The following is a 72,089-nucleotide window of genomic DNA, read 5'->3' as shown; positions in this document are numbered from 1 at the left end:
CAGTGCATAATGTGATGGAAAAATGACTCCCGCCAGCAAAGGAAGCAATATGGACAATCACAATACATTAGTAAGTGCCTTGTATTAACTTTCTCTACAAGATAAATGCCACTTGCTGAAGAGACATAACCCCTTTTTTGAGTGTGTTTGGGAAAAATAAAGTGGGCCGGTCTGGCTGAAGTCCAGGGCCACTTTATTGTCCCAGTCCATCCCTGGCCGAAGGGACCTCCCGGCCTGCTCCTGCGTGAGCTGCATTGACCTCAGAGAGAGGACAGAGATTGAAAGGGTGCCCTAGCTCACCACACAGGTTGCATCTAATCTCCTCACAAGATGCGGCTAGATGACCTGTCCCCCCACACAGCGCACACTTCTGCACTTGGCAGCTGGCGCTGAAGTGTGTGGGGCTGCCGCACTTGTGACAGAGCTTAGGCTGCCCACTGTAAAAGACCAAGATCCTGTCACGGCCGATAAAGGCAGATGATGGGATGTGCGAAACCGTACTCCCCAGACGTTTGAGTTTCATGCTAAACGTCCAGACACCCGACCAAATGCCAAACTCATCCAGGTTCTTGGATGGAACTCCCTGGACCTCTCTGTACCTGCCCAGCAAGGTCATGATGTCGACATAAGAGAGTGACTCATTACGGTTCAGCACTGTCACTCTCTTTACCTCACTCTGGCGGGTTATCGCTTTTGCAAGGAAACCACGCCAGTCCGGCTTGTTCTTCGTCAGCTCATATCCGAACCAGAAGAGCTCTATCCGGACCAGTGGGCCTCCAGGAGTCGCCGCTGCAAGTCACCATCACCGGACTGTGAGAGCAAGGAAGCCAACGATGACAGCCCCTCCCCCCTACGGCCGCAGCCACACTGGCATAACTTTTGCCAGGCACTACAGATGCAGGAGGGGCTGCCGAGCCGGCCCCCTCCCCCTCTACTCTATCTACAGCAGGAGTTGCCCCAGACCCCCCTGAAGGGGCTACGCGAGGGGCCCCCGCCACTTTTACAGTGGCCAGCCGACCCCCCGCTCTCTCACCCCCCCATCAGGATCCAGAGCAACACCCAAAACACCATTAGCATCAAAAACACCATTAACATCACTGTTACTCTGGGCAACCACTTCTGCAATGGCCACCTCCATTTCACCCTCCCCCCCCCCAAACACACAGCTGGGCCAGTGGGCACAGTGGGGACCTTAGTAGAGTTGAGCGGACACATGGATGTTCGGGTTCGACTGGTTCGGCCGAACTTCACAAAAAAGTTTGAGTTCGGGACCCAAAGTTGACCCCGAACCTCATTGAAGTCAATGGGGACCTGAACTTTTGAGCACTAAAATGGCTCTAAAAATGTAATGGAAAGGGTTAGAGGGCTGCAAGTGGCATCAAAATGTGGCTAAGAGCATGGCAAGTGCTCTGCAAACAAATGTGGATAGGGAAATGACTTCAAGTAACATAAAATACATAAAAATAAAAAATAATAATTTGATCTAGGAGGACGAGGTCCATATGAAGTAGGAGGTTGAGGAGGCGGTGGATGTGGTGGTGTAGGTGGAAATGGCAGTGGAGCACGAGGAGGTAGCCTACACTGGTTTTTGGTTTGAATTATTTTTTATTTTTTTATTTAGGGTACACCCCAAAACATTGGAAATATAAGCCGTGCTAAACAAATGTTCAGACAATACACTGGCTGCAGGGCAGGCCAGCACCTCCAATGCGTAAAGGGCAAGCTCAGGCCATGTGCCCAATTTGGAGACCCAGAAGTTGAAGGGGGCAGACCCATCAGTCAGTACTTGTAGGCATGTGCACAAATACTGCTCCACCATGTCGCACGTCCCTGTGATGTCCACGATCCAATTGGATATCTGCTCTATCAACTTTCAATGTTCTTTTCTGCACCTACCGTGTTGATCACGGTCAGCAGCAAATCAGCAAATCAGTGAGAAATAGAGACCACAGTCAAGGCAGGTAATTGTTTGAAATTAAATATGATCGAGTGGAAAAGTGGGACAAATTATTGAAGCGCAAATGTGGGACAAGTTGTTAAAGTTTAAGCACTGAATGAAAGGAGGGGGCGCGCATCAATTAAAGAAGAATTTTTGAAATTGAATTCCCTGTCACCTATGCAGAGCAGGGGTTTGTATATGGCAAAATTGGTAAAAATGTCACCTGACAATGTAACAGACGATTTTTTGAAATTTATGTCCCTATCACCTATGCAGAGCAGGGGTTTAATGATGGCAAAAATGGTCAAATGTCACCCAAGAATGTAACAGACAAATTAGTGAAATGTTTTTACCTGTCTGCTAGGTATAGCAGGGATATATCACAGTTTCATATGTTTGCTAGAACAGGCATTCCCAAAGAGATCCTGATGGATCAAGGAACACCTTTTATGTCCAACGTAATAAAAGGTTTGTGTAAGCTGCTGGGTATAAAACAGTTAAGGACATCAGTCTATCACCCTCAAACTGATGGGTTGGTGGGGTGCTTCAACAAAACCCTCAAGAGAATGTTAAAAAGGGTCGTTGAGGCAGACGGGAGAGATTGCGATTGCCTGCTCCCCTACTTGAAGTTTGCTGTTCGTGAGGTGCCTCAGTCGTCTACTGGGTTTTCCCTGTTTGAGCTTTTGTTGGGGCGACACCCCTGGGGGCTTTTGGATATTTCAAAGGAGTCGTGGGAAGAGGAGCCCTCTCCCCACCGTTCCGTCATGGAACATGTTCTACAGATGCAGGACCGCATCACAGCTGTAATGCCCATAGTACAAGAGCATATGAGACCGGCTCAAGAGGCCCAAAGTCGCATATACAATCGGGGAGCCAGACTCAGGGTTTTTCAGCCGGGTTACCGGGTCCTGGTTCTGGTTCCCACCGCGGAAAGTAAATTCCTGGCAAAATGGCAAGGGCCCTATGAGGTTGTAGAGAAAATAGGGGATGTGAATTATAAAGTCCACCAACCCGACAAACAGAAAAAAATGCTAATTTATCATGTCAATTTAATAAAGGCCTGGAAGGAACCTTTAGTTTCTATGGTGGCTGAGCGTCTCAGTCCCACACTTCAGGGGGGAGTTACAGAGGTGAAGGTCTCGGAGACTCTGTCAAGGGCACAAGCCCAAGAGGTAAAGGAATTCCTCCTTAGGAATGCTGATGTGTTTTCAGAGTGGCCAGGTTGCACTCATGTAATTAAGCATGATATTGTTACAGATCCACAAGCTCGGGTTCGCTTGAAGCCATATAGCATTCCTGAAGCCTGCAGACAGACAGTAGCCGGTGAGATCCAGAGAATGTTTGAGCTAGGTGTTATTGAACCATCCCATAGTGATTGGAGTAGCCCTGTAGTGTTGGTACCAAAACCGGATGGATCCTTGCGGTTTTGAAACGACTTTCGCAAATTAAACGAGATCTCAAAATGTAACGCTTATCCCATGCCACGGGTGGATGAGTTGATAGAAAGGTTAGGTCCAGCAAGGTACATCACCACCCTAGATCTAACTAGAGGTTATTGGCAGATTCCGCTGCTAGGGAAAAGACAGCGTTTTCTACTCCACAGGGCCTGTTCCAGTATGTGAGAATGCCATTTGGACTTCATGGGGCCCCTGCCACCTTTCAGAGGCTGATGGATGAAGTCCTCAGGCCACACCGGCACTTCGCTTCGGCGTACCTTGACGACGTGGTGATATTCAGCTTGGATTGGGAAAGTCATCTTTCCAAGGTCCAAGCGGTGGTAAACTCAATTCGGCAGGCTGGTCTGACGGCCAATCCCAAGAAATGTGCCCTGGGCCTTGAAGAGGCACGATACCTAGTGTACATTATTGGTAAAGGCCTCATCAAGCCTCAGGCTCAAAAGGTAGAGGCAATTAAGGAATGGCCTCAACCTTGCACAAAAAAAAACAGATGAGGATGTTTCTAGGCATGGTAGGGTATTACCAGAGGTTTATTCCAGATTTTGCCACCATAGCTGCTCCACTTAGGGACCTAATCAAAGGCAAAAGCTCAGGGGGAATTTCTTGGAACAAAGATGCTGAGGTTGTGTTCTGTAAACTCAAGGTGTTATGCAGTAGGCCAGTTTTGATCGCTCCTGATTTAAAAAAAAAGTTTGTTGTTCAAACAGATGCTTCCAATGTGGGCCTAGGGGCCGTGTTGTCACAATTGGTGCATGGAGAAGAACACCCAGTGATATATTTGAGTAGGAAGCTAACCCCGGCTGAGAAAAACTATGGTATTGTGGAGCGCGAGTGTTTGGCCATCAAATGGGCTTTGGAGACTCTGCGATACTATCTGCTCGGCCGTCGATTTCAGTTGGTGACAGATCACTCACCTCTTACCGGGATGTCACAGGCCAAAGGTCATAATGCAAGGGTGACTCGCTGGTTCCTGTCAGGAAAGCTGCAGGCCAATGCTGACGCTCTCTCCCAAACTCATTGTGTGTTCATGGAAAGTGTCCGTACCCACGGGTTCGAACAGAGGGAGGGGGTATGTGACAGGGTGTCACAATGTTTGGCAAGGAAAGTGCTGGATGGTGTGTACATTGCACCAAGTTTCCAGCACTTCATGTGTTAAAAGGCTCCAGGAAGGTTTGGCTTTCTTTGTTTCTAGAAGCTTCCTGGGGAAAAAGAAAGCCAGTTTAGGGTCCTGGAGCCAGTCAGGGAAGAGTTGGGTGGGTTCCCTGACCACCCGGAGCCAGTCCGGGTTTTACCTGCCTGGGGGGACTGCTCACACAAATGTACAAATTAGGTCAGCAGGCCTGACACAGGAGCTCTCTCTCTCTCTGGGAGTGTGGGCAGTCTGTTTGAGAAGCTGCAAGCCTAGGAGCTCTGAGACCGGTCGCTTTTCTATCTAACTACTGAACTGTAAGTTGCTCTGTTATCCCCTTGAAAATGCTCTTTGTGTTTTGTGTTATGAGTAGAGTTGAGCGAACACCTGGATGTTCGGGTTCGAGAAGTTCGGCCGAACTTCCCGAAAATGTTCGGGTTCGGGATCCGAACTCGACCTGAACTTCGCCAATGAAGTCAATGGGGACCCGAACTTTTCGGCACTAAAAAGGCTGTAAAATAGCCCAGGAAAGGGCTAGAGGGCTGCAAAAGGCAGCAAAATGTAGGTAAATCCCCTGCAAACAAATGTGGATAGGGAAATGAATAAAAAAAAAATATAGATATTTAGGCCCCGGCACCCAGACAGAGGAGAGAGGTCCCATAGCAGAGAATCAGGCTTCATGGCATAGCAGAGAATCAGGCTTCATGTCACCCAACACTGGAACAGGCCACTGTCAGATATTTTTAGGCCCCGGCACCCAGACAGAGGAGAGAGGTCCCATAGCAGAGATTCAGGCTTCATGTCATAGCAGATAATCAGGCTTCATGTCACCCACCACTGGAACAGGCCACTGTCAGATATTGTCACGGCTGAGGATGGGGAAAACCCTCAGCCGTGCGGTGCCAGAAGATGGCAAGGTCGCTACTTGGCCAGAACCACAGAATTAGGGAGCAGGTAACCTCCTAGAGCTTCCCTAATCTGACCCTGACTCCTAGCTGCATGAGCCGCCCTTGAAGGTAGGAGGGCTCATGCTCAGGAACCTCGGATCCCTTCCGACCCTCCGCCGATCCCTGAACTAGGAGCTGGGTAGACAGCCCGTTTCTCCTGGACGCGGAGAAACAGGAGTCTAAAGTGGCCAAGCTACAAGGGGAAAAGAAACAACTTATGGCTATGGCAGGTAAATGCAACAAACACCACACTCACCTGCCACAGACAACAAAGCCTGGAACCCATGTGCAAGTGCTGCTGTCCAGAACACAAACGAAGACAGCACACACCACACATCACACAGGAACCCAGGACCATAAGCTGAAATAACAGTGAGACCACACACACCTTCATAACACCATGTAACGTAATTTGTGGCCCTCACTGACAGATGGTATTAGCCAGGAGGATGACTTCAGCTAACCATGGCTGAAGTACCCCTCAGAGTCTGGCATCCAGCAGGAGCTAAATAGCCCCAAGTGGCCACACCCACACACACACCCAGTGTTCACAAACTAAGAAGGGAGTTAATTCTTCCTACACCAGGCAAGGGAAAAAGCCACTTAAAGGGGAAGTGTCCAAATAAACATCACACTGCAGCTGTTACCGCAGGCAACGACGTGCGTGGCAACCATGTCCTGGGAGTCAGCCAGAAGGCCGAGACACTGCCACCACATGTATGTAACAGGGTTAAATTCAGACTTCCCAACAGCACAAAAACATAAGGCTGTCACTAGAGGGGGCTCTAACATGATTACACTGGTTGAGGAGAGTTAGGGCCTGATGCTCATATTAAAGTTGGACATCAACTGAGCCACATGTTTGTGTCTCTCCTCTGTTAAAAACAGGTTAGTGTTATAACTATAGATGGAATATAATTGTTGTTATGTTAACCTATAGGGTTGCCTATTTTCTCTTCTGTATATTATTACAAGCTGATATTAAAGTTGGACATCAACTGAGCCACATGTTTGTGTCTCTCCTCTGTTAAAACAGACGCTGTCGGCTGCATTGTGGCACTAGTCTGCACTACCACCACGAACGCGGGTAACATTTGGGGGCTCGTCCGGGATATGTAATTATCGTGCAAGACAGTCACAGAGTGAGAAGGCTGCCATTACAGTAAAGGGAGAGAGGGAAGGCTTCAAGAAAGCTATACAGGATCTAAGATGGCTGACACAGCATCAGTTAGGAAGCTGCAGTGGCAGATCCAGAAGCTGCTGCACACATTGTCTGAGGATCAGTTGCAGTCACTTGCTGTACAGATTCAGGGAGATGCTGGAAAAGAAGTTCCCCAAGCTACAGGTTCAAGTGAGCAGGAGATCTGTGAGTATATCCTGGGACATTTACAGGGAGAAGCAGTGTGCAGCATGGAGGACAGTGGTAAGGCATATCTGCTTCAGATAAAAGAACTGGCTGAGTCCTTGCTAGGAGAAAGACACTCTGACACTCCACATGAAAGTGTGAACAGAGAGCACAGCACAATTCACACAAAGGACAGGACAGGGCAAATGGCAGAAAGCGGGTTTACATTAAAGGACTTAGCAGCTTCCCTGCCAAGAAAGGAGTTTAAAATTTATGGTGGGCAAATTTCAGACTGGGACTCTGAACTTACATATAGCAGTGTATGTAGACAGATTGATGAAGGTATACAAGAAAGATACCCAGAGTCAGAAATCATCAGAACTGTGCTGAAAACTGTGAAACCAGGAACTTTTAAGGAGATGCTGGTAAACAAGGAAGATCTTTCTGTAGCAGAGCTTAACCTCCTCAGGAGGTTAAGCGCGCGTTCACAGGATCAGAAGGTAAGCGAGAGGATCTCCAGCCTGCCAGCGGCGATCGTTCGCTGGCAGGCTGGAGATGTGATTTTTTTAACCGCTAACAGGTATATTAGACGCTGTTTTGATAACAGCGTCTAATATACCTGCTACCTGGTCCTCTGGTGGTCCCTTTTGTTTGGATCGACCACCAGAGGACACAGATAGCTCAGCAATATGTAGCACCAAGCACCACACTACACTACACCCCCCCCTGTCACTTATTAACCCCTTATTACCCCCTGATCACCCCTGATCACCCCATATAGACTCCCTGATCACCCCCCTGTCATTGATTACCCCCCTGTCATTGATCACCCCCCTGTAAAGCTCCATTCAGACGTCCGCATGGTTTTACGGATCCACTAATAGATGGATCGGATCCGCAAAACGCATACGGACGTCTGAATGGAGCCTTACAGGGGCATGATCAATGACTGTGGTGATCACCCCATATAGACTCCCTGATCACCCCCCTGTCATTGATTACCCCCCTGTCATTGATCACCCCCCTGTAAAGCTCCATTCAGACGTCTGCATGATTTTTACGGATCCACTGATAGATGGATCGGATCCGCAAAACGCATACGGACGTCTGAATGGAGCCTTACAGGGGCGTGATCAATGACTGTGGTGATCACCCCATATAGACTCCCTGATTACCCCCCTGTCATTGATTACCCCCCTGTCATTGATCACCCCCCTGTAAAGCTCCATTCAGACGTCTGCATGATTTTTACGGATCCACTGATAGATGGATCGGATCCGCAAAACACATACAGGCGTCTGAATGGAGCCTTACAGGGGGGGTGATCACCCCATATAGACTCCCTGATCACCCCCCTGTCATTGATCACCCCCCTGTCATTGATGACCCCCCTGTAAGGCTACATTCAGATGTCCGTATGATTTTTACGGATCCACGGATACATGGATCGGATCCGCAAAACACATACGGACATCTGAATGGAGCCTTATAGGGGGGTGATCAATGACAGGGGGGTGATCACCCCATATAGACTCGCTGATCACCCCCCTGTCATTGATCACCCCCCTGTAAGGCTCCATTCAGAAATTTTTTTGGCCCAAGTTAGCGGAATTTTTTATTTTTTTTTCTTACAAAGTCTCATATTCCACTAACTTGTGTAAAAAAATAAAATCTCACATGAACTCACCATACCCCTCACGGAATCCAAATGCGTAAATTTTTTTAGACATTTATATTCCAGACTTCTTCTCACGCTTTAGGGCCCCTAGAATGCCAGGGCAGTATAAATACCCCACATGTGACCCCATTTCGGAAAGAAGACACCCCCAGGTATTCCGTGAGGGGCATATTGAGTCCATGAAAGATTGAAATTTTTGTCCCAAGTTAGCGGAAAGGGAGACTTTGTGAGAAAAAAATAAATAAAATCAATTTCCGCTAACTTGTGCCAAAAAAAAATAATTTCAATGAACTCGCCATGCCCCTCATTGAATACCTTGGGGTGTCTTCTTTCCAAAATGGGGTCACATGTGGGGTATTTATACTGCCCTGGCATTCTAGGGGCCCTAAAGCGTAAGAAGAAGTCTGGGATCCAAATGTCTAAAAATGCCCTCATAAAAGGAATGTGGGCCCCTTTGCGCATCTAGGCTGCAAAAAAGTGTCACACATCTGGTATCGCCGTACTCAGGAGAAGTTGGGCAATGTGTTTTGGGTGTCATTTTACATATACCCATGCTGGGTGAGATAAATATCTTGGTCAAATGCCAACTTTGTATAAAAAAATGGGAAAAGTTGTCTTTTGCCGAGATATTTCTCTCACCCAGCATGAGTATATGTAAAAAGACACCCCAAAACACATTGCCCAACTTCTCCTGAATACGGCGATACCACATGTGTGACACTTTTTTGCAGCCTAGGTGGGCAAAGGGGCCCACATTCCAAAGAGCACCTTTAGGATTTCACAGGTCATTTACCTACTTACCACACATTAGGGCCCCTGGAAAATGCTAGGGCAGTATAACTACCCCACAAGTGACCCCATTTTGGAAAGAAGACACCCCAAGGTATTCCGTGAGGGGCATGGAGAGTTCCTAGAATTTTATATTTTTTGTCACAAGTTAGTGGAAAATGATGATTTTTTATTTTTTTTCATATTCCACTAACTTGTGACAAAAAATAAAAACTTCCATGAACTCACTATGCCCATCAGCGAATACCTTGGGGTGTCTTCTTTCCAAAATGGGGTCACTTGTGGGGTAGTTATACTGCCCTGGCATTCTAGGGGCCCAAATGTGTGGTAAGGAGTTTGAAATCAAATTCTGTAAAAAATGGCCGGTGAAATCCGAAAGGTGCTCTTTGGAATGTGGGCCCCTTTGCCCACCTAGGCTGCAAAAAAGTGTCACACATGTGGTATCTCCGTACTCAGGAGAAGTTGGGGAATGTGTTTTGGGGTGTCATTTTACATATACCCATGCTGGGTGAGAGAAATATCTTGGCAAAAGACAACTTTTCCCATTTTTTTATACAAAGTTGGCATTTGACCAAGATATTTATCTCACCCAGCATGGGTATATGTAAAATGACACCCCAAAACACATTCCCCAACTTCTCCTGAATACGGAGATACCACATGTGTGACACTTTTTTACAGCCTAGGTGGGCAAAGGGGCCCACATTTCAAAGAGCACCTTTCGGATTTCACCGGCCATTTTTTACAGAATTTGATTTCAAACTCCTTACCACACATTTGGGCCCCTAGAATGCCAGGGCAGTATAACTACCCCACAAGTGAGCCCATTTTGGAAAGAAGACACCCCAAGGTATTCCGTGAGGGGCATGGCGAGTTCATAGAACTTTTTATGTTTTGTCACAAGTTAGTGGAATATGAGACTTTGTAAGAAAAATAAAAAAATAAAAAAAAATCATCATTTTCCGCTAACTTGTGACAAAAAATAAAAAGTTCTATGAACTCACTATGCCCATCAGCGAATACCTTAGGGTGTCTTCTTTCCGAAATGGGGTCATTTGTGGGGTGTTTGTACTGTCTGGCCATTGTAGAACCTCAGGAAACATGACAGGTGCTCAAAGTCAGAGCTGCTTCAAAAAGCGGAAATTCACATTTTTGTACCATAGTTTGTAAACGCTATAACTTTTACCCAAACCATTTTTTTTTTTTTACCCAAACATTTTTTTTTTATCAAAGACATGTAGAACAATAAATTTAGAGCAAAATTTATATATGGATGTCGTTTTTTTTGCAAAATTTTACAACTGAAAGTGAAAAATGTCTTTTTTTATCAAACAAATCGTTAAATTTCGATTAATAACAAAAAAAGTAAAAATGTCAGCAGCAATGAAATACCACCAAATGAAAGCTCTATTAGTGAGAAGAAAAGGAGGTAAAATTCATTTGGGTGGTAAGTTGCATGACTGAGCAATAAACGGTGAAAGTAGTGTAGGTCAGAAGTGTAAAAAGTGGCCTGGTCATTAAGGTGTTTAAGCTATAGGGGCTGAGGTGGTTAAAAGGTTCCTGCGTCACATCTTCAGGACAGGAGCGGCACTGACTTGTTTCAGGAACTGATGAACGCTAAACAGCATGATAAAGAAACTCTGCAGCAGTTTGTGTATAGAATTATGGGACTAAAACAGAAAGTTTTGTGGTCTTCTCAACAATTTGGTGCTGCAATTACTTATGACAAGAATTTGGTGCAAGGAGTGTTTCTTCACACATTATATCAGGGGTTAAGTGAGAAATATAGTGACATTAGAAGAGAGATTAAGCCATATATTTCTGATTTATCTACAAGTGATGATGTGCTGCTAGAAATAGTTACCAAGCTAGCCAGAATAGAAGCAGAGAGGCAAGCCAGATTAAGTGGCAGATCCAGGCTGACTACTACCAATGTCATCCAGACACAGGATGTGAGAGAATCCATACACCAGGCTGGTGACAATCAACCCTCTCTGGTAGAGTTGACAACACAAGTTGCTGCTCTCACAAAGAATGTACAATTGCTGCTACAGGCAGGGGCAATACAAAAGAATGAACATGGGCTGGTGAAGGTAGTGAATGACAGTGTTAAACCCAGGACTGTGCCTAAATGTAAGCAATGTGTGCATGAGGGGAGAGAAAAATGTTGGCATTGTTTTAAATGTGGTCAGGAAGGTCACAGTGCACGTGGCTGCATGAAACAGAAAAGGTTCTCGGGAAACGAGGAATGGTCACAGGTGAGGGACAACCAGTGATCAGTTCTCAAGACAAGTCCCAGACAGTCACAAAACTTAGTGAAATGCCCCTCCAACCAAAGAGTGGGGACAGGAGAAAAGTAGCCAGGCTGATAGGGAATAAATGCTTGCTTACTTGCAGTTTGGGAGGTGTGTCCACAAAAGCACTTGTTGACACAGGGTCCCAAATCAGTATTGTGGCTGCAAGCTGGATAAAACAATACCAACAGCACGCTACAGTACAGCCTATTGGAAAATTGTTAGGAGAAAATGAATGCTTAACAATTAAAGCGGCAAATGGGTCTGTTATTCCTTATGATGGACGAGTTGAGCTTGAACTAAAAATTGAGAATAATAGAGAAAAGGTAACTATGGTTGTACCCATGTTAGTTAGCCAACATTGCCCCTTTACCCCAATTATAGGGTTTAATGCAATTGAAGAATTGATTAAAGAAAATGCTGACAATGGTAACTCTGATCAAAGTAGTGTCACCATACTACTAAGTGGGGCATTTCATGTAAGAAAATGTAAAGCAAATGCTTTGGTGGGTCTTGTATTGTCACCCATGAGTAAAGATAATGAGTTGGTACGTAGCATATATACAGGTAGTCAAAGCATTAGGGTCCTGAAAGGGAAATCATGTGAGATTCGGTGTAATGTTGGTTCCTGGCCTGGCGAGGAAACAGTGCTGTTTGAGCCACTATTGCCCAGTCAATGTCTTGAGGGTCTGGAAGCATTCCCTACACTTGTGAAGATACACAGGGGACGAACAAAACAGATAAAGATTCCCGTTCAGAACACCACTAAACATACTGTATACATTTAACCAAGGACTGTGTTAGGCATGATCTACCCAATTATGGAAGAAATCCCTGTGGATGAGATTAAACCTGCAAAACAAACGACACAAAAAAAAAATAGGAATACAATATCCATGATGCAAGCAAATGCCCAAAGCTTACAAGGCGAGAAATGGAATCCGCCAGTAGATCTACAGCATCTCACTGAAGAGGAGCAGACACTTGCTGGGCAGATGTTGTGGGAGGAGGCTGACATTTTTGCAAAAGAGGAGGATGACATTGGGTGTATTCCTAATCTGAATCTGCAGATCAATTTAACAGACAAGATACCAGTGCAGAAATCCTACAATTCCATACCAAAACACTTATATCAGGAAGTAAAAGATTATATACAGAAGCTAATGAAGAGGGGGTGGATACGCAAGTCAAAATCATCTTACTCCTCACCTGTGGTATGTGTACGGAAAAAAGATGGCAGCTTGAGACTGTGCATTGACTTCAGAGAATTAAATAAGAAGACTGTACCTGATAGGCATCCCCTACCACGATCTCAAGATCTCCTAGATAATCTGAGTGGATTCTCATGGTTCTCTATTTTGGACAGGGCCAGACTGGGGATAAAAACCAGCCCTGGAAAAAGTTGCACACCAGCCCCACAGCATTGCGTCATTATTTACTTGTTTATAATAGGAGAAAGCATTAATTTTAAAACACGTGTGTAAACACGAATATGAACTTTGCCCCACGATAGCTCTTTTGTAGAACCCCCATAAAAACTTACAGTTACTTGACTTGGCCCTTGGGGATCTCGGACGCCACTTCAACACTTGGCCGGGGGCCCGGCGGAGCTGATGTTGTGCTTTATCCTAATGAGAAAGATTTCATAATAAGGATTTGGAGAAAGGGCAGAGGGATAGCAGAGCAGGGAGAGGATGGTGCTGCTACTAGGGGGTCATACCATGGGGGAGTAATAAAGCCCCCCATAATGCCCCCCCCCCAGTAGTAATAATGCAGCGTACTCAAGTTGTGGGTAATAGTGTTCCTGGGTGTAGTAGTGCAATATACACTAACCTGGTACGGCTGACTCTCTGCATAGGCAGGTGATGGTAGAAATTGTTCGTGACGCCAGTGCCAAGTAACATAGTAACATAGTACATAAGGCCGAAAAAAGACATCTGTCCATCCAGTTCGGCCTGTTATCCTGCAAGTTGATCCAGAGGAAGGCAAAAAACCCTGTGAGGTAGAAGCCAATTTTCTCCACTTTAGGGGAATAAAAAATGTCTTCCCGACTCCAATCAGAATAACTCCCTGGATCAACGACCCCTCTCTAGTAGCTATAGCCTGTAATATTATTACGCTCTAGAAACACATCCAGGCCCCTCTTGAATTCCTTTATTGTACTCACCATCACCACCTCCTCAGGCAGAGAGTTCCATAGTCTCACTGCTCTTACCGTAAAGAATCCTCTTCTATGTTTGTGTACAAACCTTCTTTCCTCCAGACGCAGAGGATGTCCCCTCGTCACAGTCACAGTCCTGGGGATAAATAGCTGATGGGATAGATCTCTGTACTGACCCCTGATATATTTATACATATTAATTAGATCTCCCCTCAGTCGTCTTTTTTCTAAAGTGAATAACCCTAATTTTGATAATCTTTCAGGGTACTGTAGTTGCCCCATTCCAGTTATTACTTTAGTTGCCCTCCTCTGAACCCTCTCTAGCTCTGCTATGTCTGCCTTGTTTACAGGAGCCCAGAACTGTACACAGTACTCCATGTGTGGTCTGACTAGCGATTTGTAAAGTGGTAGGACTATGTTCATATCACGGGAATCTATGCCCCTTTTGATGCAACCCATTATCTTGTTGGCCTTGGCAGCAGCTGCCTGACACTGGTTTTTGCAGTTTAGTTTGCTGTTTATTAAAATTCCTAGATCCTTTTCCATGTCAGTGTTACCGAGTGTTTTACCATTTAGTATGTACGGGTGACTTGCATTTTTCCTTCCCATGTGCATAACCTTACATTTATCAGTGTTAAACCTCATCTGCCACTTATCTGCCCAAGCCTCCAATCTATCCAGATCCCTCTGTAGTAGTATACTGTCCTCTTCAGTGTTAATTACTTTACACAGTTTAGTGTCATCTGCGAAAATTGATACTTTACTATGCAAGCCTTCTACAAGATCATTAATAAATATATTGAAGAGAATAGGGCCCAATACTGACCCCTGAGGTACCCCACTAGTGACAGTGACCCAATCTGAATGAGTACCGTTAATAACCACCCTCTGTTTTCTATCACTCAGCCAGTTACTTACCCACATACAGATGTTTTCTCCCAGTCCGAGCATTCTCATTTTATATACTAACCTTTTATGCGGTACAGTGTCAAATGCTTTGGAGAAGTCCAGATATACGACATCCATTGATTCGCCGCTGTCAAGTCTAGAACTTACCTCCTCATAGAAACTGATTAAATTAGTTTGACATGACCGATCCCTCACGAAGCCATGCTGATATGGCGTTATTTGCTTATTTCCGTTGAGATGCTCTAAGATAGCATCTCTCAGAAAACCTTCAAACAGTTTACCCACAACAGATGTTAAACTTACCGGCCTATAGTTTCCAGGCTCTGTTTTTGGCCCCTTTTTGAATATTGGCACCACATATGCCACGCGCCAATCCTGTGGGACATTCCCTGTCAGTATAGAGTCTGCAAATATCAGAAATAAGGGTCTGGCTATGACATTACTTAATTCCTTTAGGATACGGGGGTGTATGCCATCCGGTCCTGGCGATTTGTCTATTTTAATCTTTTTAAGCCGCTGATGTACTTCTTCCTGGGTCAGACAGGACACTTTTAATGGGGAATTTATTTTTGCATTCTGCATGTCATCTGACAATTTATTTTCCTCAGTGAATACATTGGAGAAAAAAATATTTAGCAGCTTTGCTTTCTCCTCGTCGCTCTCTGCGACTCCCCCCTCATTACTCTTTAAAGGGCCAACACCTTCAGCTTTATACTTTTTAACATTTATATAATTGAAGAACATTTTAGGGTTGGTTTTACTCTCTTTCGCAATTAATCTCTCGGTCTCTAGTTTGGCCGCTTTTATTTGTTTTTTACATGTTCTATTTTTTTCCTTATAGTTTTTCAGTGCTTCCGTGCAACCCTCCTGTTTTAGTGTTTTATATGCTTTCTTTTTGTCATTTATTGCTTTCTTTACAGTTCTATTTATCCACATTGGTTTCTTTTTGTTCCTTAACCTTTTATTACCATACGGTATGTACCTCTGACAATGAGTTTTTAGGATGTTTTTAAAGATATCCCATTTTGTGTCTGTATTTGTGAGGACTTTGTCCCAGTTAGTTTGGCCTATGGCCTCTCTTAGTTGGCTAAATTTAGCTTTTTTGAAGTTTGGTATTTTTGTTCCTCCCTGTAGAAACGCTCTTTTGAATGATAATTGGAAGGTTATTACTTTATGGTCACTATTTCCCAGGTGTCCCCCGACCTGCACGTCTGTTGTTCTGTCAGGTCTATTGGTTAATACTAAGTCCAGTATGGTCGTCCCTCTAGTCGGGTCCTGAACCAGTTGGGAGAGGTAATTGTCTTTGGTTATAGCCAAGTAAACGGTGGCACGCCGTTTGCGGATAGCAGGAATAAATTGAGGAACACGTGGTATTAAAGCAGAACTCCAACTTTAGTAGTTTTCAGGCAGAGACAATATTGGAATCGCAGTTCCTCAGCATGCAGTCGATTATGTAATACGGTTGATGCAGGCAATTACAGCTTGAGCAAGGTGCTTACAGAGTGTTAAACACAGGACTTGCAGTACAGGAGCTTGCACTCTATTTCTGTCTGATCCTGGAATATAGCAAATCTTCTCCAAGGCCCATTAACCTAATTCTGGCTTTATATCCTTGGCTGTAGCTTTACAAAGTACCTCCTCTGTTATTCTGAGTACCTCTTGCTTCTCTGCACTTTGCCTCTGTCTCTCTCACAGCTTCCTCCAGTTCTTTCCTTTAAGTATTCCTGTTTCTGCATAAGGGAATTCAGGAGGGAATCTTCTCCTGGACAGCAGGCTTCAGGCCTGGACTGGTTTCTGACATTGTCTAATCCCCAACTGTAGATCACAGACACTAGACTCCGTCTGACTTCTACTTCCCTGACTGGGCCTTATATAAACTAGGGCTCCCTAGCTCCCTCTAATGACTAGAAGCTGGAATGACACCCCTAGCAGGCCTGTACATGCAAGTTTCAAGTAACAGGGAAATACATGCATTACATTACATGACATTTTATAAAACTGACATATACCAACTTCCCCATAATTAAGGAGGGACGACAGCACACCAAGTGACACCTTTGGTAGTGACGGGTATTACAGTCCCCGTACACTACATACCCCACTGCTTTAAGCTGAGTACGACCTCGTACTCCATCATGAGTCGCCCAACTGGAAGCTCTACCTGAAACATAAAAATAGAGACATGCAGGCATACATACATGTGATTCATCTGCATTTACATTTACATCAGGTCCAATTGGCAAAGGTGCAGGGTAGTGACAAGGGGCGTCGTTCTCTTCTCTCAGGATAATGAATGGAACTGGGGCGCTGACCTGGCACAGCGTAACATTATAACCAGGATAGTCCATGACAATGAATAAGTCCATGATAAAACAGTAAAATGGATAAAACGGTATAAAAGTTTTTGGAGGCTCAAAGAACAAACATGAGTCCGTACCCAGGTTATTTTCCTATAAATCACAGAGGCTCTCATGCGGTGGAGTCCATCTCTGGGCACAATACTTTTAAAAGAGTAAGAATCTCAGAGGCTCAGGTCCTTTTGAGTCTGTCTCCGGGCACGGTTCCTTAGTATCAAGTTGCACAATAAAAGGACAGCAAAGACAAGTGCTGTAATACCCCAGATCAACCTGAAAAGGGGGTGAAGGGTAAAAGGTGCAACAAAGGAACAGGCACAACTTGGCGTGGGGTACAAAAGCAGGCAGGAGGTCCTGGAAACAAACTTGGCCTTGTTAGCTTTGTGATTTCAGTGGTCAACACCTACCACTGAGCCGTGGACAAACTGGCAGCCGCAACAAAGGACCAGAAACGTAGGACTCCCGTCCTGAAAGGGTTAACACATATTTCTTCAGTGAAAGAAATCAAAGTCCTAGCAGGCTGATTTACAGTGGCATATCATAACCACTTGGCTCTGCTGGCAAGTATCGTCGGTAGTATTCCTCTACAGAAGGATGTGCCCACATAACAGTGTCAGGAGGCAGCTGTAGAGTAAAGGGGCCCCTAATAGGTATTGGCCCCATAGGCCTAGGGGTGAACCCTCTGTTGGACCGTGCCGGTCCTGGCATGATCACTGCAGGGTGTGACGTGCTTGGCACCGCCGCAGCAAGCGGTCCGGTGCTCTGGGTGCAGCAGTTTACGGCAATCGCGGGTCCGGTCTGGGGCACTGACGTAACGGTGGCAACAGAAGGCGGTCTACGGGTGGTGACAGGCACCCTTACCTCATCCTTCCTTGGCGGTGTCCGGATCCTGGCGGTGTGTATCTTGCGCAACTCCCGCAACTTCTCCTCCAGCCGGACGATCTGCTCACCGATGCTCTCTGTGTCGGAGTCGCTGTCCTCTGCTGACGCCGCCGGCGCAGGTACAGTTACCGATGGCGCGGACTCGGCCTCTGCAGGTTCTGGCGATGCGTCTGGTCTCCGACCCATCCGGATGTTCTTAAAGGTAGCACTAAGTCCTTTTAACTGTTCCAGCTCTGATATGGTCTTCTCCCGACGAGGCAGCTCGGGGGAAGGATAGGGGCTCACCCATTTCTCCAACACGGTTGGCTGCCAGAAGACATTAGGCCCAATGAAGGAACTCCGCTCCTGGAAGGCGTGATCGGCCGGCTCTGGAGAGCGTTCAGGTTCCCGCTCGCAGCCAGAGTAGTCTTCTTCTTCTTCTGCCTCCCAGTCCTCAGGTGCACGCTTGGGACGGGTCACAGCAGTCGCATAAGGGCCTCGCAGGCTCTCGGCAGGGGTGTACTCCACTTCCTCTCCCTCGTGGAGGCTGTGCTGGTACGAAGGGAGGTAGTCTCTTTTGACAGACCTTCGATTCACATAGAGGTCTCTGCCAGTTAGATAGTCCTGGATAAACCCGTAGCCACGGGATTTGTCAAACGACAGCACCACTCCCTTTCTCCTTTCCAGGCGGGGTTGGGTGTGCGTATGCTTCTCATGTATTGTCTTAGTTAGTTCCTCATAGATGATTTTGGTCTTTGTATTCCGCTTTATAGCGGCCTCTTGGATCTCCGCCATCAGGGAGGACCATTTGAAAGATGGTTGGAAAAAGTCCCTCCACGAGCCATAGTAGGGCTCGGGTTCTTTCTCCCTTGGGCGGCAGGCGGGTTGCTCCGGTCCCGGAGCGTAGGCCGGTGGAGCCTCCTCTGGCTCTACACCAACATCAGACATCTTTGCAATTTCAGGTGCGGACGCTGCAGCAACACTCTGCTCACTATCCAACATGCTCGATCCTTCTGAGGAGAGCGACAGGGTCGCGTCAATCAGACCAGCCAGCTCCTCCCACTGCACTGGGAGGCCGCCCCCCAGGTATTCCAGTATATGGAAGGCGGTGTCCATTCTGGCAGACATGCAAATGTCCAGATAAGCCGTGGCGCCTGACCTTGAACTTCTTCCCGCTTTTTCCTCAGAAAGGCGCCAATTTTTCCTGCCTTTTCGGGATGAAGATGACGCAGCAGTAAATTCAGCAAGCCCAGCGGCCATCTTTAGCAAGAAACGCTGTCCATTCACTGACAGCAAGCAGGATTGTAAAAAGTCCACAAAACCACACTCCAATGTGGCGATTTTCTTCCTCTGGGTAGCGCAACACTGCACAACACTTTTTAGAAGTTTTTGGTACACTTTGGGTATGATTTTCAGTCCACAAAGTCCACTTGAATAAAACAGGAAAATTGTCACTTTGGTCACAGGGCAACTGTATAAGGCACAAAGTTCACGCTTCTTGCACTATAAAGCGTGCGCATCCTGTTGGTGACGCCAAAAGAGAGGTGCAGCATACTCAAGTTGTGGGTAATAGTGTTCCTGGGTGTAGTAGTGCAATATACACTAACCTGGTACGGCTGACTCTCTGCATAGGCAGGTGATGGTAGAAATTGTTCGTGACGCCAGTGCCAAGTAAACGGTGGCACGCCGTTTGCGGATAGCAGGAATAAATTGAGGAACACGTGGTATTAAAGCAGAACTCCAACTTTAGTAGTTTTCAGGCAGAGACAATATTGGAATCGCAGTTCCTCAGCATGCAGTCGATTATGTAATACGGTTGATGCAGGCAATTACAGCTTGAGCAAGGTGCTTACAGAGTGTTAAACACAGGACTTGCAGTACAGGAGCTTGCACTCTATTTCTGTCTGATCCTGGAATATAGCAAATCTTCTCCAAGGCCCATTAACCTAATTCTGGCTTTATATCCTTGGCTGTAGCTTTACAAAGTACCTCCTCTGTTATTCTGAGTACCTCTTGCTTCTCTGCACTTTGCCTCTGTCTCTCTCACAGCTTCCTCCAGTTCTTTCCTTTAAGTATTCCTGTTTCTGCATAAGGGAATTCAGGAGGGAATCTTCTCCTGGACAGCAGGCTTCAGGCCTGGACTGGTTTCTGACATTGTCTAATCCCCAACTGTAGATCACAGACACTAGACTCCGTCTGACTTCTACTTCCCTGACTGGGCCTTATATAAACTAGGGCTCCCTAGCTCCCTCTAATGACTAGAAGCTGGAATGACACCCCTAGCAGGCCTGTACATGCAAGTTTCAAGTAACAGGGAAATACATGCATTACATTACATGACATTTTATAAAACTGACATATACCAACTTCCCCATAATTAAGGAGGGACGACATCACACCAAGTGACACCATTGGTAGTGACGGGTATTACAGTCCCCGTACACTACAATAATTCTCCTTATAATATGCAAAACATACCACTTTGTAATGCCCCCAGTTGAGCTAATGTTCCCATAATGTGCCAATATAAAATACCCCTTCACAGTGCCCCCGTAGATGACCCCCATAGTGCTCCCCCCCTTCCCCATAGTACCCACCATAATGTGTCCCAGTATAAAATGCCCCTATACAGAGCCCCCATATAAAATATCTTCTTTTTAGCCTCAGTAGATGCCCCTATAGTGCCCCCCAATAATCTGCAGTAAGATGTGCCCCCATAGATGCCCCCAATCATGTGCCAGTAATAAGAGCCCCCCCACCATCATGTGCCAGTAGCCAGAGCCCCCCCATATCATGTGTCAGTAGCCAGAGCCCCCCATATCATGTGCCAGTAGCCAGAGTGCCCCCAATCATGTGTCAGAAATAAGAGCCCCCCCACCATCATGTGCCAGTAGCCAGAGCCCCCCATATCATGTGCCAGTAGCCAGAGCCCCCCCATATCATGTGCCATTAGCCAGAGCCCCCCTATATCATGTGCCAGTAGCCAGAGCCCCCCCATATCATGTGCCAGTAGCCAGAGCCCCCCCATTATCATGTGCCAGTAGCCAGAGTGCCCCCATATCATGTGCCAGTAGCCCCCCATATCATGTGCCAGTAGCCCCCCATATCATGTGCCAGTAGCCCCCCATATCATGTGCCAATAGCCCCCTTATGTGCCAGTAGCCCCCCTTATGGGCCAGTAGCCCCCCTTACCATGTGCCAGTAGCCCCCCTTATGTGCCAATAGCCCCCTTATGTGCCAGTAGTCCCCCTTATGTGCCAGTAGCCCCCCTTATGTGCCAGTAGCCCCCTTATGTGCCAGTAGCCCCCCTTATGGGCCAGTAGCCCCCTTATCATGTGCCAGTAGCCCCCCTTATCTGCCAGTAGCCCCCCTTATCATGTGCCAGTAGCGCCCCTTATCATGTGCCAGAGCCCCCCCACCATCATGTGCCAGTAGCCAGAGCCCCCCATATCATGTGCCAGTAGCCAGAGCCCCCCCATATCATGTGCCAGTAGCCAGAGCCCCCCCCCATATCATGTGCCAGTAGCCAGAGCCCCCCCATTATCATGTGCCAGTAGCCAGAGTGCCCCCATATCATGTGCCAGTAGCCAGAGTGCCCCCATATCATGTGCTAGTAGCCCCCCCATATCATGTGCCAGTAGCCCCCCTTATCATGTGCCAGCCCAGTAGTCCCCCCTTATCATGTGCCAGCCCAGTAGTCCCCCCTTATCATGTGCCAGACCAGTAGCCCCCCTTATCATGTGCCAGCCCAGTAGTCCCCCCTACAAAGGATAAGCTCAGAACTGCTCAGTCAGAAGACAAAGCTATTCGAGTGGTGATGGATCTAAAACTGAAGAAGGACGTACCCTCAAAGGAAGACAAAACGGACCTGGGAAGGAGAGAGAAACAACTCATGATTGGGGCAAACTGAGTGTGAAAGATGACATTTTACTACGGCAGAACAAAATAGTGGTTCCAGAGAAACTAACCCCAATAGTGTTGAAACACTTACACAATGACATGGGCCACTGTGGAGCAGATAAAGTGATGCAGCTTGCAACAGAAAGATTTTACTGGCCTTTCATGCAGAAAGAGATAACAGATTATGTCACTAAAAGATGTAGCTGTCTCAAACAGAAGCATCCAACAGTACCAGACCGGGCACCTCTGGGTGCTATTAAAACAAGTGCTCCCTTTGAACTTGTCTCAGTAGATTTCCTTCACCTGGAGAAGAGCAGAGGTGGCTATGAATACATACATGGTAGTCATGGACCATTTCACCCGTTTTGCCCAGGCATATGCTACTCGCAACAAAGCGGGAAAAACAGCTGCAGAGAAGATTTTTGACAATTTCATCCCTGTATTTGGATATCCTGAAAAATTACATCACGATCAAGGCAAGGAATTTGAGAACCACCTCTTTAGAAGGTTGAGACAGTTGTCAGGAATAGCCCATTCTAGGACTACACCGTACCACCCACAAGGAAACCCAGTTGAGAGACTGAACAGAACACTTTTGCAAATGCTTCGGACGTTAGAAGAAGAAAAGAAAACTCAGTGGAAAGAGTATCTCCCGCACATAGTCCATGCATATAACTGTACCAGGCATGATGCAACTGGCTACGCCCCTCACTACCTGCTATATGGTAGGACACCTCGTCTACCAATAGATCTGATATTTGACCTGGATAATGGAAACGGAGCAGCTTCACCTCAAGACTATGCTGAGAAATGGGCTTTGAAAATGAAGGAAGCTTATAGAATTGCATCTGAGACCAGCCAAAAGTCATTTCAAAAGGGGAAAAAGTACTATGACAGGCATGTGAAAGGAGTCGCTCTTCAGTCTGGTGACTGTGTTCTTGTAAGAAATTTGTCAGAGCGAGGAGGGCCAGGGAAACTCCGCACTTACTGGGAAAAATATGTATACAGGGTAGTTGAACAGATAGCGCCAGAACATAAAGTTGAATCAGAGAAAGGCAATAAACCAACAAGAGTGATTCATCGCAATTTGTTGCTTCCTGTCAGAGATTTACCTCTGGAAAACAAACCAAAAAAATCAGGGAAGAGGATTCACACCAGACCAGTAGCTAGACCTGAAGTAAACAGCAATGCAGAAAGCACAGACTCAGATTCCTCAGATGAAGGGTATTACTACTGTCCTGAACTGTTTCAATACAGTGAGCAAGGTATCACTCCTCAACTACGAGCTGAGGCTGAAGAATTTCATCCTAGGGATCGCAATGCCTCACAACAACAGCAGAAAAACCACAGCATGCTTGAGGAAAATGTTCAAGACCTGCCTGTAGAACTTGCAGAAGAACAACTGGAAAGCCATCGCTCATTAGATGAGGAAGTCCAAGACTTGCCCATAGACTTTACAGAAGGGTCTGTAGTACCATCCTCACAACAAGTAAATTCATGGTGTGACAAGGATGCAGTTATACCAAATGTCCCTGAAGAACAGAGACATGACAGTCCTCCACGACAATCAGACTATTCCCAGAGAACAAGAAAACCAAAGAAGATATTCACATATGAGACCCTGAGAAAACCATCTTTTCAAAAGTGGAATGTTCATGCAGATGTGATCGAACAGCACTGTGATTCCCCAGAGATAGAGGGGCCCATCTATATACCCTCATGTTCATACTTTTTGCCAGCAACATATGCCGATTGCGATTATCTGAACTATGATTGATTCCATGCATAAATGTCAGGAGACACTTATTAAAAAAACAGGGGGAGTGTGTAACAGGGTTAAATTCAGACTTCCCAACAGCACAAAAACATAAGGCTGTCACTAGAGGGAGCTCTAACATGATTACACTGGTTGAGGAGAGTTAGGGCCTGATGCTCATATTAAAGTTGGACATCAACTGAGCCACATGTTTGTGTCTCTCCTCTGTTAAAAACAGGTTAGTGTTATAACTATAGATGGAATATAATTGTTGTTATGTTAACCTATAGGGTTGCCTATTTTCTCTTCTGTATATTATTACAAGCTGATATTAAAGTTGGACATCAACTGAGCCACATGTTTGTGTCTCTCCTCTGTTAAAACAGACGCTGTCGGCTGCATTGTGGCACTAGTCTGCACTACCACCACGAACGCGGGTAACATGTACACCATACCAAACGTTGCCACAGTGCAGGGAAGTGTCACAGTGCACACCTACATAAACCTCGTGCACACCAGACATACAAAGTGCATACATGCACACACACACACCCAACCAGGTGTAACCGCATGCACTTGACAGCAAGCTGCCTAACAACAGCTCAGGCTGCTATACTGCCAAGTACCAAATCATGTTGCCAGCGGCAACCACACGTGAGGCAACATACCAGCAGCCCTCACCATGTGGTTGACAATAAAACCAAACCGCAGGCAACTGCATGCGGATCCTGAGTCACGACCATGACCATGGTCGTGACAGATATTTTTAGGCCCCGGCACCCAGACAGAGGAGAGAGGTCCCATAGCAGAGAATCAGGCTTCATGTCATAGCAGAGAATCAGGCTTCATGTCACCCACCACTGGAACAGGCCACTGTTCAGATATTTTTAGGCCCCGGAACCCAGACAAAGGGGAGAGGCCCCATAGCAGAGATTCAGGCTTCATGTCATAGCAGAGAATCAGACTTGATGTCACCCACCACTGAAACAGGCCATTGTCAGATATTTTTAGGCCCTGGCACCCAGACACAGGAGAGAGGTCCCATAGCAGAGATTCAGGCTTCATGTCACCCACCACTGGAACAGGCCATTGTCAGATATTTTTAGGCCCCGGCACCCAGACAGAGGAGAGAGGTCCCATAGCAGAGAATCAGGCTTCATGTCATAGCAGAGAATCAGGCTTCATGTCACCCACCACTGGAACAGGCCACTGTTCAGATATTTTTAGTCCCCGGAACCCAGACAGAGGAGAGAGGCCCCGTAGCAGAGATTCAGGCTTCATGTCATAGCAGAGAATCAGGCTTCATGTCACCCAACACTGGAACAGGCCACTGTCAGATATTTTTAGGCCCCGGCACCCAGACAGAGGAGAGAGGTCACATAGCAGAGAATCAGGTATCATGTCATAGCAGAGAATCAGGCTTCATGTCACCCACCACTGGAACAGGCCATTGTCAGATATTTTTAGGCCCCGGCACCCAGACAGAGGAGAGAGGTCCCATAGCAGAGATTCAGGCTTCATGTCATAGCAGAGAATCAGGCTTCATGTCACCCACCACTGGAACAGGCCATTGTCAGATATTTTTAGGCCCCGACACCCAGACAGAGGAGAGAGGTCCCATAGCAGAGAATCAGGCTTCATGTCATAGCAGAGAATCTGGCTTCATGTCACCCAACACTGGAACAGGCCACTGTCAGATATTTTTAGGCCCCGGCACCCAGACAGAGGAGAGAGGTCCTATAGCAGAGAATCAGGCTTCATGTCACCCACCACTGGAACAGGCCGGCACCCAGACAGAGGAGAGAGGTCCCATAGCAGAGAATCAGGCTTCATGTCATAGCAGAGAATCAGGTTTCACGTCACCCACCACTGGAACAGGCCATTGTCAGATATTTTTAGGCCCCGGCACCCAGACAGAGGAGAGGTTCATTCAACTTTGGGTTGCCCCGCAATATAATGGTAAAATAAAAAAAAGAGGATTGAATGAGGAAGTGCCCTGGAGTAGAAGAATATATGGTTAAGGGGAGGTAGTTATAAATGTCTAATCTGCACAAGGGATGGACAGGTCCTGTGGGATCCATGCCTGGTTCATTTTTATGAACATCAGCTTGTCCACATTGGCTGTAGACAGGCGGCTGCGTTTGTCTGTAATGACGCCCCTTGCCGTGCTGAATACACGTTCAGAAAAAACGCTGGCCGCCGGGCAGGCCACCACCTCCAAGGCATAAAAGGCTAGCTCTGGCCACGTGGACAATTTGGAGATCCAGAAGTTGAATGGGGCCGAACCATCAGTCAGTACGTGGAGGGGTGTGCACACGTACTGTTCCACTATGTTAGTGAAATGTTGCCTCCTGCTAACACGTTCCGTATCAGGTGGTGGTGCAGTTAGCTGTGTCGTGGTGACAAAACTTTTCCACATCTCTGCCATGCTAACCCTGCCCTCAGAGGAGCTGGCCGCGACAAAGCTGCGTTGGCGACCTCTTGCTCCTCCTCTGCCTTCGCCTTGGGCTTCCACTTGTTCCCCTGTGACATTTGGGAATGCTCTCAGTAGCGCGTCTACCAACGTGCGCTTGTACTCGCGCATCTTCCTATCACGCTCCAGTGCAGGAAGTAAGGTAAGCACATTGTCTTTGTACCGGGAATCCAGCAGGGTGGCAACCCAGTAGTCCGCACACGTTAAAATGTGGGCAACTCTGCTGTCGTTGCGCAGGCACTGCAGCATGTAGTCGATCATGTGTGCCAGGCTGCCCAGAGGTAAGGACAAGCTGTCCTCTGTGGGAGGCGTATCGTCATCGTCCTGCGTTTCCCCCCAGCCACGCACCAGTGATGGGCCCAAACTGCGTTGGGTGCCACCCCGCTGTGAACATGCTTCATCCTCCTCATCCTCGTCCTCCTCGTCCTCCAGTAGTGGGCCCTGTCTGGCCACATTTGTACCTGGCCTCTGCTGTTGCAAAAAACCTCCCTCTGAGTCATTTCTAAGAAACTGGCCTGAAAGTGCTAAAAATGACCCCTCTTCCTCCTCCTCCTCCTGGGCCACCTTCTCTTCCATCATCGTATTAAGGGTTTTCTCAAGGAGACATAGAAGTGGTATTGCAACGCTGATAACGGCGTCATCGCCACTGGCCATGTTGGTGGAGTACTCGAAACAGAGCAACAGGGCACACAGGTCTCGCATGGAGGCCCAGTCATTGGTGGTGAAGTGGTGCTGTTCCACAGTGCGACTGACCCGTGCGTGCTGCAGCTGAAACTCCACTATGGCCTGCTGCTGCTCGCACAGTCTGTCCAGCATGTGCAAGGTGGAGTTCCACCTGGTGGGCACGTCGCATACGAGGCAGTGAGCGGGAAGGCCGAAGTTACGCTGTAGCGCAGACAGGCGAGCAGCGGCAGGATGTGAACGGCGGAAGCGCGCACAGACGGCCCGCACTTTATGCAGCAGCTCTGACATGTCGGGGTAGTTGTGAATGAACTTCTGCACCACCAAATTCAGCACATGCGCCAGGCAAGGGATGTGCGTCAAACAGGCTAGTCCCAGAGCTGCGATGAGATTTCGCCAATTATCGCACACCACCAGGCCGGGCTTGAGGCTCACCGGCAGCAACCACTCGTCAGTCTGTTGTTCAATACCCCGCCACAACTCCTGCGCGGTGTGGGGCCTGTCCCCCAAACATATGAGTTTCAGAATGGCCTGCTGACGTTTACCCTGGGCTGTGCTGAAGTTGGTGGTGAAGTGTGTGGCTGACTGGATGAGCAGGTGGAAGAAGAGGAGGAGGAAGCCGAGTAGGAGGAGGAGGCTACAGGAGGCAAAGAATGTTGCCCTGCGATCCTTGGCGGCGGAAGGACGTGCGCCAAAGAGCTCTCCGCCTGGGGCCCAGCCGCCACTACATTTACCCAGTGTGCAGTGAGGGAGATATAGCGTCCCTGGCCGTGCTTACTGGTCCACGTATCTGTGGTTAGGTGGACCTTGCCACAGATGGCGTTGCGCAGTGCACACTTGATTTTATCGGATACTTGGTTGTGCAGGGAAGGCACGGCTCTCTTGGAGAAGTAGTGGCAGCTGGGAACAACATACTGTGGGACAGCAAATGACATGAGCTGTTTGAAGCTGTCTGTGTCCACCAGCCTGAATGACAGCATTTCATAGGCCAGTAGTTTAGAAATGCTGGCATTCAGGGCCAGGGATCGAAGGTGGCTAGGTGGGAATTTACACTTTCTCTCAAATGTTTGTGAGATGGAGAGCTGAACGCTGCCATTTGACATGGTGGAGATGCTTGGTGACGGAGGTGGTGGTGTTGGTGGTACATCCTCTGTTTTCTGGGCGGCAGGTGCCAACGTTCCTCCCGAGGCGGAGGAAGAGGCCGAGGCGGCAGCAGCAGAAGAGGTAGCAGGGGGAGCCTGAGTGAGTTCCTTGTTTTTAAGGTGTTTACTCCACTGCAGTTCATGCTTTGCATGCAGATGCCTGGTCATGCAGGTTGTGCTAAGGTTCAGAACGTTAATGCCTCGCTTCAGGCTCTGATGGCACAGCGTGCAAACCACTCGGGTCTTGTCGTCAGGACATTGTTTGAAGAACTGCCACGCCAGGGAACTCCTTGAAGCTGCCTTTGGGGTGCTCGGTCCCAGGTGGCGGTGGCCAGTAGCAGGCGAACTCTCTTGGCGGCGGGTGTTCTGCTTTTGCCCACTGCTCCCTCTTTTGCTACGCTGTTGGCTCGGTCTCACCACTGCCTCTTCCTCTGAACTCTGAAAGTCAGTGGCACGACCTTCATTCCATGTGGGGTCTATGACCTCATCGTCCCCTGCATCGTCTTCCACCCAGTCTTCCTCCCTGACCTCCTGTTCAGTCTGCACACTGCAGAAAGACGCAGCAGCTGGCACCTGTGTTTCGTCATCATCAGAGACGTGCTGAGGTGGTATTCCCATGTCCTCATCATCAGGAAACATAAGTGGTTGTGCGTCAGTGCATTCTATGTCTTCCACCGCTGGGGAAGGGCTAGGTGGATGCCCTTCGGAAACCCTGCCAGCAGAGTCTTCAAACAGCATAAGAGACTGCTGCATAACTTGAGGCTCAGACAGTTTCCCTGATATGCATGGGGGTGATGTGACAGACTGATGGGCTTGGTTTTCAGGCGCCATCTGTGCGCTTTCTGCAGAAGACTGGGTGGGAGATAATGTGAACGTGCTGGATCCACTGTCGGCCACCCAATTGACTAATGCCTGTACCTGCTCAGGCCTTACCATCCTTAGAACGGCATTGGGCCCCAGCAAATATGGCTGTAAATTCTGGCGGCTACTGGGACCTGAGGTAGTTGGTTCACTAGGACGTGTGGCTGTGGCACAACGGCCATGTCCTCTCCCAGCACCAGAGGGTCCACTAATACCACCACGACCATGTCCGCTTCTGCGTCCCTTACTAGATGTTTTCCTCATTACCATTCACCACAATAATAAAAAAAATTATTTGGCCCAATGTATTGAATTCAAATTCAGGCCTTTTTGTACAGGCACCTAACACTATCTGGATATCTATTTAGGTACCGTATTACACTAATATAGGCACAGCAGTAACCACAGATTTAGCTGAATATAAATTGTAGGCCTAGTATTTAGGCCCTGGATGACAGGTATCCCTTTTACGGACAGAATTAGACTTGGAAATGCACGGTAGCGTGTGAAGTTATTGAGAATGACCCTATCAGCACCTTCAATGTAATATACCCTTTTTCTGGATAGATTTAAACTTGGTCTGCTACAGCAGAAACCACTGATTTTGGGAATTGCTAATTTGGGAATTGTATTTCAACCCAGAAAAAAAGATATCCTTTGCCAGACAGCAGACAGTATTACAATTGGCTAGCCACAGCTGAAACACCAGATTTAGGGTACTGCTATTTTGGCAATTGTATTTCACCCCTCAATAAAATAGCAAGCACAGCCAAGCCCCTGATGTAGGATATAGCAAAAAAACAACAACACACTATTGATGGTTAAATGGACTTGGTGGCAGCTTGTGCTGGCGCACCACAAGACACAAAATGGCCGCCGATCACCCCAGAAAAAAGTGACAGAAAAACGCTCTGGGCAGCCTAAAAACAATTAGCAATTAACTAACAGAAGTTGAATGATACACAGCTGTAGATCGATCACTTCAGTAAGTGTTTTTGATGAGTAAATCCCTGCCTAATCTGGCCCCTTCAGCAGCAGCTGCATCCTATCCCTACACTGATCAGAGCAGAGTGACGTGCGGTGCTACGTGACTCCAGCTTAAATAGAGGCTGGGTCACATGCTGCACTGGCAAATCACAGTCATGCCAATAGTAGACATGGCTGTGATGGCCTCTTGGGGCAAGTAGTATGATGCTTGTTGATTGGCTGCTTGGCAGCCTTTCAAAAAGCGCCAAGAAAGCGCCGAACACCGAACCCGAACCTGGACTTTTATGTAAATGTTCGGGTTCGGGTCCGTGTCACGAACACCCCAAAATTCGGTACGAACATCCCTAGTTATGAGCTTAGCTGGTGCTGCTGAGTGAGATAGGCAGGAGCCAGACGGCTATTGTTTGTTTTGGTTTTAATTGTTATTTTGAGCAACTTACAAAATAAACTAGCAACAGTCTGACGCACAAGCTACAAAGGTGTCAGTATTCCTGTTTCTGCCCAAAACATCCCCGCAGGAGGGTGTAACAGTTCACAACATGCACATTGCACATCCATTGTCATGCTGCACACTATATACCACACACACACACTATATAATGCACACACACAGACACACACTATATACCGCACACACACACATAGTCTATAGATTATAGTTTGTATCCTGTTGGTCAGGACTCAGGAGAAGCTTTCTTTGTCAGACTGCCAGTATTTGCTGGTTCATTTAGAGTTACCCAGGGTGCACCATGGGGAGGCGAACCAGCTGTACACCCCATACTATACCGTCACTTCCCTAGACAGGTACATCTCTGCTTAGCTGGACAATATCTGATAGTTCAGACCCCACCCACATACAGTCGTAATACAATCCCATCTTCTAACCGTAACAGTAAGGCCGCATGCACATGCGAGTGTTTTTTCACAACTACAGACCGTAAAAACCTGGGCTGCTGTCCTGCAGAGTGGACGAGCACACAGCATCATTGGTTGCTAACTCGCTATGGTGCCGTGCGCTTCTTGCCGCCACCGCTGTATAGTTATAGACTTGTATAGATCATACAAGTGTATCACAGTACAGCGGTGATGGCCGGAAGCACACGGCGTCAAAGCAACCAATGACGCCGTGCGCTCGTCCACTTTGCAGGACGGCAGGCCATTTTGTACGGTCCGTAATTGTGAAAAAACACTCCCGTGTGCAGGCGGCCTAAATCTAATATTTCCACTTCATAAACTTGAATACTTTCTGCAGTTTACTTGAGTAAATTATTTTCAATAATATTATTGTTAAAAATTGGGATTATATGCTTGCATTTATATCTTGCAGCTGATTTTGGGGTGGGCATACGACTGCACTCGGTCCCACGCCGAGAAGCAGCGGATTGTGCAGGAACTGGCATTTGAGATCTGGCGCAAAACGGGTCTCAAACACCGACGTCTGGCCATGGTCAGACATGAAGCGCAGACACCCCCGGTTTATAAAAAGAATCCGGGACGAAAAATGCCCAGGTACATGCGTAAATAACTTTTGTATGTTTTGCCAACACTCTGTAATGTATAAAGTGCTAAGCAAAAGTATTCACACCCCTTGACTTAGTTCTTTTTTTTGTTGCCTCACATCCTGGAATTAACATGGATTGTTTAAGCATTTGCATCATTTAATTTGTAGAACATGCCCACAATTTGGAACTCTTTTTTTTGAAACATGAAGTTTTTATTGGGAACTTTTAATGAAATTGGTTAATTGTAAAGCATACAACAAATAGGACAAAATAACAGAAAAGGTCAATGTGCATAACTATTCACCCCCTAAAGTCAATACTTTGTAGAGCCACCTTTTGCTTTGGATAAGTCTATATGAGCTTGCCACATCCTACCACTGGGATTTCTGCCCATTCCTCCTTGCAAAACTGATCTAGCTCCTTCAAGTTGGATGTTTTGCGCTTGTGAACAGCAATCTTTAAGTCTGACCACAGATTTTTTTATTGGATTGAGATCTGGGCTGTGACTAGGCCATTCCAACACATTTACATGTTTCCCCCTTAAACCACTCAAGTGTTGCTTTAGCAGTGTGTTTGGGGGCATTGTCCTGCTGGAAGGTGAACCTCCGTCCTAGCCTCAAATCACGCACAGAGTGGTACAGGTTTTGCTCAAGAATATCCCTGTCCATCTTTCCCTGAACTCTGACCAGTTTCCCAGTCCCGGCTGCTGAAAAACATCATGATGTGATGTGTTGGCTTTGTACCAGACATAGCGTTTGCTTTTTGAGTGTTGAAAAGTACAATTTTAGTCTCATCAGACCATTGCACCTTCCTCCATACATTTTGGGAGTCTCCCACAGGCCTTTTCGCAAACTCACAACGTGTCTTTTTGTTTTTAGCTGAAAGTAATTGCTTTCTTCTGGCCACTCTGCCATAAAGCCCAACTCTATGGAGCGTACGGTTTATTGTTGTCCTATGTACAGATACTTCAGTCTCCTCCAAGGTTACCTTAGGTCTCTGTGCTGCCTCTCTGATTAATGCCCTCCTTGCCCTGTTTTGGTGGACGGACGTCTCTTGGCAGGTTTGCTGTTGTGCCATGTTCTTTCCATTTGGGTATTTTTTTAGAACCTAACCCTGAGTTGTACTTCTCAACAACATTGTCCCTTACTTGTTTAGAGAGTTCCTTGGTCTTCATGGCAGTGTTTGGTTAGTGATGCCTCTTGCTTTCGTGTTGCAGCCTTTGGGGCCTTTCAAAATAGGTGTCTATATATAATGACAGATCATGTGACACTTAGATTGCACACAGGTGGACATCATTTTACTAATTATGTGACTTCTGAAAGTAATAGGTAGCACCAGAGCTTTTTATGGGCTTCCAAACAAAGAGGTTGAATACATACGCACATGGCAATTTTTGGTTTTCTATCTCTAAACAATTATTTTATTTAGATATTTTTCTCATTTCACTTCACCGACTTAGACTATTGTGTTCTGATCCTTTACATAAAATTCAGATTAACAAAACCTTTAACAGAAGGCTGTAATGTACCAAATAAGCAAAAAGTCAAGGGGGGTGAATACATTTGGAAGGTACTGTATATGCAGTAATGCAAATAAGTATTTCATCCCTTTACAACTGATTAATTAGTACCTGGTGGGACACGCCCCAAATTACCCAAATTACATCCAACATCTCAACCTAGCTGTGGTTATATTGTATATATAAATATTTAAACACACAGCGCAATAGAGATTTCGGATGTAACCAGCTGATTGCGTACAAGTGACGGACTGAACCATCACTGGGTCTGCAGTAGAAACCTGAGGGCTAGCCTCCTTCCTACGGGCTATGGACCCAGGACTATGAAGACCCCCACTCTGACCAATTTGGGTTAAAGTGAACTATAAACCATGATTTATTGGTTGAGTTTATAGGCCACATCTTTCCTATTCCCCATTAAAGTTGCATGGTGTGAATCCATAAACGCAATAAGGGTTAACTCTGCTCAGTGACTCCCAATGAATGTGTTAGTTTCTTTGTCCCTTTGTTCTATTGTGTTAGTGATGGGATTAAGAAGTAGCCGACTCTGGTGTAGAGAAGTAGATCATCCTATGATACACTCAGGAGATAATCCCATCCCATGGGTCTCCTCTCTCCCCATTGTTTCATCAAGACACTGGTAAGAAAAGGCGGGTGAGCTGGAATCAAATTACCCAAAAGACTATACTGTGGAGGAGATGTCTGTTTCCATGCTGTTCATTTTTGATTGAGTTATGCGCCATAAAGCTGGCAGCCACTGCAATTAAATATACAGGGTGGGCCATTTATATGGATACACCTTAATAAAATGGGAATGGTTGGTGATATTAACTTCCTGTTTGTGGCACATTAGTATATGTGAGGGGGGAAACTTTTCAAGATGCGTGGTGACCATGTCGGCCATTTTGAAGTTGGCAATTTTGAATCCAACTTTTGTTTTTTCAATAGGAAGAGGGTCATTTGACACATCAAACTTATTGGGAATTTCACAAGAAAAACAATGGTGTGCTTGGTTTTAACGTAACTTTATTCTTTCATGAGTTATTTACATGTTTCTGTCCACTTACAAAATGTGTTCAATGTGCTGCCCATTGTGTTGGATTGTCAATGCAACCCTTTTCTCCCACTCTTCACACACTGATAGCAACACTGCAGGAGAAATGCTAGCACAGGCTTCCAGTATCCATAGTTTCAGGTGCTGCACATCTCGTATCATCTGAAGGCAATCGTCTATGCTGTGAAGATACGAGATGTGCTGCACCTGAAACTACGAATACTGGAAGCCTGTGCTAGCATTTCTCCTGCGGTGTTGCTATCAGTGTGTGAAGAGTGGGAGAAGAGGGTTGCATTGACAATCCAACACAATGGGCAGCACATTGAACACGTTTTGTAAGTGGTCAGAAACTTGTAAATAACTCATGAAAGAATAAAGTTACGTTAAAACCAAGCACACCATTGTTTTTCTTGGGAAATTCCCAATAAGTTTGATGTGTCAAATGACCCTCTTCCTATTGAAAAAACAAAAGTTGGATTCAAAATGGCTGACTTCAAAATGGCCGCCATGGTCACCACCCATCTTGAAAAGTTTCCCCTCTCACATATACTAATTTGCCACAAACAGGAAGTTAATATCACCAACCATTCCCATTATATTAAGGTGTATCCATATAAATGGCCCACCCTGTAGATCCCTCCATATTGGAATTTCTTTATATCTAATGTTGTTAAGATTTCTGAGTTGTTTCTCTAAAATCTGAACATTCTGTGATTACAGAAGTTCCTATTCCCTCCATTCGGAGAAGGCGATCGGCGGAGGCTGTGGAGGTGGTGAAGGCTGAGGAGGAAGAGGAGGCCGGACCCTCACAGCCTATTGAGCCACCCCCACCAGATGTGGGAGCAGTGAAAGAGGTGGAGGGGGAAAGTGCTGGACACTCCAGCACCACCCCATCTCAGGACTCGGAGGAAGAGGAGGTGATCACCAGCCCCCGCCAGAAGGGTAAATATGTGCCCATAGCAATATATAACATGTACAGTCGTGGTCCAAAGTTTTGAGAATTACATAAATTCAAGGAAAGAGGTTCAATTCTTGTTAAGAAGGCTTCAGGGCGTCCAAGAAAGTCCAGCAAGCGCCAGGATCGTCTCCTAAAGAGGATTCAGCTGCGGGATCGGAGTGCCACCAGTGCAGAGCTTGCTCAGGAATGGCAGCAGGCAGGTGTGAGCGCATCTGCACGCACAGTGAGGCGAAGACTTTTGGAAGATGGCCTGGTGTCAAGAAGGGCAGCAAAGAAGCCACTTCTCTCCAAAAAAAACATCAGGGACAGATTGATCTTCTGCAGAAAGTATGGTGAATGGACTGCTGAGGACTGGAGAAAAGTCATATTCTCTGATGAAGCCTCTTTCCGATTGTTTGGGGCATCTGGAAAAAGGCTTGTCCGAAGAAGAAAAGGTGAGCGCTACCATCAGTCCTGTGTCATGCCAGCAGTAAAGCATCCTGAGACCATTCATGTGCGGGGTTGCTTCTCATCCAAGGGAGTGGGCTCACTCACAATTTTGCCCAAAAACGCAGCCATGAATAAAGAATGGTACCAAAACACCCTCCAACAGCAACTTCTTCCAACAATCCAACAACAGTTTGGTGAAGAACAATGCATTTTCCAGCACGATGGAGCACCGTGCCATAAGGCAAAAGTGATAACTAAGTGGCTCGGGGACCAAAACGTTGACATTTTGGGTCCATGGCCTGGAAACTCCCCAGATCTTAATCCCATTGAGAACTTGTGGTCAATCCTCAAGAGGCGGGTGGACAAACAAAAACCCACTAATTCTGACAAACTCCAAGAAGTGATTATGAAAGAATGGGTTGCTATCAGTCAGGAATTGGCCCAGAAGTTGATTGAGAGCATGCCCAGTCGAATTGCAGAGGTCCTGAAAAAGAAGGGCCAACACTGCAAATACTGACTCTTTGCATAAATGTCATGTAATTGTCGATAAAAGCCTTTGAAACGTATGAAGTGCGTGTAATTATATTTCACTACATCACAGAAACAACTGAAACAAAGATCTAAAAGCAGTTTAGCAGCAAACTTTGTGAAAACTAATATTTGTGTCATTCTCAAAACTTTTGGCCACGACTGTACATAAACATTAAAAGGGCCAACAATGAGGGGACAACATACACTATAGTAATACAAAAAAAGAACGCTGGACAATAACTCTTTAAACTACATTAAAACCATTAACTTAACAAATAAATAATATTAAACTCTATTGAACTAATCTAACTATCACTAACTAACAAACAAAATAAAATTATACTGTACTTAAATATCACAAACTAATAAACTATATAATCATCATAAATATCACTAACTAACGTGTTGAGATTTAAATCGTCAATGTGTATAAAAACTTTAAATAAAATAAAAAAATAAAGGTAAAAAATAGACAAAGAGACATATTTTGTACCGCCGTGTACATATCGACCGTCTTTATAAAAATATCCTATGACTAGGGTTGAGCGAACCCGAACTGTAAGGCCCCTTTCACACAAGCGAGTTTTTCGCGCGGATGCGTTGCGGGAGGTGAACGCATTGCATCCGCACGGAATCCTGACCCATTCATTTCTATGGGGCTGTTCACATGAGCGGTGATTTTCACGCATCACTTGTGCGTTGCGTGAAAATCGCAGCATGCTCCTCTTTGTGCGTTTTTCACGTAACGCAAGCCCCATAGAAATGAATAGGGTTGCGTGAAAATCGCAAGCATCCGCAAGCAAGTGCGGATGCGGTGCGATTTTCACGCATGGTTGCTAGGAGACGATCGGGATGGAGACCCGATCATTATTATTTTCCCTTATAACATGGTTATAAGGGAAAATAATAGCATTCTGAATACAGAATGCATAGTAAAACAGCGCTGGAGGGGTTAAAAAGAAAGAAAAATAATTTAACTCACCTTAGTCCACTTGATCGCGTAGCCCGGTATCACTTCTGTCCCCTTTACTGAATAGGACCTGTGGTGAGCATTAATTATAGGTCAAGGACCTTTGATGACGTCACTCCGGTCATCACATGGTACGTCACAGGATCTTTTACCATGGTGAATCACCATGGTAAAAGATCATGTGACGTACCATGTGATGACCGGAATGACGTCACCACAGGTCCTGTTGCTGCACAGAGATCAGATGAAGCCAGAAGGAGATGCCGGGCCGTGAACAAGTGGACTAAGGTGAGTTAAAAAATAATTATTTATTTTTTAACCCCTCCAGCGATGTTTTACTATGCATTCTGTATTCAGAATGCTATTATTTTCCCTTATAACCATGTTATAAGGGAAAATAATACTATTTACAGAACACCGATCCCAAGCCCGAACTTCTGTGAAGAAGTTCGGGTTTGGGTACCAAACACGCGCGATTTTTCTCACGCGAGTGCAAAACGCATTACAATGTTTTGCACTCGCGCGGAAAAATTGCGGGTGTTCCCGGAACGTACCCGCACATTTTTCGGCAACGCCCGTGTGAAAGAGGCCTAAAGTTTGGGTTCATACCGAACTTTAGGATTTTTGGACCCCGGACCCGAACCTGAACATTTCAGTAAAAGTTCGGGTTCGTTGTTCGGTGATTTCTTGGCGCTTTTTGAAAGGCTGCAGAGCAGCCAATCAACAAGCGTTTAACTGTGTGACCTTAGAAGCCATCACAGCCATGCCTAATAATGGCATGGCTGTGATTGGCCAGTGCAGCATGTGACCCAGCCTCTATATAAGCTGCACGTCACTGCTGCTGCTGTGAGGGAGAGAATAGGACAGAATCTGTTATCAAAACTGCAATTGAACTCAGCGATATACATAGATTTAGTTGTGTGGGTGCAGTGCACAATCTTTTTACCCTGCCCTGAGCACAGTGACAGAAAAAAATTACTTTTATCAGTCTGTTAGTTAGGTGAGCGGCGGCGGCCATTTTATGCAAGCTCAGTGCACCAGCACTGCATCTGAGCTTTTGTGACCTTCAAATCCAAGCTTGAAATACTGCAATAATAATCTGTTTTTTTTTTAAAAACACCCTTTTTTTGCAATATACAACATCTGGTGCCTTTGCAGGATTAGTCAGTGTGCAATTTAAGCTAGAAATACAGCCATAATTTTCTGGGTATTTAAAAACAACCTTTTTTTGGCAAAATACACTATTTTACAGCACTTGCTGCATCTGCACATGTGAAATTCAAACGTTATATACAGCTTTCATATTCTGTTAGTAAAAAAACACCCTTTTTTTGCAAAATACTTAATATTGTAGCACTTGCTGCATCTGCGATTGTTAAAAACAAGTTTTAAAAAATTAAATAACTTTCTGGCTTTGAAAAAATACAAATTTTTGGTAATATCCAACATCTGATGCCTTTGCAGGATTAGTCAGTGTGCAATTTAAGCTAGAAATATAGCCATCATTTTCTGGGTTTTTAAAAAACACCCTTTTTGTGCAAAATACACTATTTTACCCTAGCTGCATCTGCACGTATGAAATTCAATTGTTATATACAGCTTTCATATTCTGTTAGTAAAAAAAACACCCTTTTTTTGCAAAATACTTAACCACTTGCAGTCACAGTAACGCCGATAGGCGTCCGGAAGGCAGCGCTCTCAGGTCTCAGTGACGCCTATTGGTGTCATCTCGTGAGACCTAAGATTTCCTGTGAACGCGGGCTCACAGGAGCGCGCGTTCACAGGATTGCGCAGTATTCAAGTTTAACTACAGCCTGCCAGTGCTGATCATTGGCTGGCAGGCTGTAGATTTTTAACCTTAAGGACACAGCCTTTTTACACCTTAGGACCAGGCCATTTTTTGAAAATCTGACCAGAGTACCTTTAAGTGCTGATAACTTTAAAACGCTTTGACTTATCCAGGCCGTTCTGAGATTGTTTTTTCGTCACATATTGTACTTCATGACACTGGTAAAATGGAGTAAAAAAAAAATTTTTTTTTGCACCAAAAAATACCTAATTTAACAAAAATTTTAAAAAAATTAGCAAATTTCAAAGTTTCAGTTTCTCTACTTCTGTAATACATAGTAATACCCCCAAAAATTGTGATGACTTTACATTCCCCATATGTCTACTTCATGTTTGAATTGTTTTGGGAATTATATTTTATTTTTTGGGGATGTTATAAGGCTTAGAAGTTTAGAAGCAAATCTTGAAATTTTTCCCAAATTTACAAAAACTCAATTTCTAGGGACCAGTTCAGGTCTCAAGTCACTTTGCGAGGCTTACATTATAGAAACCACCCAAAAATGACCCCATCTAAGAAACTACACCCCTCAAGGTATTCAAAACTGATTTTGCATACGTTGTTAACCCTTTAGGTGTTGCACAAGAGTTATTGGCAAATAGGGAGGAAATTTGAGAATTTCATTTTTTTGTCTAATTTTTCATTTTAACCCATTTTTTTCACTAACAAACCAAGGGTTAACAGCCAAACAAGACTGTATCTTTATTGCCCTGACTCTGCCATTTACAGAAACACCCAATATGTGGCCGTAAACTACTGTACGGCCACACAGCGGGGCGTAGAGTGAAAGGTGCGCCGTTTGGTTTTTGGAAGGCTGATTTTTATGGACTGGTTTATTTACACCATGTCCCATTTGAAGCCCCCTGATGCACCCCTAGAGGAGAAACTCCCTAAAAGTGACCCCATCTAAGAAACTACACCCCTCAAGGTATTCAAAACTGATTTTACATACGTCGTTAACCCTTTAGGTGTTGCACAAGAGTTATTGGCAAATGGCGATGAAATTTGAGAATTTCATTTTTTTGCCTAATTTTCCATTTTAACCCATTTTTTCCACTAACAAAGCAAGGGTTAACAGCCAAACAAGACTGTATCTTTATTGCCCTGACTCTGCTGTTTACAGAAACACCCCATATGTGGCCGTAAACTACTGTACGGGCACACAGCGGGGCGTAGAGTGAAAGGTGCGCCGTTTGGTTTTTGGAGGGCTGATTTTGCTGGACTGTTTTTTTGGCACCATGTCCCATTTGAAGCCCCCCTGATGCACCCCTAGATTATAAACTCCATAAAAGTGACCCCATCTAAGAAACTACACCCCTCAAGGTATTCAAAACTGATTTTACAAACTTTGTTAACCCTTTAGGTGTTGCACAAGATTTAATGGAAAATAGAGATACAATTTCAAAATTTCACTTTTTTGGCAGATTTTCCATTTTAATATTTTTTTCCAGTTACAAAGCAAGGGTTAACAGCCAAACAAAACTCATTATTTATGGCCCTGATTCTGTAGTTTACAGAAACACCCCATATGTGGCCGTAAACTACTGTACGGGCACACGGCAGGGCGCAGAAGGAAAGGAATGCCATACGGTTTTTGGAAGCCAGATTTTGCTGGACTGGTTTTTTGACACCATGTCCCATTTGAAGCCCCCCTGATGCACCCCTAGATTATAAACTCCATAAAAGTGACCCCATCTAAGAAACTACACCCCTCAAGGTATTCAAAACTGATTTTACAAACTTTGTTAACCCTTTAGGTGTTGCACAAGATTTAATGGAAAATAGAGATACAATTTCAAAATTTCACTTTTTTGGCAGATTTTCCATTTTAATATTTTTTTCCAGTTACAAAGCAAGGGTTAACAGCCAACAAAACTCATTATTTATGGCCCTAATTCTGTAGTTTACAGAAACACCCCATATGTGGCCGTAAACTACTGTACGGGCACACGGCAGGGCGCAGAAGGAAAGTAATGCCATACGGTTTTTGGAAGGCAGGTTTTGCTGGACAGTTTTTTTTTTACACCATGTCCCATTTGAAGCCCCCCTGATGCACCCCTAGAGTAGAAACTCCAAAAAAGTGACCCCATTTTAGAAACTACGGGATAGGTTGGCAGTTTTGTTGGTACTAGTTTAGGGTACATATGATTTTTGGTTGCTCTATATTACACTTTTTGTGCGGCAAGGTAACAAGAAATAGCTTTTTTGGCACCGTTTTTTTTTTTTGTTATTTACAACATTCATCTGACAGGTTAGATCATGTGGTAATTTTATAGAGCAGGTTGTCACGGACGAGGCGATACCTAATATGTATACAATTTTTTTTATTTATGTAAGTTTTACACAATGATTTCATTTTTAAAACAAAAAAAATGTTTTAGTGTCTCCATAGTCTAAGAGCCATAGTTTTTTCAGTTTTTGGGCGATTATCTTAAGTAGGGTCTCATTTTTTGAGGGATGAGATGACGGTTTGATTGGCATCTATTTTGGGGTGCATATGACTTTTTGATTGCTTGCTATTACACTTTTTGTGACGTAAGATGACAAAAAATGGCTTTTTTTACACCGTTTTTATTTTTATTTTTTTACGGTGGTCATCTGAGGGGTTAGATCATGTGATATTTTTATAGAGCCGGGCGATACGGACGCGGCGATACCTAATATGTATACTTTTTTTTTATTTATGTAAGTTTTACACAATGATTTCATTTTTGAAACAAAAAAAATCATGTTTTAGTGTTTCCATAGTCTAAGAGCCATAGTTTTTTCAGTTTTTGGGCGATTATCTTGGGTAGGGTATGATTTTTGCGGGATGAGATGACGGTTTGATTGTTACAATTTTGGCGTACATGCGACTTTTTTGATCACTTTTATTACCTTTTTTGGGAAGTAAGGTGGGCAAAATTTCAATTTCATCATAGTTTTTTATTTTTTATTTTTATGGTGTTCACCGTTCGCGTAAAGTAACATGACCGTTTTATAGATCAGGTCGTTACGGATGCGGCGATACCAAACATGTGTAGGGAATTTTATTTTTTTCATTTTTTATCAGTGATAAATGTGTTTTTTGATTTTTACTTTTTTTTTTTTCACTTTTATTCACTTTTTTTGACCCAGACCCACTTGGTTCTTGAAGATCCAGTGGGTCTGATGTCTGTATAATACAGTACAGTACAATATATATTGTACTGCACTGTATTTTACTTACACTGAACAGATCTATGCTTTTAGCACAGATCTGTTCTGCACCATGGACAGCAGGACGCCTGAGAGGCGTCCTGTTGCCATGGGAACCTTCCCCGTCTGCTCAGAACTTCGCAGACGGGGAAGGGTAAGGAGGGGATCTCTCGGGGGGCTGTCTGGGGGCTCTCTCCCTCTCCATCCGGGGGCTGCAAAGGCACAGCAGCCCCCCGATGGGAGAGGGAGGGAGCTCCCTGCGCTGTTAACCTTTTCCATACAGCGGTCCATACGGACCGCTGTATGGAAAGGGTTAAACGGCTGACATCGCATCGCAGATGTCAGCCGTTTATACCAGGGTGCCAGCAATGTGCTGGCACCCTGGTATACCCACTAGAAACCAACGATTATACAAGGGGAGGCGGGCGGGGGATCGCGATCCCGCCTGCCGCACCGCCCGCCTCCCGCACCGCCCACACCGCCCGCAACCCTCCCCCTGCACCTCCCGCCACCATAAAAATCATTCGGGGGTGCAGGGGGGGGGTGAATAAAACTTTTTTTTAGGCATATAAAGTTTCTGATCCCCGCGGTCAGGGACCAGAAACGGCAGAAATCGCAGCAAACCGCAGGTCTGAATTGACCTGCGGTTTGCCGCGATCGCCGACATGGGGGGGTCACGGGACCCTCCCGCGCATTTAGCCTAGGTGCCTGCTCAATGATTTGAGCAGGCACCGGGTTCCGATCACTGCCAGCCGCACGGCAGTGATCGAAAATACACAGGGCGTACATGTACGCCCTGTGTCCTTAAGTACCAGGGCACAAGGGCGTACCTGTACGCCCTATGTCCTTAAGAGGTTAAAAGAACCAATCAAATAGGTATATCAGACGCTATTTTGTAAATAGCGTCTGATATACCTGCTACCTGCTCCTCTGGTGGTCCCTTTTGCTTGGATCGACCACCAGAGGACACAGGCAGCTCTGTAGGTAGCACCAAGCACCACACACACATTACAGCCCCCCTGTCACTTATTAACCCCTAATCACCCCTTATAGACTCCCTGATCACCCCCCTGTCATTGATCACCCCCCTGTAAGGGTCCCTTATCACCGCCAGTTAGTTAGCTACTTGTTAGGTAGTTAGCGCCCAGCCCACCGCACCGCAGTCACTAATTAGTCGCTGATTAGCGTCATCGCTGTCGCTAATCAGCACTAGTACTTTATATTATCTGTAAGTGATCAAGACTGATCGCAATCAGATCTATATCAGTACATTAGGGTCACCTTAGGCTCTACAAAAAACGCAGTGTTCGCCCGATCAGGCCTGAACTTGTGCGCACACTTGCGTTCAGTCCGCCCCACCGCAGTGACAGAATATATTTTTTTTCTGATCACTGCAAAAACACCGTAAAATTGCTGCGGCGCTATAAAGATCACTTTTGAGCTTTTTGGATCTTTATTAGCAATCGCAGCTTTACTTCGCAAGCACTCCTTTTTACTAGGCAGGTGTAATCTTTTTCCTGGGTAGTCTCAGAGGAATACCCCCTAAATTTAGTTAGCCCAAAATGTCAAAAAAGGGGCATTTTTACGCATTTGAATTCCAAACTACTTCTCACGCTTTAGGGCCCCTAAAATGCCAGGGCAGTATAAATACCCCACAAGTGACCCCATTTTGGAAAGAAGACACCCCAAGGTATTCCGTGAGGGGCATGGCGAGTTCATGGAAGATTTTTTTTTTTTTGGCACAAGTTAGCGGAAATAGATATATATATTTTTTTTTCTTACAAAGTCTCATATTCCACTAACTTGTGACAAAAATTTAATCTTACATGAACTCACCATACCCCTCAGGGAATAAATTGGGGTGTCTTCTTTCCAAAATGGGGTCACTTGTGGGGTATTTATACTGCCCTGGTATTTTAGGGGCCCTAAAGCGTGAGAAGTAGTTTGGAATCCAAATGCGTAAAAATGCCCTGTGAAATCCTAAAGGTACTCATTGGAATTTGGGCCCCTTTGTGCACCTAGGCTGCAAAAAAGTGTCACACATGTGGCATCGCCGTACTCAGAAGAGGTAGGGCAATGTGTTTTGGGGTGTATTTTTACATATACCCATACTGTGTGTGAGAAATATCTCTGTAAATGACAACTTTTTTTTTTTTTTTATACAAAGTTGTCAATTTACAGAGATATTTCTCTCACCCAGCATGGGTATATGTAAAAATACACCCCAAAGCACATCGCCCTACTTCTTCTGAGTACAGCGATACCACATGTGTGACACTTTTTTGCAGCCTAGGTGCGTAAAGGGGCCGAAAGTCCAACGAGTACCTTTAGGCTTTACAGGGTTGCTCACAATTTAGCCCCGCCCAAAATGCCAGAACAGTAAACACACCCCACAAATGACCCCATTTCGGAAAGTAGACACCCCAAGGTATTCACTGAGGGGCATAGTGAGTCCGTGGGAGATTTTATTTTATTTTTTTTGCCAGAAGTTAGCAGAAATGGAAACTTTATTATTATTTTTTTTTCCTCAGAAAGTGTCGTCATTTTCCGCTAACTTGTGAAAAAAAAATTAAATCATACATGAATTCACCATGCCCCTCCGCGAATACTTTGGGGTGTTATTCTTTCTAAAATGGGGTCATTTGGGGGGTATTTATGCTATCCTGGCATTCTAGCACCTCAAGAAACATGACAGGTGCTCAGAAAGTCAGAGCTGCTTCAAAATGCGGAAATTCACATTTTTGTACAATAGTTTGTAAACGCTATAACTTTTGCGCAAACCAATAAATATACACTTATTGGATTTTTTTTTATCAGACATGTAGCACAATAAATTCTGACACAAACTTGTATAGAAATGTAATTATATTTGAACAATTTTACCAGAAAAAGTTAAAAATACACTTTTTTTGAGAAAATTGCGGTATTTTTTGATTAATATCAGAAAAACGAAAAATCTCAGCAGCAATCAAATACCACCAAAAGAAAGCTGTATTTGTGAGCAGAAAAGGAGGTAAAATTCATTTGGGTGCCAAGTTGCATGACCGAGCAATAAACCGTTAAAGTTGTGAAGTGCCGATTTGTAAAAAAGGGCCTGGTCACTAGGGGGGTATAAACCTGTGGTCCTTAAGTGGTTAATATTGCAGCCCTTGCTGCATCTGTGATTGTTAAAAATAAGTTTTAAAAAATTAACCAATATTCTGGCTTTGAAAAAACACAAATTTTTGGCAATATCCAACATCTGGTGCCTTTGCAGGATTAGTCAGTGTGCAATTTAAGCTAGAAATACAGCTATAATTTTCTGGGTTTTTAAAAACACCCTTTTTGGGCAAAATACACAATTATACAGCCCTTGCTGCATCAGCACAAGTGAAATTCAAGGGTTATATACTGCTGTAATATTCTGTTATTAAGCAAACACCCATTTTGGCAAAAAACTTTAATTGCGGCCAAGTCTGCATATGTATGTGTGAAATATACCCTTTACATACTGTGGTTCTATTCAGTTATTTGAAAAACAGCCATTTTGTGCAAAAAACTTAAATTGCAGCCTAGTCTGGATCTGTACATGTGAGATACACACTTTAGATACTGTGGTTATATTCTTCTATTAATAAAACACCCTTTTTGGGCAAAAAACTGAATTTTGCAGCTTTTGCTGCAAATGTCATTGTGAGATACACACTTTATATACTGTGGTTCTATTCAGTTATTTGAAAAACAACCATTTTGGTCAAAAAACTTAAATTGCGGCCTAGTCTGGATCTGTACGTGTGAGATGCACACTTTAGATACTGTGGTTATATTCTTCTAATAATAACACCCTTTTTGGGCAAAATACACAATTTTACAGCCCTTGCTGCATCAGCACGTGTGAAATTCAAGGGTTATATACTGCTGTCATATTCAGTTATTAAACAAACACCCATTTTGGGCAAATAACGTAATTTTGCAGCCTTTGATGCATATGTCATTGTGAAATACACACTTTAGATCCTGTGGTTCTATTCAGTTTTTTGAAAAACAACCATTTTGGTCAAAAAAACTTTAATTGCGGCCTAGTCTGGATCTGTACGTGTGAGATACACACTTTAGATCCTGTGGTTCAATTCAGTTATTTGAAAAACAACCATTTTGGACAAAAAACTTTCATTGCGGCCTAGTCTGCATCTGTACGTGTGAGATACAACCTTTACACACTCTCATTCTATTCTGCTATTAATTAAACACCCATTTAGGGCAAGATCCTAAATTTTAGAAATATGAGGAGAGCGTTAAATAAGGGACGTGGCCCAGGTCGTGGTGCTGCTGGTGGAGCTCCTGTTGCAGGGAGAGGACGTGGTTGATCTGTCCCAGCTACATGCACAAGTGAAACCCATTCCTCACAGGTGAGTAGGCGACAGAACCTGCAGCGGTATTTGGTCGGGCCTAATGCGCTACGAATGGTGGGGCCAGAACAAGTTCAGGCGATAGTAGATTGGGTTGCTGACAGTGCCTCCAGTTCCTTCACATTGTCTCCCACCCAGTCTCCAGCTGAAAGATCAGTGTTGGCACCTGCAGCCGATGTCCATCAGTCTTTCACCTCACCCCCTTGCAAATCAGCCAAGCAGTCTGAGCCCCAAGTCATGCAGCAGTCTCTTCTGCTTTTTGGTGACTCTGTTAGCAGGGTTTCCCAGGGCCATCCACCTAGCCCTGCCCCAGAAGTGGAAGAGATTGAGTGCACCGATGCCCAACCACTTATGTTTCAAGATAAGTACATGGGAGGACCATCGCAGCACGTCTCGGATGATGACGAAACACAGGTGCCAACTGTTGGGGCTTTCGAAAGTGTGTAGACTGACAAGGAGGGCAGGGGTAAAGACTGGGTGGAAGGACGATGAGGTTCTCGACCCCACATGGAATCAATGTCATGCGAGTGACCTATGTAGTTCGGAGGAAGAGGCGGTGGTCGCACAGAGCCACCAGCACAGCAGAAGAGGGAGCAGGGTGCAAAAGCGGAGCGGCCGTCCCCTAGACAGTACGCCTGCTACTGCCCACCGCAGCAAGGGACCGAGCACACCAAAGCGAGCTCCAAGGAGTTCCCTGGCGTGGCAGTTCTTCAGACAATGTGCTGACGACAAGACATGAGTGGTTTGCATGCTGTGCAATCAGAGCCTGAAGCGAGGCATAAACGTTCTCAACCTGAGCACAACCTGCATGACCAGGCATTTAAGTGCAAAGCACGAGCTGCAGTGGAGTAGACACCTCAAAAACCAAGAAAGGTCTCTGGCTCCTCCTGCATCCTCTTCTGCTGCAATCTCGGCCTCTTCATCCACCTCTAAAATGACAGTGCCACCTGCCACCCGGCAAACAGTGGATCTGCCAGCAACACCACCACCTGGGTCACCAAGCATCTCCACAATGTCTCACTGAAGTGTTCAGCTCTCCATCTCCCAAACACTGCCGCGATCCCTGGCCCAAAATGCAAGCATTTCAAAATTACTGGCCTTTGAAATGCTGTCATTCCATCTAGTGGAGATGGAGAGTTTTAAAGGCCTTATGGCGGTGGCTGTCCCACAGTACGTCGTGCCCAGCCGCCACTACTTTTCCAGGTGAGCCATCCCTTCCCTGCACAATCAAGTGGGGGACAAAATCAGGTGTGAACTGCGAAACGCCATCTGTGGCAAGGTGCACCTCACTACGGATACGTGGACCAGTAAGCACGGTCAGGAACATTTTATCTCCATAACAGCACACTGGGTAAATGCAGTGGCGGCTGGGCCTGAGGCGGATAGCAGTTTGGCGCATGTCCTTCCACCACTGAGGATTGCAGGGCACTTCAGTTTGTCTCCTGTTGCTTCCTCCTCCTACTCCGCATCCTCATCCTCTACCGGCTCCTCATCTGGTCAGCGTAACACCTTCACCACCAACTTCAGCACAGTCAGGGGTAAACGACAGCAGGCAGTTTTAAAACTTATCTGTTTGGGGACAAACCCCACACCGCGCAGGAGCTGTGGACGGGCCTTGAACAACAGACCGATGAGTGGTTGGTGCCAGTGAGCCTCAAGCCCGGCCTGGTAGTGTGCGATAATGGGCGAAATCTCGTAGCAGCTCTTGGACAGCCAGTTTGACGCACATCCCTTGCCTGGTGCATGTACTGAATTTGGTGGTGCAGAAATTCCTTAAAAATTACCCCGACATGTCAGAGCTGCTGCATAAAGTGCGGGCCGTCTGTGCGCGCTTTCAGCGTTCTCACCCTGCTGCTGCTCGCCTGTCAACGCTGCAGCGTAACTTCGACCTTCCCACTCACCGCCTCATATGCAACGTGCCCACAAGGTGGAACTCCAACTTGCACATGCTGACCAGACTGTGCGAGCAGCAGCAGGCGATAGTGGAGTTTCAGCTGCAGCACGCACAGGTGAGTCGCTCTGCGGAACAGCACCACTTCACCACCAATCCATGCGAGACCTGTGTTCCTTGTTGCTCTGTTTTGAGTACTCCACCAACATGGCCAGTGCCGATAACGCCGTTCTCAGCGTTACTATCCCACTTCTATGCCTCCTTGAAAAAAATGCTTTTGGCGATGATGGAAGAGGATGTGGCACAGGAGGAGGAGGAGGAAGAGGGATCATTTCATAGGGTTTCCGGCCAGTCATTCACAAGTGGCTCCGAGGGTGGGTTCCTGCACCCACAAATGCCAGGTACACAATTGTCCAGCCAGTGCACAGTTCTGGAAGATGAGGAGGTGGAGGATGAGGAGGAGGAGATGGAGGAGGAGGAACCGTGTTCACAGCAGGGTGGCACCCAAACCAGCTCATGGCCATCACTGGTGCGTGGCTGGGGGGATACAGAGGACACAGACGATACACCTCCTACAGAGGACAGCTTGTCGTTGCCTCTGGGCAGCCTGGCACACATGTGCGATTACATGCTGCAGTGTCTCTGCAACGACTGCCGAGTTGCCCACATTCTAACTTGTGCTGATTACTGGGTGGCCACGCTACTGGATCCTCGTAACAAGGACAATGTACCGTCCATAATTCCATCACTGCAGCATGATCGTAAGATGTGCTAGTACAAGCGCACGCTGGTAGACGCGCTGCTGGTTGCATTCCCACCTGACAGCGGGGGCACATTGGAAGCACAAGGCGAAGGCAGAGGAGGAGGAAGAGGTCGCCAACGCAGCTTGGGCACCACCAGCACCTCAGAAGGCAGGGTTAGCATGGCCGAAATGTGGAAAATCTTTGTCAGCACGCCACAACAATCAGCACGACCAGCTGATATGGAACATCTTAGCAGGAGGCAGCATTTCAGCAACATGCTTGAGCAGTATGTGTGCACAAGCCTACACGTACTGAATGACGGGTCTGCCCCGTTCAACTTCTGGGTCTCCAAATTGGGCACATGGCCGGAGCTTGCCCTTTACGCCTTGGAGGTGCTGGCCTGCCCTGCAGTCAGTGTATTGTCTGAACGGGTGTTTAGCACGGCAGGGGGCGTTATCACAGACAAGCGCATCCGCCTGTCCAAGCCAATGTGGACAAACTTACGTTCATTAAAATTAGCCAGGCATGGATCCCACAGGACTTGTCCCTACCTTGTGCAGAATAGACATGTATACCGGTCTTACCCAGCCATTGTTCTACTACAGCGCAATTGCTCATTGTTGTATTTTGGATATTTCCCACTCTTTTGGAGTGTAACCTAATTAAAAAAAAATTATTTAAATTTAAACCAAAAACCAGTGTTGGCTACCGCGTCCTCCTCCACCGCGGCTTCCACCTACACCGCTACATCCACCGCCTCCTCAAACTCCTACTCTATATGGACCTCCACCTCATAAATCAAGATTATTTTTTTAAATTTGTACGTATTTTATTTTATGTCATTTCACTAATTTGTCTGTTACATTTTCGGGTGAAATTCACCAATTTTTGGTTGTGATATACCCTTGCTGTACCTAGTAGACAGGTAAAAACATTTCACAAATTTGTCTGTTACATTTTCAGGTGAAATTCACCAAATTTTGGGTGTGATATGCCACTGCCATACCTAGTAGACAGGTAAAAAAAAAACATTAATTTGTCTGTTACATATTCGGGTGAAATTAACCAATTTTTGGGTGTGATATACCCCAGCTCTACCTAGTAGACCGGTAAAAAAATTTCTGTTGTAATTTCGGGTGAAATTCACAAATTTTGGGCTGTGATATACCACTGCTATACCTAGTAGACAGGTTAAAAAAAATCACTAATTTGTCTGTTACATTCTCGGGTGAAATTCACCAATTTTTGGCTGTGATATACCCTTGCTATACATAGTAGACAGGTAAAAACATTTCACTAATTTGTCTGTTACATTCTTGGGTGACATTTGACCATTTTTGCCGTGATTAAACCCCTGCTCTGCATAGGTGACAGGGACATCAATTTAAAAAAATTGTCTGTTACATTGTCAGGTGACATTTTACCAATTTTGCCGTATACAAACCCCTGCTCTGCATAGGTGACAGGGAATAAAATTTCAAAATTTTTTAATTGACGCATGCCCCCTCCTTTCATTCAATGCTTAAACTTTAACAACTTGTCCCACTTTTCCGCTCGATCACATTTAATTTCAAACAATTAACCTCCCTTGGATGTGGTATCCCTTTCTCACGCTCTCTCTCCGGCTTGGAACGCTGATTCACCGCTAACCGTGATCAACATGGTAGGCGCAGAAAAGAACATCGAAAGTTGATAGAGAAGATATCCAATTGGATAGTGAAAATCATGGGGACGTGCAACATGGTGGGGCAGTATGTGTGCACACGCCTAAAAGTACTGACTGATCGGTCTGCCCCCTTCAACTTCTGGGTCTCCAAATTGGGCACATGGCCTGAGCTTGCCCTTTATGCCTTGGAGGTGCTGACCTGCTCTGCAGCCAGTGTATTGTCTGAACGTTTGTTTAGCACAGCTGGAGGGGGTTATCACAGGTAATATTTCCCAATGTTTTGGGGTGTATCCTAATAAAAAAGTAAATAATTAAAACTAAAAACCAGTGTAGGCTACCTCCTCCTTCTCCACCGCTGCTTCTACCTACGCCGCCACATCCACTGCCTCCTCAACCTCCTACTCCATATGGACATCATCCTCCTAGATCAAGATTATAATTTTTTATTTTTACATATTTTATGTTATTTTAAGTAATTTTCCTATCCACATTTGTTTGCAGAACACTTGCCATGCTCTTAACCACATTTTGCTGGCATTTGCAGTCCTCTAGCCCTTTCCATGACATTTTTAGAGCCATTTTAGTGCTAAAAATTTTGGCCAACCCGTCGAACTCAAACATCCAGGTGTCCGCTCAACTCTAGTCCCTGGATGTAAGAGGTATGTGGTTGTGTATTCTCCACCTTTTTTTTGAGGGGTGGTGGTGCCACAGAAAGGACCCGCCCTGGGTGCCAAACACCCTAGGCACGCCACTGGTACCAGAACTGAATATATTTTTTTTAGGTTAGTGATAATGTATTGACTGCAGATAGGGACAGATGAGGACAGTGAGTCCCTGAACTAAAACCCAGCCCGCTTTCCCTACCTACTTACAGTATAAGTCCTGAATGACAGAACCGCAACTGGAAACCAGTCCCTACACTAAAATAAGTGCAGGACTAGCAACAAAAAAACGATACAGACAAACAAAAAAGCAGAGTCATACAAAAATGGGTCATAACCAGATGGGCTATGAATTATCAAAAAAGCCATGGTCAGAAGAACGAGATATCAAACAGTAAATCAGGAATAGGGAACCACGAACAATGCTAGTGAGCCAAATAGGACTATCACTAGCAATGGTTACATGTCAATAGGGGATTTAAATAGAGAGCCAGGCCCATGGACCAGACCCTAACTCTCCGATAGGTCAGACACCAAACCCAAAAGGTAATTGGGCAGCTGCGCTGTCATTCAGCTCACTGCCTATCATCCCCAGCGCACGCGTACTGCAGGGAGAAAGCAAAGTATTGCGACCGATGTAGGACGTGGCTCAGCAGTGCATTGCTCCTGGTGCGTCGGTGCTAAAGCTGAGGATCTTTCCACTGGAGCCTGGACAGGTACGTTTATTACAGATAGCTTTCGGAGTAACAGACTTTGATGACTATATGCATGAGTCTCAATTCATTATCATCTGGTGATATCTCCACCAATCCCAATTATGTGTTTGATAAGAACAACATGAACACATAAAATTAATCTCTATTCCCTGAAGCCAGGGATAGCGGCAGGAATGAGCATTTGGGTGAAAAATTATTCTCGATAATTGTTACGACATTCTGCCTAAGTAAATGGGCCGTTAACCCTCTGAGCATTTTTTCACATTTCATTTTAAATTTTGTTGAGCTCCAAGTTTACTACACTAAGTTTATCTACAATATCAGTAGAAACTGTTATATTGCTTAAAACTCTCTAATCTCTTTTATTGCCTGTCAGGCAACTAGTTTAATAGTAAACTTTGGAAGGTAATTTACACAGCATCATATAAACAGGAATGACATGTTGCCTAATGCACTAAAAGCACCCATATCTTTTATTGTATGTGATCTCAGTTTTCAATTATTTTCCTTACTGTGGTTTTAAAACCATAAATGCAATAAAGAAGGGCATAATTATGACTTCTCATTGTGTTTTGTAATCTCACTGTGATGCACTTGGGTAATATTACTGTTTAAAAATTAACCTGAATTGAGCAGATAACGTCTTGGTTCTTATTGTAAGGAATGTACATATTTCAGGTTGAACTGTTATCAGATGAAAAAATAAAAAAAGAAGGTTGGAGCTTCTGGAAGCTTAGAATATATACAGTATATGGCCAAAAGTGAGTGAGCACCTGACTATCAGAACCAGGGGAGTAAATATGGAGTTGCTGCATTCTTGGAATGCTTTATTGAAAATTTTGTAGTGTGTCTGTGGGGTAATTGTGCCCATAGAGCCAGCAGAGCAATTCTGTGGTCAGGCATTGATGTTGCATGATTAGTACCTATGGAAGAAGCTGCAGGCTGAAACGCATATAGGAGTCTAAGGTGGAGGCTGGGTGGTTGCATTATGTATATACACTCATTGACAAAAAAAATAATGCACCAAAAAGGAGTTGTTGGAATGAAATGAAACTTTATATCTGAGAATGTAATGATGATATATGTAAGTGAGCTAAAGGATGACTGTATTGGTGAAAGCTGTACAATTAACCTACAGTATGCAGTCATTCTAGGATTGGAATGGACCAGGAAACTGGAAGCAAATATTGTCTAAAATGTCTTTGTATGATGTTGTAGAATGAATGTTCTAGTGGTTCCCCTTTAAAGAAATAGCTGCAGACCAAAATATGTTAGAACACAAAATGTACTTTTTACTTTCTTAACAGCACAAACACACAATAGGCTTGATGGTTACAACTCGCATATAGGGCAAAGAAGCTTGATTTTGGAAGTTCACTCTAGGTGGCACTACACTGCGTGCAGAATTATTAGGCAAATGAGTATTTTGACCACATTATCCTCTTTATGCATGTTGTCTTACTCCAAGCTGTATAGGCTCGAAAGCCTACTACCAATTAAGCATATTAGGTGATGTGCATCTCTGTAATGAGAAGGGGTGTGGTCTAATGACATCAACACCCTATATTAGGTGTGCATAATTATTAGGCAACTTCCTTTCCTTTGGCAAAATGGGTCAAAAGAAGGACTTGACAGGCTCAGAAAAGTCAAAAATAGTGAGAGATCTTGCAGAGGGATGCAACACTCTTAAAATTGCAAAGCTTCTGAAGTGTGATCATCGAACAATCAAGCGTTTCATTCAAAATAGTCAACAGGGTCGCAAGAAGCGTGTGGAAAAACCAAGGCGCAAAATAACTGCCTATGAACTGAGAAAAGTCAAGCGTGCAGCTGCCAAGATGCCACTTGCCACCAGTTTGGCCATATTTCAGAGCTGCAACATCACTGGAGTGCCCAAAAGCACAAGGTGTGCAATACTCAGAGACAGGGCCAAGGTAAGAAAGGCTGAAAGACGACCACCACTGAACAAGACACACAAGCTGAAACGTCAAGACTGGGCCAAGAAATATCTCAAGACTGATTTTTCTAAGGTTTTATGGACTGATGAAATGAGAGTGAGTCTTGATGGGCCAGATGGATGGGCCCGTGGCTGGATTGGTAAAGGGCAGAGAGCTCCAGTCCGACTCAGACGCCAGCAAGGTGGAGGTGGAGTACTGGTTTGGGCTGGTATCATCAAAGATGAGCTTGTGGGGCCTTTTCGGGTTGAGGATGGAGTCAAGCTCAACTCCCAGTCCTACTGCCAGTTTCTGGAAGACACCTTCTTCAAGCAGTGGTACAGGAAGAAATCTGCATCCTTCAAGAAAAACATGATTTTCATGCAGGACAATGCTCCATCACACGCGTCCAAGTACTCCACAGCGTGGCTGGCAAGAAAGGGTATAAAAGAAGAAAATCTAATGACATGGCCTCCTTGTTCACCTGATCTGAACCCCATTGAGAACCTGTGGTCCATCATCAAATGTGAGATTTACAAGGAGGGAAAACAGTACACCTCTCTGAACAGTGTCTGGGAGGCTGTGCTTGCTGCTGCACGCAATGTTGATGGTGAACAGATCAAAACACTGACAGAATCCATGGATGGCAGGCTTTTGAGTGTCCTTGCAAAGAAAGGTGGCTATATTGGTCACTGATTTGTTTTTGTTTTGTTTTTGAATGTCAGAAATGTATATTTGTGAATGTTGAGATGTTATATTGGTTTCACTGGTAAAAATAAATAATTGAAATGGGTATATATTTGTTTTTTGTTAAGTTGCCTAATAATTATGCACAGTAATAGTCACCTGCACACACAGATATCCCCCTAAAATAGCTAAAACTAAAAACAAACTAAAAACTACTTCCAAAAATATTCAGCTTTGATATTAATGAGTTTTTTGGGTTCATTGAGAACATGGTTGTTGTTCAATAATAAAATTAATCCTCAAAAATACAACTTGCCTAATAATTCTGCACTCCCTGTATTAAAAGTATCAGAACACACTTAAACAGTCTTTAGAAATGGACTGCCATAACTCTCTTTCTCTTATTTAACAGGGCCTTCTGGCTAGTGTTATCCCCATACCAACTCAGAGACAATGTTGATTCACACTGTCTCATAGCACTTGACACAACTAAACAATAACTCAATTTTACAGTGCATACCAGGAAAAACTGTTGCTACTTACTTCAAAAAGCCTTACACAGACACTGTGTTCATTCCACTGCACCCCAGGACCAAGCCACCCTGTAACTAGTAGACTAGTGAATACATTGTCTCACACATTGACTTCCTCTGTAGCCTCCCCTGGGTATCAGTCTAGCATCTCCCAACCACCTTTGCTCTCTTCCAGACTAATGCCTCCCACAACCCTCGGCAGACCACCAAGCACTGACCATTCATAGACTAACAAATGCAGAAAATCTGATTACCCAAGGTGACAACATTTTTTCACCAGGACAGTTTAATGTCTGCACTTGAACACTTGACACTTCTGGCCTTGTTTGGTGATGTCATGATGATAGCTTTTGGCTGAGTCTCACAAAACATATGCCATGTGACTCACAGGGCAATGTTCTTCAGGCACCACTTCACACACATCAGCCTTCAGCCCATTGCCACTGCCACTGCTTCTGTTCTCAATCCACCGACACTGTCCAGTTCACAGGTACACTCTTGCCCACAATAGGTAAATTGTATTTACATAGCATGGAGTAAAGTAATAATGGTTTTCTTGAACAACTGAGCATTGTCTTAGGCAATTAATCAGGTCTTAAAGAGAAACAAACAAATAGAACAAGCAGTCTCCTTAACTGAAAGAAGAATACTTGTTTATCCCACTTACACAATATAACCAACAACAAATGAGTAATCGTTCCTTTTTCAAAAGAATTAATTTTTTATTAAACATGATTAAAATACTAATTATTTCATAATAACAGTAGGGAATCAATTAAATAGCGCCATATTACATTTTTCAATCACAAAATCATAACCACATAATAGAAAAAGGTACCAAGAACCTTTAATACCCCACATCTATTTCATATACGTAAGGTGTAGCAAACTGTCTCCTTTTCACTTATATCTATTAGCAAATATATACTGGGTAGATGTAACATATTGTTACGCTGAGCGCTCCGGGTCCCCTGGTGGCCTTGGAGCGCTCACAGTGTATGTCCCCAGGCAGCACTCCAGCGTCTCGGTGTGTGCGTCCTCGCTCTCTAGGGCGCGCGCGCGCCGGGACTCTTAGATTCAAAAGGACCAGTGCACCAGTGATTGGTGCCTGGTCCAAAGGGGTTATTAAGGGTTAAGGTTGTGAGAGGCAGTGCTGACTTAATTAGGCTGCACCTGTGCACTGCCCATTTATACCTTCTCCTCCCACAGCCTTCTGCCGGATCTTTGTGCCTTGTGCCTCAGAGAAAGCGTTCCCTACTATGTTAGTTTGCCTTACCTGTTGCGGTACCCGTTGCTACCGTCCACTCGCCTTTGAACCTTTGCCGCCTGCCCTGACCGCTGCTACGTCCGACTTCGCTCTTGCCTTCTCCCTGTGTACCACGCCTTATCAGTTGCCAGAGAGGTCGAGTTGTTACTAGGGGACACGACCTGGTAGTTACCGCCGCGGCAAATCCATCCCGCTTTGCGGCGGGCTCTGGTGAAGACCAGTAACTGCTTAGAACCGGTCCTCTAGTACAACCCGCGCCATCGCCTCTCCTGCAGAGGATTCACTACCTGTCCTGCCGGTTCGTGACAGTAAGATCCGGCCATGAATCCCACTGATGTTCCCCTGCCAAGCCTGGAGGACCTCACCACCATTGTGGCCCAGCAGGGTCAACAGCTGGCCCAGTTGACCGCTATGTTGCAGCAGCTCCTGCCTTCTGTGCAAAAGCCAGCTCCTCCGTCTGCTCCTGCTGCATCACCTCCGCCTTTAGTTACCACCGGTTCCAGAATCCGTTTGTCCCTACCAGACAAATATGACGGAGATCCTAAGCAGTGCCGTGGGTTCTTGTCGCAGTGCTCTCTCCACCTCGAGCTTCTGTCCAACCAGTTTCCTTCTGAGCGAGCCAAGGTAGCCTTTATTCTCAGTTTACTGTCCGGGAAGGCCCTGGCCTGGGCTACACCACTATGGGACCGCGCAGATCCTGCCACCGCATCCGTCCAGAGCTTCTGCCTAGAGTTCCGGAATGTTTTTGAGGAGCCTGCCCGGGTTACCTCCGCAGAGACTGCCTTAATAAATTTGACCCAAGGAGGTTCTTCCGTGGGTGACTATGCCATTCAGTTCCGCACTCTGGCCTCTGAGCTGAACTGGAACAATGAAGCCCTTTGTGCCACCTTCAAGAAAGGACTTAACAGTGAAGTAAAGGACGTTCTGGCTGCACGTGAGCTTCCTTCCACTCTTTGTGACCTCATCTTGCTGGCCACTAGGATAGACAAACGTTTCGCCGAAAGACAGGAGGAACTCCTCCTTGAAAAGGAAAAAGCTCGTCCTAGACGCTTTCCTCGTCTGGCTCCCGTTTTTCCGCATCCACCTCAACCCGCTACTGGGTTTTCCGCCGTGGAAGCCATGCAGGTGGATCGATCACGCTTGACTCCGCAAGAACGAAGCCGCCGCAGAAACGAGAACCTGTGTCTGTACTGTGCCAGTACCGAGCACTTCCTTAGAGATTGTCCTCTCCGTCCACCGCGTTCGGGAAACGCTCGCACCTAGTAAGCGTGGGAGAGGCGTTGCTAGGTGTGGATTCTTCCTCTCCACGTCTCATCATACCCGTGCAGTTGATCATCTCTTCCAAGTCCTCTTTCTCCGCAGCCGCCTTCTTGGATTCCGGTTCAGCTGGCAACTTCATTCACGCCTCCTTGGTTGATAAGTACCGTATTCCAGTAATCCATCTACCCAAGCCGTTTTTCATCTCTACTGTTAACGGTGAGAGACTCTCAGCCACGTGCAGTTCCGTACCCAGCCTCTACAGATGGACATTGGAATATTTCATACCGAGACTTTAGAGTTCTTTGTCCTTCCCTTCTGTTCCTCCGAACTCCTCCTGGGTCTGCCGTGGCTTCAACGTCATAGTCCTGTCCTGAATTGGTCCACGGGTGAGATCCTGCGTTGGGGCTCCTCCTGTTCGGACCGCTGTCTCAAGCCTGATCTGGTCAAACAAAACCCGCAAGTTTCTCCGCCTTCTGGGCTACCCAAGCCATACCATTCCTTCACGGATGTCTTCTGCAAGAAACAAGCTGAGGTTCTTCCTCCTCACCGATCCTATGATTGCCCGATCGACCTGATACTCGGTTGGTTCTACTCCACCTCGGGGCAGAATTTATCCTCTCTGGCCTCCTGAGACTCTTGCCATGTCCGACTATATACGTGAGAACCTACAGAGAGGATTCATAAGAAAATCTTCTCCTGCTGGGGCCGGTTTTTTCTTTGTGACAAAAAAAGACGTCTCCCTCCGCCCCTGCATTGACTACAGAGGTCTTAATAAAATTACCATCAAGAACCGTTACCCTCTGCCTCTAATCTCTGAGCTATTTGATAGTCTCCGAGGGGCTAAGATCTTCACTAAATTGGACCTCCGAGGGGCCTATAATCTGATCCGTATCCGTGAGGGAGATGAATGGAAGACCGCCTTTAACACAAGGGACGGCCATTTTGAGTATTTGGTGATGCCCTTCGGCCTCTGCAACGCACCCGCTGTCTTCCAGGAATTCGTCAATGATATTTTCAGGGACTTACTTTACACCTGCGTGGTCGTATACCTGGATGATATCCTCATCTTTTCCTCCATTTTGGATCAACACCGGGTCCATGTGCAACAAGTTCTTACTCGTCTCAGGAGAAATCACCTATACGCTAAACTTGAAAAATGTCTATTTGAACAGACCTCCCTGCCTTTCCTGGGATACATTATCTCAGCCCAAGGACTTCAAATGGACCCAGCCAAACTCTCGGCGGTTCTGGATTGGCCACGTCCCTCTGGTCTCCGAGCCATACAAAGATTTCTGGGCTTTGCGAATTACTACAGGCAATTCATCCCTCACTATTCCACTCTGGTAGCTCCTATCGTGGCCCTCACTAGAAAAGGAGCTAACCCCAAATCCTGGCCTTCCCAAGCCGAGGAAGCCTTCCAGTCCCTGAAATCCGCCTTTGCCTCTGCACCCGTTCTCTCTAGACCAGATTCCACCAAGCCCTTCTCTCTTGAAGTGGATGCCTCCTCGGTGGGAGCCGGAGCTGTCCTCACCCAGAAGTCTTCCCGGGGCAAGACTTCAACTTGTGGCTTCTTTTCAAAAACATTCTCTTCCGCAGAGAGAAATTACTCCATTGGGGACAGAGAACTGCTGGCTATTAAATTGGCACTGGAGGAATGGAGACATTTACTCGAGGGCGCCACACATCCTGTGTACATCTTCACGGACCACAAGAACCTGGCTTATCTCCAGTCTGCTCAGAGATTAAATCCCCGTCAGGCTCGTTGGTCTCTGTTCTTCGCCCGCTTTAACTTTGAGATCCATTTCCGTCCGGCTTGTAAGAACATTAGGGCAGATGCTCTGTCTCGCTCCTCTGATGTGGTGGGCGACGAGTTAACACCTCGATATATTATCCCTCCAGAACGCCTTATTACAGTCGCTCCCGTGGACCTACGCCTTCTTCCTCCTGGCAAATCCTACGTACCTCCACGTCAGCGGTTGCGAATTCTCAAGTGGGGCCACGCCTCCCCTTTTGCCGGTCATCCAGGGGTGCTAAAGTCTCTCCAACTAATCTCCCAAAGGTACTGGTGGCCTTCTCTGGAGAAAGATGTCTCGGACTTCGTCCAGGCCTGTATGATTTGCGCCTGGGATAAATCGCCTCGCCAGAGACCAGCGGGTCTCCTCTTGCCTCTACCTGTTCCTGGTCTCACATCGCCATGGACTTTATTACTGATCTTCCCTCCTCCCATGGCAAATCCGTTATTTGGGTCGTGGTGGATCGCTTCTCCAAGATGGCTCACTTTGTACCCCTGCCCGGTCTACCCTCTGCACCCATGTTGGCCAAACAATTTTTCCAACACATCTTCCGTCTCCATGGCCTTCCCAAACATATTGTCTCGGATCGTGGGGTACAATTCGTCTCCAAATTCTGCAGGGCTCTATGTGCCCAGCTCGGGATCAAATTGGACTTTTCTTCTTCGTACCACCCTCAATCTAACGGCCAAGTAGAACGGGTGAACCAGATTTTGGGTGACTATCTGCGTCACTTTGTATCCTCTCGCCATGACGACTGGGCTGATCTACTTCCCTGGGCGGAGTTCTCCTACAACTACAAACAATCCTCTGCCTCTAACAAGTCTCCTTTCTTTGTAGTTTTTGGCCGTCATCCTCTTCCACCTCTGCCGCAGTCTCCCACTCCTTCTTCTGTACCTGCCGTTGACAGTCTTGTACAGGATTTTTCCTCCATCTGGCGAGAAACCCACGCTGCTCTCCTCAGGGCTTCCACCCGTATGAAGGTTCAAGCTGACAAGAGACGCAGATCTCCACCGGAATTTCGCCCGGGTGACAAGGTGTGGCTCTCCTCTAGGTACATCCGATTTAGGGTCCCAAGTTACAAGTTGGGCCCTCGTTTCTTGGGACCCTATAAAATCAAGAGTCGTATCAATCAAGTTTCTTATCAGCTCCATCTTCCTCCCTCCCTCCGAATCCATAACTCCTTCCATGTCTCCCTTCTTAAACCTGCTGTCTTTAACCGTTTTTCTCCCAAGCTTGTTTCTCCCACCCCTGTCGCCGTTACCTCCGATATATTCTCTGTCAAGGAGATCTTGGCGACCAAGATCTCCCGGGGGAAAAGATTTTTTCTGGTCGACTGGGAGGGCTGTGGTCCTGAGGAGAGGTCATGGGAGCCGGAGGAGAACATCCTGGACCGCAGTCTCATCCGCAAGTTCTTCGGTACCAAAAAGGGAGGGAGACCAAAGGGGGGGGGGGGGTGCTGTTACGCTGAGCGCTCCGGGTCCCCTGCTGGCCTCGGAGCGCTCACAGTGTATGTCCCCAGGCAGCACTCCAGCGTCTCAGCGTGTGCGTCCTCGCTCTCTAGGGCGCGCGCGCGCTGGGACTCTTAGATTCAAAGGACCAGTGCACCAGTGATTGGTGCCTGGTCCAAAGGGGTTATTAAGGGTTAAGGTTGTGAGAGGCAGTGCTGACTTAATTAGGCTGCACCTGTGCACTGCCCATTTATACCTTCTCCTCCCACAGCCTTCTGCCGGATCTTTGTGCCTTGTGCCTCAGAGAAAGCGTTCCCTACTATGTTAGTTTGCCTTACCTGTTGCCGTACCCGTTGCTACCGTCCACTCGCCTTTGAACCTTTGCCGCCTGCCCTGACCGCTGCTACGTCCGACTTCGCTCTTGCCTTCTCCCTGTGTACCACGCCTTATCAGTTGCCAGAGAGGTCGAGTTGTTACTAGGGGACACGACCTGGTAGTTACCGCCGCGGCAAATCCATCCCGCTTTGGGGCGGGCTCTGGTTAAGACCAGTAACTGCTTAGAACCGGTCCTCTAGTACAACCCGCGCCATCGCCTCTCTGGTGCAGAGGATTCACTACCTGTCCTGCCGGTTCGTGACACATATACTGGGCCGTTCAATACCGCCTCTAAACCATACCCAAAATAATAGCAAATCTTTCCTTGCTATTAGATAAATCATCCAAATGTGGTATAATATCATAAAATGAGAATAGGACCTTTCTACTTATAACATACCTAAATGGAGATGTAATATGGCGACTTCCCCTCAACGTGCGTTTCGCAGTATTGCTTCTTCAGGAGGAGACTTGCACTATAGCCTTAAAATTATACCGCCCTGGAAATAAGGAGCCTAACCAAAATCCCAAATCCTCAACACTCCCATAATAATGTTACAATAGGCACCATGCAATCCAGTAGATAGCTTTCTCAAGCAACATCCATAAAACTAAGTCCATCATACTGCCAGCAAGATAGTTAAATGTTATTCCTCACCGATGTGGCCATACCCTTATGGGGAGTTTGGAATTCTATAGTGCGTGATGCTTCAGAGGATCACACAGAGGATTGCACATCAGCATCCAGCAGCCCCATTTAGTGAGTTTCCATGGGTACCTCTTTGTGGCTGAGCTGTTGTTCTGAGCTGTACTTCTAAATTCACTTATAAATAAACCTTCACTTTGCAATAATAGCACTTTGGCTGCATTCACAGAACAGTGAAAAATGGAAGTGTGATGGCCGTTTTTGTAACGGCTCAGACAAGGCCGTTTTTAGAGCCAATTAAAGTCTATTGGACTATTCACATGACAATTTTTTTAATGGCCAGCGAAAGTGGCTGTAAAAAAATAGGGCATTTTTGCAGGTGATAAGGTTTTAACTTAAACACCCAATGAAAATCATCCGTGTTTCAAGGCCTTTAAATATGGTGGCAAAGTGGATGCCAAATGGCTGTTAAAAGACAGACAGAAAATGGATGCACAAATGGTGGAAAAATGGCATAAATGGTTTTTTACACTGTTGTGTATATTTTGACACAATGAGGTGTATGTGTCTAGAAAGGCAGGTATTTTCCTCCAAGCATGTGCGGCTGGGCTGGTTTCTAGCCAGATGAGGTCAAATACCGGACGGGAGTTTAAGTGCCGGTCCGGGTTTTGGCAGCACCTGGCTGTCCTTAAATAGGCAACTGGGCTCAGCAGAGAGGGCTGAGTGCTGGAGGGCTGAGAGACGCAGGCTGGGGAAACAGGCCCCCTAAAGCCTGCTGTGGAATACTGGAGACAGAACTGCCAGCAAGGTGACTTGTGTTATATGAACTTTTCATTGTGTGTGAATTAACACCAAGACTGCAACGTTACGTGCTGTTTTGTGCAATTGCCTCAAGTGTGAATAAACACTGACATTTTGAGTTAAGAACTTGTATTTTGCCTCTGTACTGCGCCCGCTTAACCTATCTACCAGAGCGAAACCCCACAATATGAACCCTGTTGAGTGGTGCCCTGTAACAGTCTCTGCTCCAGGAGTTAGGCAAACATATAGGAAAGAGTATAGCCTGACAAGTTCACCTGTTATGAAGCAGAGAAGCAGAAAGAGGCTTGGATTGAGAGACAATCAGTGTCTCAATAGATGTTTGCTCTATTTAAATCCTGCTCTCTCTGGGACCACTGTCCTAACTAGTTCTGCATTTAGTGAGCATTCTTGTGTTTCTGACCCTGTTTAACTGACAACTTTTTGCCTTCTCCTTGCTTGCCACTGGGTAGACCTTGGACTGTTTAGTGACCATTCACCTGCTTTTGTCTCTCTGTACCATTTTTCTCTCTTGGTTTTGACTCAGCTTGTTTCTGACATTGCTATTGGTTACTGTTTTGGCTTCCCCTGATCCACACGCTCTGTCTTGCTGTTACGGACAGCCAGACTCTTGCTGAATCCACTAGCATTGGTGACAACACTGATGCCGGTGGATTAACCCATCATATGCCTTGGTGAGTGCTGACCGCGGCATATGAGAGGTTCGTATTCCCTCTCCTGATCCATCAGGGGTCCGATGATTGCCATGGCAGCCCCAAGCCTTTCAAAGCCCTTGGGGTCCAGCAGCTACAGAGACCTATGAGGCCCAGCCCCCAGGCTGTGTCTCATAGGCAAACTGTGAGTGTATTACACTGTGTAATTGCAACGGGCTGCCCCCCAGAGCGATCAAGTCTCAGTGTTTAGGATGCCGACTGGTATGTCATGGCCCTAATAGTTTTGTGTTATGGTGCTCTGACCTGGATACTGTCGCTCTCAGGGGTTAGGCTTCGTAGCAACAAAGGAGTAGTAGTTGGTGGAGTAAGTTGAGTCCAGACTTGGTGAAACTCAAGGGTTTTTACATGAATAAACTTACAATAAATGACCTGCATTCCCTGGATTTTGTGTGGCTGTCATGGCCCATGAACAGGTGGGAACTAGCGTTAGGGACCACTCAAATGGAGGCAACCTTGACGTGGTGAGTGGCTTATTACGCTTTGGCCAAAATGTACACCAATGTCTCATCCAGCATGGAGGCAGGGCAGAATGCTGGATATAGAGTGCGATCACATTTGTATTCTCCGTTTGTATATGTATTTCGCCATAGTGGTCTGCACCTATATACAGGTTGTGCTGACTCAATTCCCCAAACTTACAATAAACTTGTGTCATCCAAACAATACTTGATCTTTCTCTTTGGTTACTGGCAGGTGAACTTGAATACTTTGATTTCTCTCTCTGCTGTGCTAATCTCTGGCTTCAGTCTGGTTCCGATCAGCTTCAATTACTGTTTCTTATGAGAGTGAGGTATCCTGTGACCAGTTTTCTGAGTAGTGTCTTTGGCACCAATTTCCCGCTCAGAGATACTAGTAAGTCCTTTTATATATCAGGAGTGGGCTGCTCTATGAGCTAATTTACCAAAGCTCCTGCAGATGTAAGGTGAAAGCACTCCCTCACTGCACCATGCTGCTTCACTCTCTCCCTTCAACTCTCAACTTCACTCTACCACTATTTCTTCCTCCAACCCCCTCCCTTGGTAGGAAGTAGGATTAGCCCACTTCTGCCCAAAAGAGGGAGAAAGGAATGGGAAGTTACATTCTATCTAAAGGTACTCTGTCAGATACATTCCATCAGCTGGACAACCAGGCACAATACAAGTAATAACAGTTGCATAACAATAATATTAAGGCACAGTATCAGAGGACCTTGAAATAATGACATTTCTTTCCTAGCCATTAGAGACAGTAGCTAGGTGTACGAATGGTAGTGCCTCCTCTGAGGTATTACATAATACACTGATAGTCAATGCAGTAAAATACATCTTTATTTTACTGCATTGAAACAGAGATCAGACCCTGAAAAGTTGGACAAAAAAAAAGTTAAATAAAAGTGTTTAACAATAAAAAAATAGTTTCAAATAAAAAACAAAAAAATTCAGTTTCTCATAAAAAAATACATTTAAAATTGTAAAACAAATAGAAAAAAAAAACAAGAAACAGATATTTCAGGTATTGTCTCATCTGTAACAACCGAGTCTATAAAAATATCACATGATCAACCCCGTAAAAAAAAAAACTGTGCTAAAAAAAGCTCTTTTTGGGTCACTTTATATCACAAAGTTTAATACCAAGTGATCAAAAATTTGTATGTACCCCAAAATAGTACCAATCAAACTGTCACCTCATCCAGCAAAAACAGAGCCCCTACATAAGGCAATCGCCTGAAAAATATTAAAAATATGGCTTTCAGAAAATGGAGATACAAAAACATGAATATCAGAAATAAGTATCTGGATATGACATTACTTAATTCTCTTAGGATACAGGGGTGTATGCCATCTGGTCCCAGCGATTTGTCTATTTTAATCTTTTTAAGACGCCGCTGTACTTCTTCCTCGGTCAGACAGGCCACTTTTAATGGGGAATTTACTTTTACATTCTCCATTTCATCTGACAGTTTATTTTCTTCAGTAAATACAGTGGAGAAAAAATATTTAATAGCTTTGCTTTCTCCTCATCGCCCTGTGCAACTCCACCTTCATCACTCTGTAGAAAGGGAAAAATGGGCTTATGACTAAATTACATATATAGATAATACAATACTAGTCTACAGCAATTAGTTCCTCCCTTAAAACATATATACACAATGGCATTATAAAATTGTCAGTATTGCTACATAAGCTCCTTGCAGAGATTCAAGCTATTAAAATATCTTGTATTTAGCCAAAAAATCTAATAAGCTTCCTTATCCAACACCAATCATCTCACATTGCCCCCTGTTCGTGTTTTTTTTATTTTGTCAATGGCATATGCGGTAAAGCATCTAGTTGATCTGGCATGCACGTAAATGAAGTGTTTGACTGTGTTGGCTCTGTCTGTCATCCATATGGGATAATCCCTCTTAAGTAAGTAGGTTTTGATAATGTGACATTCATTGAGAAATAGATCGTCAGTGCTGCAATTACGGCGTGCACGTATCATTTCTCCCACTGGAATTGCTTTGATCGTATGTGAGGGATGATGACTGTTTGCTCTTAGTATGGTGTTTCCAGATGTGGGTTTGGGATAAGTTGACGTTTGAATTATCATGTTGGGAATGCCCACCAATGTAATGTCCAAAAAATGTATCGATGTAGGATTGGAAAATATGTGAATTTTAAATTTTAATAAGTTGGCATTCATATAATCCACAAAAAGGGGGAGTTAAAAATGATATGGTAAAAGTAACATCCTTTTTACTTACTTATAATTTTTTTCTTTTTGACAATAGTTATTATTTACAAATCAGGGGTGTTTCTATGGGAGCAAAGTCCTCCCCATCTTTAGCTAATCTTGTCATGTCTTTTTAGGAAGAAAAATTCCTTTTTAACTGGATAATCCCTACATTTCTCATCTTCAGTGGTACGGCAGATACATCAATGACCTCCTATTTATTTGGGAGGGCAATGTATCTGCCGTCCCCCTTTTTGTAGATTATATGAACGCCAATTTATTTCATTTAAAATTAAAAAACAATTCCAATCCTACATCAATAAATTTTTTGGACATTACATATCCAATGCAGCCAAACACTTCATTCACACACATGCCAGATCGACGAGATGCTTTACTGCATATGCCATTGAAAAAATAAAAAACCCGCCAAGAGGGGGTAATGTGAGATGATTGGTGTTGGATAAAGGAAGCTTATTGGATTTTTCAGCTAAATACAAGATATCCTAATGGCTTGAATCTCCATAAGGAGCTTTTGCATCAATACTGCCAATTTTGTAATGCCATTGTGTATATATGTTTTAAGGGAGAAACTAATTGCAGTAGACTAGTATTGTATTAGCTATATAGTTTAGTCATAAGTCCCTTTTTACATAATATGACAACACATAATTTTTTATGTTTTATTGTAACATTTCAAACATAAACAGACATGGACACATTGTTATTTGCATTTTAGTTCCACTATGTGTCTTGATTCAGTCAATTAGTTTGTGTTTTAAAGCATTAGTGTTATGTCGACCCAAGTAGTCAGGTGTCATTGCAACGATCGGGCTGCAGGGGCAACACATAAGTTACAGTGGGCCGAAGGGGGTAGTAGTACATTTACTCATGGTTAGCAGAGCCTCCCTGGGCTGGCAGTGCAGTGGAGGGAAGGACAGCACGAAATCCTCCTGGGCACTCTCTACTGCAGGGGACACCAGCCAGATGGACGTTGAGGTGCCCTTGATGGTATAGGTATGCTTAGGGTGCTTTGGTGGCTGGGCCCCTGTGTTCGTGATGCCAGCACCGCAAGGTGCAAATGTTGAGGGTAGTAGAAAAGATGAGGAGTCAGTTGTAATGAAAACAGTTGAACTTTTACTGAATCAATGGTCTCAGGACAGTTGGTACAGTTCATCCATATATCAAAGCTTATAATCCAGATGTTATTTTAGCTGGAATTCCTTAATACAGGTCTGGCGATTGTCAGTTGAGAAGTTCTATAATGCTGCTACTTTACAGGCAAAGAATGTGTAAATTTGCACTAAGTCCACTTTCTAGCACTCAGGTACTGATTATAATGATTTCCTACTTATGTTGAGCAATCCAATAAGGGGCATTCTCCCTCGTGGCACACAAACTCTCTGCTACATTATTTGATGCAGGATGCTCTCCTGAAATATTCAGGTCCACTATGTCCGAGAAGGCCATTTAGTGAAAAAGGATAATTCTGCGCACTAATTATACAGTTGTGTCCAGGTACCTTTAAAGGGCTTCTGTCACCCCCCAAAACTAATTTTTTTCATTTTTGGGCATATTAAATTCCTTATTGGACAACTATTCCCTATATAGGGCTCTTAACTTGTTCTGTGGCTTTGTTTCATTAAAAATCAAGCTTTTAAAATATGCAAATGACTTCACTACCAGCAAGTAGGGCATCTACTTGCTAGTAGCCGCCGCATCCTCCTTTTAAAAAAACGCTCCTCCAGTTGATTGACAGGGCCTCGCTTCCTCAGCACTCCCTCAGTGCGCCGGCGCCGATGACGTCTTCTCTTTTTGGTTTAGAGCACCTGCAACGAATGAAGACACGTAAGGCGCAGGCGCGGGATTTGAAATGCTGACAGGGCCAGCCGGAGGAGGAGAGCGCTCGCTGGCCCTGTCAATCAACTGGAGGAGGGGGCGTTTTTTTAAAAGGAGGATGCGGCGGCTACCAGCAAGTAGACGCCCTACTTGCTGGTAGTGAATTCATTTGCATATTTTAAAAGCTCGATTTTTTTTTATGAAACGAAGCCACAGAACAAGGTGAGAGCCATATATAGGGAATAGTTGTCCAATAAGGATTTTAATATGCCCAAAAATGAAAAATGAGTTTTGGGGGTGACAGAAGCCCTTTAAGTTCTTCCTGGTCACTGGTGCTCGCGTGAATTCCCTTGGCTAGACTCAGCTCTAATCTTCACTAGACTTGCTTTATATTAGTACATAGACTCACTTGTCTGTGCTGGGGTGCTGTGACTACTTGGTCTGTCCTCTCCAGGCTTGATCAGGGCCCAGAGGAAAGAAAGGCAGCTACATTGTGGAACTTGCCTGTTCTCCTCCTACATTAACTCCCTTTTTCTCTCTGCTTCCTAAATTACTCTGAACTAACTTTATTAGCAAACCCCTGGCTATATATAGTATGTGGTACCAGCACCACCTAGGGGCGAATAGATTTAATGACAATGCCAGCCTGATATTAGCAAATACAATACATTAAATACAAATAATTTTACAGAAATTTAAGGCGACCACTTGTACACACATAAGTGGGACACTGCATCACAATCTCACAATCAACCCTGGCACTCCCCTCCCCCACTTGACGGGTGGTTCTTTTTTGTTAGACAAACATTCATATTGGGTCTACATATCACAACTCTCCAGTTATGACTAAGGACATGTAAACGTCTGAAACGCGTTAACAGGAGTCACGGATGATGTTTTGAAAGCCATAATAAATAATATTTGGATTGTTCATCTGGTGCTGGATTTTCCTACATGTAAAATCAAAATATATATATAAAAAAAATAGACATAGTAGGTTTTGCTGCATCTGTAACAACCTGCTCTATGAAAATATTGTGATCCAACCCGTCAGGTGAACACTGTAAAAAAAAAAAAAAAACTGCCAGAAAAGTCATTTTTTTTATCACCTTACATCACAACAAGTATAATACCAAGCAATCAAAAAGTCATATGTACCCCAAAATAATACCAATGAAACCATCACCAATGAAACCATGCAAAAAATGAGCCGTCACATAATACAATCACCCCAAAAATTTAAAATTAAAGTATGGAATTCAGAAAATGGAGACACAAAAAGTATCATCATGTCCGTAACAACTTGCTCTAAAAAAATATCACATGATCTACCCCAACAAGTGAATGCTGTAAAAATAAAATAAAAACTGTGCGAAACCAATCATCTGACACTGACTTATTAAAAAGATCATATGTACCCTAAAATTGAAGCAATAAAATCATCAACTCTTCCAGCAAAAAAAGAGCTCTTACACAGAATGATTGTCAGAAAACTAAAAAAAATATGGCTTTTAGAAAATGGAGACACAAAAACACAATAAAAAAAGACATATTTGGTATTGTCGTGTCCATAACAACCTGCTCTACAAAAGTAGCACATGATCTAACCTGTCGTCACAAACCAGAGGGTGTGAACCCACTGTTCCACGTGTCCAACCTCATCTAAGGGCATTGTCTAAGTGAACCCTTCATTCTTCACAGTACCCCTGATGGTGGGGATAGACTTTCCTAAGGGGAACAACAGGTCATTACCTCTTGAGGAGGATTGGTACACGAGGCAGCTGGTCCAGACGGGCCAGGAGGTACCTGATGTTCAGATGTAGTCAGCAGGCCAAGTCATAACCAGGAACAACAGTGCATGAAAGCAGAATGAGGCAGAGGTGCTACAGGGAACAAGTAGAAAGCATGCTGTGGTCAGGACTGGAGAAAAAAAACTGTGGAGCAGATTCCAAAACAAATAATGCTTGCAAGGAGAGAGCCCAGGACTGCAGCATTAACAGGAAACCCCGGTTGCAGATCATCGTTGAACATGGAGGCCGGGACCGCAGTGGTAAGCAGGGGAACAACGGTGAACAGCAGCCACTGTTACAGTATTCCCCCCTTACGCCCCCACTTCTTGAGTCCAAGATGAGACATAAACCTTTTAACCAAATTCGGAGCATGAATGTTCTCTGGTTCCCAAGACCTCTCCTGAGGGCTAAAGCATTCAAGTCCAGATGGTAGGTCTTCTTGCCACCATTCTTGATGTCCAGGATGTCTTTGACCTCAAATACATGATCAGAATCTCCGGAAATGGAGTAGAAGGAGCAGTAGAGATTTAGAACTACTGGTTTCAGTAAGGACATGTGGAAGGCATTAGGACTCTGCAGAGAGAAAGGCAAACGTGACTTACATGTTACTTTGTTGATCATCTCTAATACTTCAAAGGGTCCAAGGAACCTAGAGGCAAACTTGAAGCTGGGAACCCTTAAGTGGCTATTTTTAGAGGAGAGCCATACCTTATGTCCTGAAGTGAACTGAGGCAGTTTTCTTCTTTTCTTGTCTGCATTTGTTTTCATGCGAGTCCTTGGTCTCATGCCAAATCTTCAAGAAATCCTTAAAAGAGGAATCCGCAGCTTGTACCCCCAGAAGATGTAGGAACAGGGAAAGGAGTATGAGGATGTTGTCCATAAACAACAAAAAATGGAGAGGATCCAGTAGACTCACTAGAGTGGTCATTATAGGAGAACTCAGCCCAAGGTAGTAATTGTACCCAGTTGTCGTGTTGGGCCGAAACAAAATACCAGGGATAGTTCTCTAATATTTGATTTACCCGCTCTACTTGCCCATTGGTCTGGGGATGATATCCAGAAAAGTAGTCTAACTCAATCTCGAGCAGTCGGCAAAGAGCTCTCCAGAGCTTAGAGGTAAACTGGACTCCACGATCGGAAACTATGTGCAAAGATAGTCCATGCAACCGGAATATGTGTTCCACAAACAGTTTAGCAAGTTCAGCAGCCGAGGGCTGTCCAGCCAAAGGAATGAAGTGCGCCATCTTGGGTTCACGACCACCCACTACATCTGACAGAAGAGGGCAGATCTGTAACAAAATCCATGGCAATGTGTTGCCATGGGGCATCAGGAACAGTAAGAGGTAAAAACAACCCCTGGTGGTTTTGTCCTGGAGACTTTATTCTGAGCACAGATGGTGCAGGCAGACACGTAATCATGCACATCCTTAGGCATTGTGGGCCACCAGTAGTGGCGTGACAAAAGTTCTAAGGTCCTGCGGATCTCTGGGTGACCAGCCAGTTTGGAGTTGTGCCCCCAAGCTAGAATACATCTTCTCTTGGCAGATGGCACGAATGGTCTTTGACCAGGAAAGGCGACACGGTGATCAAGCAAACAGGATCTACAATGTACTGGGGTTTCTTCTGCTGGTTGGAGTAATCAAATGACTAAGACAGATCATCCGCCTTTATGTTCTTCTCAGCCGGGTGAAAGTGAAGCTCAAAATTAAATTGGGAGAAGAAGAGTGCCCATCTGGCTTGGTGCGGGTTCAGATGCTGGGCCGTCTGCAGACATGTAAGGTTCTTGTGGTAGGTGAAGATTATTACCTGATGCTGGGCCCCCTCCAATAGATAATGCCACTCCTCCAAGGCTAGTTTTATGGCCAGAAGCTCTCTATCTCCTATACTGTAGTTACTCTTCCACAGTTAAACATCTTGCCCTTGGAACCTTCATGTAATAAAACAAACCCGGCTCCTATTGAGGAGGCGTACACTTCTAAAAATAATTGCCTGGAGACATCTGGATGGTGCAGAACAGGTGAGGCAAATGACTTCTTTAATTGGACAAAAGTGGCTTCAGCCTCAGGAGTCCAGACTCTGGCGTTCAAACCTTTCTTAGTAAGAGCGGAGATTACGGATATAAGAGACAAAAAATTAGGAATGAACTGGCCATAAAATTTTTTAAATCCTAGGAAGCACTGCATGGCGCGATGACTTTGTGGGCGGGGCCAGTCCCTTACTGCATTCAGCTTTTCACGATCAATCTGCAACCAGAGATGATGTATCCGAGGAACAGTAAAGAAGACTTCTCAAATATACATTTCTCGAGTTTGGCATAAAGTTGATTCTCACTCAACTGCTATAAAACGTACATGGGTCTAGTGAGAAGTCAAGTCTGGGGAATAGATCAGTATATAATCCAGGTATACTATCATGCAGACATAGATCAGATCCCAAAAGATATAATTTACCAACTTCTGGAATGCCTCAGGAACTTTGCACAGACTGAAGGGCATGACGAGCTACTCCTTGTGACCGTCTCGGGTGTTGAAAGCAGTCTTCCACTCGTCGCCCTCTCGAATGTGGATAAGGTTGTATGC

Source organism: Bufo bufo, chromosome 5, assembly GCF_905171765.1.
Source record: "Bufo bufo chromosome 5, aBufBuf1.1, whole genome shotgun sequence".
NCBI lineage: Eukaryota > Metazoa > Chordata > Amphibia > Anura > Bufonidae > Bufo > Bufo bufo.
This window is presented reverse-complemented; position numbering follows the sequence as displayed.